General features: G+C 41.6%; 1 protein-coding gene across 1 annotated transcript; it reads right to left on the bottom strand.

The window, feature by feature from the left end:
* Positions 1-15,167: 15,167 nt before the first annotated feature.
* Positions 15,168-47,399, bottom strand: LOC116265537 (uncharacterized). The gene is made up of 3 exons (XM_031646208.2): positions 46,981-47,399; positions 15,888-16,016; positions 15,168-15,526 (listed from the first exon to the last, which is right to left on the bottom strand). The coding sequence occupies exons 1-3, from the start codon at positions 47,308-47,310 to the stop codon at positions 15,347-15,349; spliced, it is 639 nt and encodes a 212-aa protein (XP_031502068.1). The 5' UTR covers positions 47,311-47,399; the 3' UTR covers positions 15,168-15,346.
* Between the last annotated feature and the right edge of the window lie 24,690 nt (positions 47,400-72,089).

The raw sequence follows: 72,089 nt of genomic DNA, 5'->3' as shown, positions 1-72,089 counted from the left end.
TCTCATTATCAGAAGGTCTCCTTCTAAAGTTGTCAACCAAGTTTTTCATCACGTTATCCAATTTCCATATTTTATTATCTTGCTCCTCATAAGCCCCAAACATGCCCTCGAGAAGGCCAAGAATTGTGTGGTCTAATTTCCCCATGAAGGTCGGCTACCTCTTGCCTCATTCATTGCAGCTCATAGCAGTTTGGCCTAGTATGCTCATATGATCAAACAATCTATCTATCACGGCTGAGTCAACAGCCTTAGCGATAAGCTCCTTCTCTATAGGTTGCAACGTAGTGGAGTATTTGCCACACACCATGATAAAGAAGCTCAACAACTCAAAACCAAATAACATTGCATAAATCGGACATAAAACCAAAAAAAATTGCCCAAACTAACATACCACTAAAGCAACTGCTCAGTTATCCAAATAAGCTATTAACACTACCCGAGTACACCTTGGCCACCTCTCAAACTTTCGGTAATACTGCTTGGACACTTGGCCACTACTCAAAACCTACAACTGCAAAATGCACTTGGTCGCCATATTTCCTCTCTCAAACACTAATCTGTGCATGTGTTGGCCATAATATGCTGCATTACTTGGCTGCAAGCTGCTGCTCTGCTCGACCACATGTCTGATCATTATGGACTACTGGAAATCACCTCACCAGCTCCAAGATGAGCTTTGGCTACTGTGATTGTTATAGCAAACTATTAGTGCACTGAGGCCTAAACTTATACAATATATGATTCATTCATATATGAATCATGGCATAATATTATTAAAAAAACATTGTATCCAAGAGAAATAGTAGCTATACAAAAAAACAAAAAGCAAGGATTTATGTGGTTCAGCAATTTCAAGCCTACATCCACGAGAAGGGAAAATATTGATCTTATTGAGTTTAAGTACATCTGATCTCGATACAACTCCAATATATAGAAGACGAGAGCACAAGAACATGAATTTGATAAACATGATCTTTGTAGCAAGAAAAAAGGAAGCTAATCTTTTATCTCTTGATCTTGAACTGCTCCTGATTTAGCTGGACTTGATCAGCTCTGTTTTTCTTGATTTTTTGGCATGATCTGTTCTCCTATTTCGGCACACTAGATTCCCTTCCAAATGTTTCCAACAATCTCCTCCTCAAGTTGGTGAGCAGATATCAATTTTCCCCAACTTGTTTGATATGTATTGGTGTTTGTCCTTCACAAGACTCTTAGTGAAGATGTCAGCTAGCTGCCTATCGCTTTTAACGTGTGGAGTTGTGATGGTACCATCTTGAACCTTCTCCCTAATAAAGTGACAATCAACTTCTATATGTTTGGTGCACTCGTGAAAAATAGGATTAGGTCCAATATATATTGCAGCCATGTTGTCTCACATTAAGTTCATAGCTCTCTTTATTTCAATGTTCATGTCTTTTAGCAATGCTTTGACCCACATAGTTTCACAAGTGCAAGCAACCATTGCTCAGTATTCAGCTTAGCACTTGACCTTGCCACCACAACTTGTTTTTTGTTTTTTCTTGTTACCAAATTTCCTCCAAAAAATGTACAGTAGCTAGATGTAGATCTGCGATCATTTGGATCTCCTGCCTAATCAGCATTTGCCTATCCAACTACTTCAAGTTGCTGATCACATTTCTTGAGTATTCCTTTTCCTGGAGTCCCTTTTAGATGTTTCAACACTCTATGTGCATCTTCAACATGTGTGGATCTTGGCTTATACATGAACTAACTTATTAAGCTAACAGCATAAGCAACATCATGCCTAGTCACAGTTAAATTTATGAGTTTACTAACGAGTTTCTGAAAACCTTGAACATTCTTAACAATGTCTCCATCTTCTTTGTGCAACTTGCAGTTTAGTTCCAAAGGAGTGTTGGCGGCCTTAGCTCCAATGTACCCTGCCTCTTTTAATAAATCAAGAATATAATTCCGTTGGCAAATAAAAATTCCTTTGTTAGAGTGTGCAACTTCAATGCCCAAAAAATACCTTAAAACACTTAGATCTTTGATTTCAAACTGCTTATTATGGAGTTGTTTGACTTGGGCCATGAATACTGTGTCATCACCTGTCAAAATAATGTCATCTACATAAACCAGTAAGATAACAATTTTCAAACCTCTAGTATAGGTGAACATGGTGTAATTGTAACATCACTTAAGCAAGAGAACCAAGCACGAGGAGACTATTTTGGCCTTACAGACATACCCGTTTTGGTTTGGAACACCCTGTGGGACTTCCATATACACTTCTTCATGAAGTTCTCCATGCAAAAAAACATTCTTAACATCAAACTGCATTAGATCCCACCTTTTATTAGCTTCAATAGAAAGTAAAATTCTGATAGTGTTCATTTTTGGCGACTGGAGAGAATGTTTCATTGTAATCTATTCCTTCAGTCTGCATGAAACTCTTTCCTATCAGACGAGCCTTGAATCGTTCCATAGTCCCATCGCTTTTAAACTTTATTTTATACACCCACTTACATCCAACCACTTTCTTTCCTTCAGGGAGAGGTACAAGATCCCAAGTTTGATTTTTTTGCAACGCAATAAGTTCTTCTTTCATAGCTTGTCTCCATCTACTATCCCTATTGGCCTCGTCAAAGGTTTTTGGTTCGGTTTGAGAGTAAGTGTTTAACACATAGGTTTGGTAAGGGCGAGATAGGGTCTGAAATGTTACATATTTTTCTATTGAATGAACTTTGTCTGCAGTCAAGTAGGTGTAATAGTCACTCAGTTTGATTGGTGGTCTGGTATTATGAGTGGAACGACAAATAGGTGGCTCAGGACCTTGGCTTTGGGTTGATTCAGATACATCGATCTCTGGGGATAGTTGTTCAAGTTCTTCCATGATTGACTCCTCTCTATGATCTATGGAATTAGACTCTGTATACTGGTGGTCGGCAGCAAGGACGTTGTTAAAAACATCAATGAGAGGCCGGACTTGTTCACTATGCTGCAAATTTTCACTACTTATTTGCTCCCCCTAAATTGAGGCACCAAAGTATGGCTCCTGCTCAAAAAACTTAACATAACGAACAACAAGCAATTTTGTAGAAATAGAATGATAACATTTGTATCCTCTTTTTCTACTAGAGTAACCCAAAAAAATACATTTCGTAGCTCGTTTCTGAAACTTGTTTCTAAAATTTTCTTGAACATGAACATAACATTTGCACCCAAAAACTTTGAGATGTTGAATTGAAAATGTCCTTGTTAAAAGAAATTCAATAGGAATCTTATCATCTATGCTAGAACTTGGAGTTCTATTGCTTAAATAGCAAGTTGTGGCAATAGCATCAGTCCAAAAATGGGAAGTGTTAGAATATGTTGTTGTGGGAACCGGGTCCATATCTGGACCCGGTTCTATGGGGCACGGGTATCGAGGCAGGCTCGGTACCCTAGGCGGCTTCTCCTCTCTCCCTCTATATATTGTCCTTATGTGTAAGTGTTGAATTATGTGGAATAACATTTTCTCTCTCCTAGGGTTGCGGTTGTGCACCTAGGTTAGAGCTTCTCCGTGGTTTTTCACCTCTCTTTGAGGTTTTCCACGTATATTGTGTGTTCCTTCTCTTTCTCTCCATCTTGGTGTGTGTTTCTACATGGTATCAGAGCCAGCGCGTGAGAGATCGTTGGTGTGATCGTCGTGTTTCCGCCGGTTTTTTGCCGCTGCTGCTTCTTCCGTTTTTTTCTCTGCCGCTGCTGCGCCGTCGCTCTCTGCTGCGCCGCCGCCGTCCAGCGCTGCCAGCTGCGCCGCCACCGTCCAGCGCTGCCAGCGGCGCCGCCATCGTCCGGCGCAGTTGTTCTCTGCTGCGTTGCCGTTGTCCATCACTGCCGTTGCCCACTTCAGTGCCGCCGTCGGCCCGCGCCACCGCTACCCATCGCCGTCGCCGTCCATCGTTCCCAGCGTCGCCCAGGAACGTCGCCGCCTGCCTTCCGTAGCCGCTGCCTCATTCCCGTCGCCTCTGCCTAGTTCTCGCCGCTGTGCCTCTTGTTGCTGTGTGCGTGTTTGTGATGGCAGACGCGATGGGGACTCAAAAAGATGCTGTTCTTGACGTGGGCAGCGCCTCCAAGACTGAGAACGTGCCGATCCAGGTCACCTCCATCCGTCTGACCAAGGACAATTACCTATCTTGGTCTGCCGCTCTCGAGATTGGGATTACTAGCCGTGGGCGTCTCTCTTACATCACTGGCGACAAACCTGCGCCCATCAAATCTGATCCTCATTGGGCAACGTGGGCGTTGGAGGACAGCCAAGTGAAGGTATGGATTATCAGCTCCGTGTCCTCCGATATCCAGCCCCTCATTCTGCGGAAGCCGACCTCTTTTGATATGTGGACTGTGCTTGCGAAGATGTATGGTCGCAAGAAGAGACATCTGCATACCTATCAGATTAAACGCAGTATTTACTCCCTGACACAGGGTGATTTGTCTGTTGCTGCCTTCTATGCTGCCCTGAAGACCAAGTGGGAGGAGCTAGATTATCATGTGACTGATGAGTGGAAGTGCGGTTCAGATCATTCCCTCTACTGGGAAAAGGAATGGATGGACCATACGTTTTTGTTTCTGGGAGGCCTGCGGGATGAATTTGAGTCTATTCGTAGCCAAATTCTTAATGGTGATGAAATTCCGGGGATAGAGGAAGTATATGCCCGCGTTGAGTCTGAAGAACAACGTCGCCAGGTGATGCATCTTGACACCGGTCATGGCCCTTCTGCCTTTGTCAGCCGTGCCTCTGGGACTGGGCAGCGTCCTGCTCGGCATTGCACTCATTGCAACAAGTTGGGGCATTCGGTGGATTTTTGTTGGGATCTTCATCCCGAGAAGAGACTGGTCAGAGGTCGTCCTCCCTCTGGCAAGCGTAGCCCTTCTGTGTCTGATTCCAGTCAGAGCAATTCTTCTAGTGGTGCAAAGTCCAAGCTGTCCCCTGCTCAACTCAAGGAGCTACAGGCGTACATCAGCCGCCTATCTACTACCCCTGAGGAGTCCTCCACGTCTGAAGGGGCTCAGCTAGCCCAAGCCCTCGTTGCCTCGACTGATCAAGATAACCCTTCTCTTGGTGATTGGATTGTCGATAGTGGAGCCACTCACCACATGACAGGGGACTCTAAACTCTTTCAAGAATATCAACTTTCATCTGGCAAGCAACGCGTGTCTATGGCAGATGGGTCTTCTATCTCTGTGGCTGGGAAAGGGAGCTTGTCCCTGTTGAACAAATACCGTCTCCACAATGTCTTGCATGTTCCAAATATTCCTGTGAACCTACTCTCTGTCAGCAGTATTACTAAAGAATTAAACTGTAATCTCATTTTCTCTGCTGATCATTGTTCCCTGCAGGACTTGGTGACGGGGAAGAAGATTGGGATTGGTTCGGTTACTGACGGGCTCTACAGATTGCCGGTACAAGTTGCTTCAGCATTGATTTCTGCCACGAGTGGTCACTTGTCTGGTGTGAATGATAGATCTACTGTTCTGCGATGGCACGAGCGTCTTGGACATCTCCCATTTCAGTTAATAAAGAAGTTGTTTCCTCATTTGTTTGCTTCTGTTTCCATTGACTCCTTCGCTTGTGAAGTGTGTCAATTGGCTAAACATGTCAGGGCTTCGTACCCTATCTCATTGAATAAAACCACTCATCCGTTTGCCTTAGTTCATTCCGATGTTTGGGGTCCTTCTGGAGTACCCACGTGTGGTGGTTGTCACTATTTTTTGACGCTTATTGATGATTACTCTAGATGTACGTTCGTGTACTTATTGCGAGACCGTAGTCAGGTTCCAGCAGTTGTGAAAAACTTTGTTTCCTTTCTTGAGACTCAATTCCATACAACTGTTCAAGCTTTCCGTACGGATAATGCTAGGGAATATGTCTCTCAATCCCTTGATGATTTCTTGAAAGGCAAGGGTATTGTTCATGAAACCTCTTGTAGTTATACCTCTCCTCAAAAAGGTATAGTTGAACGTAAAAATCGTCACCTTTTGAATGTTACCCGGGCCATTATGTTCCAACGCCATGTCCCGAAGCGGTATTGGGGTGATGCACTTCTCACTAGTGCACACCTCATTAACCGTATGCCTACTAGGGTGTTGGATGGTCAGTCTCCTTATTCTACCCTGTGGCCCACTCAGAATCCGTGGCCTCTTACTCCTCGTGTCTTTGGGTGCAGTTGTTTTGTGCATAATCATAGCCCTACTCTCAAAAAGCTTGATCCCCGGTCTATTAAAGGAGTTTTCTTGGGGTACTCTTCCACTCAGAAGGGGTACAAATGTGTGGATCCCATTACTTCCAAAGTGTATGTTTCGAGGGATGTCACATTTCATGAACATGAGTCGTATTTTCCGGTGAATCCTCTTCAGGGGGAGTGTATTGGGCACAAAGGGGAAGAGTATTCCTCTAATCAGCTGATTCAGTTTATGGAGTTTTTGGACTACAAGGTTAGTCCCAATGTGATTGACACGGTCACGGTCAGTAATGAGAAGGGCAGTTATATGGAAGGGGTCACGGTGGATGCTCAGCCCACTGTTGCCAGGGATCACTTGTTTGGCCAGGTTTATGTCAGAAAGGAGAAAGCTACAGTGGAAGATGTTGGTGATGAGGATAGAACCAATCTCAATCCCGTGATCTCCCTGGATGACCCAAGTCCATCGAATGGAGAGCTCCCCATTGCTTTGCGCAAAGGCACCAGGTCATGTACTTCTCACCCTATTCAGAGATTTGTTTCTTATGCTAAGCTCAGTACAAATTACAAATGTTTTATCACAACCTTATCCAAAGTTGTTATTCCCAGGTCGGTGGATGATGCTAAGGATGATCCCAAGTGGTTACATGCTATGACGGAGGAGATGGGTGCGTTAGCTAAGAACAAAACATGGGAAGTGGTTGATATCCCTAAAGGGACACACTTAGTTGGCTCTAAGTGGGTGTACAACGTGAAGTATAAACCTGATGGCACTGTAGATCGATATAAAGCTCGTCTGGTTGCAAAGGGGTTCAGCCAGAAATATGGGATTGACTATCTTGAGACCTTTGCCCCTGTTGCAAAGTTGAAGACCGTGAGGGTTATTCTTGCTCTTGCTGTGCACAGGAAGTGGCGCATGGACCAGCTTGATGTTAAAAATGCATTCTTGAACGGCCATCTGGAGGAAGAAGTCTATATGAGCATGCCTCCCGGGTATGTTCAAGAGGGAAAATGTTGTCACCTCAAGAAAGCTTTGTATGGCTTAAAGCAGTCGCCGAGAGCTTGGTTTGAGAGACTAAGGATCGTTATGAAGTCTACTGGGTACAAGCAAGGAAATGGAGATCATACCCTATTCATAAAGCAGAGAGATGGTCTGGTGAGTCTTCTCCTTGTCTACGTTGATGATATGATTGTCACTGGTAGTGATGAGGAAGAAAACAGGAAGATGAAGGAGAGATTAGTTAAAGAATTCGACCTCAAGGATCTGGGTAAACTGAGATACTTTCTGGGGATAGAGATTGCTCGATCAGAGACAGGGCTGGTTATGAATCAAAGAAAGTACACTCTTGACTTACTAAAGGAGACTGGTAAACTTGGTTGTCGGCCCTATCTTACTCCTATGGAATCGGGGACTAAGATAAGTATCAAGACATGCAGTATTCTGGATGAGTTAGGAAAAGGGCGATATCAGAGGCTAGTAGGTAAGCTTATCTATCTTACTCTTACTCCTGATATCACGTATGCGGTAAATGTGCTAAGTCAATTTATGCATGCTCCCACGGATTGTCACTGGAAGAGTGCAGAAAGAGTGTTGGGATATCTAAAGAATGACCCAGGAAAAGGACTGCTGTATACTCGACAAGACAAACTTACTATTGAGGGCTACTCAGATGCAGATTGGGCAGGTTGCACTGACACAAGGAGGTCCACTACAAGGTATTGTATCTTTCTTGGAGGTAACCTAGTTGTCTGGAGAAGCAAGAGGCAAGAAGTGTGTTCGAGATCTAGTGCTGAGGCTGAGTACAGGGCTGTTGCAATGGGAGTTACAGAGATGCTGTGGCTGAAGATCCTTTTGACTGATATTGGTGTGGAACTGGAAGATAAAATGAAGATGTACTGTGACAACAAGTCTGCGATTAATCTTGCCAATAATCCAGTTCTACATGACAGGACCAAACATGTGGAGATTGACCGTCACTTTATCCGGGAACGCATTGACTCAAAGGAGCTGATTCTGCCATATATGAAGTCTGAAGATCAAGTTGCAGACGTCCTAACTAAAGGGCTTTGTACTTCTTCATTCGAAAAAAATGTTAGCAAGCTTGGCATGTTTGACATGTATGCCAAGCTTGAGGAGGAGTGTTAGAATATGTTGTTGTGGGAACCGGGTCCATATCTGAACCCGGTTCTTTGGGGCGCGGGTACCGAGGCGGGCTCGGTACCCTAGGCGGCTTCTCCTCTCTCCCTCTATATATTGTCCTTATGTGTAAGTGTTGAATTATGTGGAATAACATTTTCTCTCTCCTAGGGTTGCGGTTGTGCACCTAGGTTAGAGCTTCTCCGTGGTTTTTCACCTCTCTTTGAGGTTTTCCACGTATATTGTGTGTTCCTTCTCTTTCTCTCCATCTTGGTGTGTGTTTCTACAGGAAGGAACATTCATATGCATCATAAGAGATCGAGCAATATTGAGTAATTGACGATTTTTCCATTCTGCAACTTCATTTTGTTGGGGAGTTCCTGCACATGTATATTGAGGTTGGACGCCTTTCTCTTTTAAGAAATTTTTTAGAATGTTATTGACATATTTTCCTCCATTATCTGACAGAAGCTTTTGTATCTTAGCACCATACTGCGTGAGAACCATGTTATAAAATTCCTCGAAAAATGTGAGAACTTTAGTTTTATTTTTAAGAAAATAGATCCATGTCATTCTAGATTTATCATCAATAAACGAGACATAATACTTGAAACCAGCATGAGATTCTTCAGGGGCAGGCCCCCACACATCAAAATGTATTAAACTGAAAAAATTAAAAGATCTCTCACTACTAGGTTGGAATGGCAATCTTGTTGATTTGAATAACTCACAAGCATCACACACCCAACTTTCAATAGTGAGATTAGGAACCAGCCGAGTTAGACTTCTATCAGAAATATGTCCAAGGCGAGCATGCCACTTTTGGTACTCAGACTCTTTTTTTCTGCAAGTAAGAAAACTAGCATTGCATGCATCAATTATATAAAGACCTCCTTGTTCGCATCCTCTACCAATCACTTTCTTCGAGTTTTGATCCTGAAAAATCACCTCCTTTGAAGAAAAAACAGCCAAGCAATTATGACTTCTTGTTAATTTGGACATCTGACTAGCAGATATCTTAGGAACATAGAGAACACTAGATTTAATATCTTTTTCAAGAAATGTGGTTCTACCAACTCCTTCTACTGCTATAGATGTCCCATTTGCAGTAAAAACATGTTGCTTTTGTTCTTTGTCTAAACTAGTAATTTTAAAAGAAATTCCAGTCATGTGATCGGTGGCCCTAGAGTCAACAATCCAAGTAGAAGCATTAGAAACAAAAATAAGAGCATGGTTCTCACCCTTAGATTCAACTGGTTGAGATGAAACCAGATTTGCCCTTGAAAATTTTTGAAAGAACTTTTCAAGATCTTCCTTGGTCACAAAGTTGGTCAAATCTGATTGCTTGCATAATGATTTCTCTCTAGTTGGACGACCAATTAACTCCCAACATCTATCATGTGTGTGTCTATCTTCTTGCAGTGATTGCATTTGAATTTGTTTCGGATTCTCTAGCCATTGCTACTGTCATTGGTTAGTTTGGAATCTCCATTTTTATTGTTGACGTAATACACCATTTTTTCAAGGCTTTCTTCACTATTATTTTTTGAAGTCACGTTCATAACTTTTCGACGAGCTACCTCTCTTTGTATGGTCTGGCACACATTGTTAAATGTTGGAAGAGGAGACGTCATCAAAATCTTACTTCGGACAGCTTTGTAATCATCAGCTAGACCAGCAAGAACTTTAAAGATCTTATCTTCTTCAAATCTACGTTTATAAACATCAGGATCAGAAGTGGCTGGTCGGTATTGCAAAAGTTCATCATATAGACTTCGTAATGGACCAAGATACAGATGAATCGGCTTATCTCTCATAGTAAGCTTAGAGATTTCCATTTGAATTTCATATATACAAGCCAGATTGTTCTGTTCCCCATATAACTCTTTTAAGGTATCCCAAACCTCTTTTGCTGTTTCTATACAAGAAACAGATTTGCAATCAGCTGCTCCATGGAGTTGATTGGCAATGACATAATCATGTCGTTTTCTGACTCCCACTCTTGGTACTTTGGATCATCTTTGTGAGGCTGTTTTATAGAGCCATTGATGAATCCAAGTTTTGATCACCCATAGAGGAATAATCGAGCAGCTTTTGCCCAACTTAGATAATTTATGTCATTGAGAAGCGTAGATGTAATCTTCAGTTTGCTGGTGATATGATAGTTGTTTTTTTTATTGTCTCTAATATTATTGGAGCTGCTTTGATTAGATTTTGCCATGAAGACAGAGAAAAAAACACCGACTCGACAAACAGTAGAATAGACAAATTTAAATACCTCTGCACTCAGCAGGAGGAACATCTTGTTAGAGCAATCTAGCTGAAAAAGAGGTGTTTCTCTGAAAATCACCGAACGAAACCAATCTAGAACAGAATTGGGCATCAGGTGATGAGTCGTCGTCGTCAGTTACGATCTTCTGCAATTTGCTTTTAAATCAGGCTAAAAAAAAAAAAACTCACGAACGATCCTCTTGAACAAGACGATGCTACTCGAATGATTCCTGCTTGCTGGTGGCACCTTTGGTGACCAGATTTCTTTAGAATCAGTAAACATGACCTCGCGGCAAACAACATGAAGCACTCCTTCTCAAGAACAACTGCTCTGATACCATGTTAGAAAAAATATTGTATCCAAGAGAAACAGTAGCTAGACAAAAAAACAGAAAGCATGGATTTACGTGGTTCTGCAATTTCAAGCCTACATCCACCAGAAGGGAAAAGATTGATCTTATTGAGTTGAAGTACATCTGATCTCGATACAACTTCAATATATAGAAGACGAGAGCACAAGAACAAGAATTTAATAAACATGATCTTTACAACAAGAAAAAAGGAAGTTAATCTTTCATCTCTTGATCTTGACCTGTTCCTGATTTAGCTAGGCCCGATCTGCTCTGTCTTTCCTAATTTTTTTGGCATGATATGTTCTCCTATTTCGGCGCACTAGATTCCCTTCCAGAAGTTTCCAACAAATATATGATCCATGAGGGTATAAGCGTCTGAATCTCTAATCTCACTACAAACTCGATCTCAACAAGTGTGAGGCAAATAAAAGTATGAGTGCATAAACAAGTCTATAGTTTGTCCCTTAAAACTGTCAATCACACACAAGAGAGTCCCGTACAACGTCCATCATGATTATATAAATATGTAGTATCGGATCAAACCACACTTGCAGTCCATGACTGGTCAAAAGAGGTTGATGGCCAGGACTTCACCTCTTCGAGCATAGACCCCCATGAGATAGTCCGCCCTGCTAGTTGCGGCTGATTATAACTCTAAACTGTCCCAAATCCTTCGGGTTTATAGCCAATGGCGTAGTCACATGTGGGTAAAATTCTTTTATTTTTATAAAAGATAAATTTAATATATACTTGTATACATATATAAATGTCCTTCTCCATATAAATGTTTTTAAACAAATGCCGTTCTAGCTAATATTTTTCTGGCTTATAGGGTAGGGTGATGAGAGTCAATACTTGTTGGGGCCTTGCCTGACATATCCACAAAGCAACTGAAAAGGTAATGCCCGTTGTGCGGTCAACTGCTAGCTGCAATCGCATGGCCTCGGCCAGATGGCTCCCATGTTTGAATCTGTCCTGGCAGTGAGGAAGCGGCTGTGCTGGGCTCTTCGCCGGTGCTGCGACTACTATCTTCGGTGCCCCATCATATTGGTAACTGGTTGCTGAGCGGCTGAGCCAATTCTCCACATGTTGGCATACGTCTTGACAGCAAGCGTACGCTGTCAGCCAAATGCAGTTCTTGTTTTAGTGGTAATAAGAACTCGTAAACAGTCAATCCTCTAAAAATAAGACAACTTATTGTAAGAAATGGCTGCATTTGGTCATTTATAAATTTTTATATATGTAGAGGGATTGAAATCAACCAGCAACTTGGCCAGATGATTTTTTTTTTTTTTTTATTTCATGTCGTTAAAAATGTTGCAAAAGGTCACAAATGTGAGCGTAAGTTGCTTGACCATGGATTTTAATAATAGAATGTACTTTTTACAACAGTTTTTAAAGACAAAAAATAAAAAGAGGTAATAATCTGACCATAGAGATGACGAATGATTTCAATTTATAATATATATAAAAGAGAGAGAGAAACTGGTGTCTTTTCCAAACTGCTTCTTGTTTTTTTGGATAAGAACGGGATCGTTCGAGCAGTTGGATTTGAATGGAATGTTGAGATATGATGGGCGGATGGATGGACAATACCTGTCGTAAAAAGGAATTAAAAAAAAAAAGAAAGAAAGAGTCGGTCAGTGAACCAACCTGCCTTCTCCCTCGTTCCTCTCTTCCCTCCCATCCTCTTAGTTCTGACGGAGAAGGTTCCCGGAATCCGAAGGAAAACGTGAAAAAGAAGAATAAACAATGCTGTTTCACGGCAGCCAGTTTTCAACCTAAAAAGTCATGATATTTTAAGCTTAAAATCAGGATGCGGTGCACTGATTTAATTGCTAAATGTGTATAGATGGGGACCCAAGCATTTTAAGAGAGAGAAATCACATCCGGACCCGTTTTTCATGGATCGAAAAATCACGTCTTCCTTGTTTTTCGTAGTTTTCTGCTCTATTTATGAAAACCGAAATGATTTTTTCTAAATATTCGTATGCTGCTCGTGGGCTTTACGTGGTTTCACTAGTTTAAAAGGCTTTTTAGGTTCTCAGCATCCAGTCAATCCAAAAACGGGCTGAAATCATCGAATTTTGGCTGGAAAAGTCAATCTAACCCTTGAAACTGCTGGCGGCGTCAGTGGATTTTCAAGGCATTTGGGCACCCATCGCGTATGTGTTTTGGCAGATTTTGGGTTCCTTTGTGTCGGATCTTGCTTACTGCTATTAGATCAATAGTTTCCCTTGAAAAATCGGTTCTTCAATCAGCTGCTGTTCTCAAAAAGAAAGTAGAGTTGTCACACCAGCATCCATCCAGGGCAGTTGAATGGGGTAAAGTGGGGGAAAGAAAAGGGAAAGGGCGCCCTCAATGAGATGCGTCCATCCCACCCAAATCGAATGGTTCGAAGGATCCCATTCTTATCTGGAAACATGTGTATCATATATGCCCTTTGCCGATTTGACACAACGCCAATACAGTTTTATATGTTTTTTTATTCTTTTTAAATCAATTTAAAAATCAAAACATGGAAATTTGGGTTGATGTGGGCCAATGAATGATGGTATGTATTTGTCGATGGTCAGGAAACTAAGAGCGCACCGATATGGTTATTTACATTATTGCTAAGTACCGTAAAATTTTTCAACTCTTCCACAATCTTTTTCCCATATCCTCCAAAAGAAGTGGGATCATTGCCTTTCGAAACAGACATGCAGCCATTGCTAAAACCCAATGGAAAAGCTTGCGGGTTCTCTTTGTCTTTGTGAAAATTAACTTGAGGAGTCACTTTGGCTTGATTAAGAAGAGTTAGGGGGTATTTATAAAAGATGTAGGTAAATGGTGGGTCCAAATGGAGTGAAATTTATCAGACGTACAATCAAACAGAGCGACTTTGGATGCAGGTACAAATTTAAAAGCAAATTCATTCATAAACTCAGTTTGGATATGGATTAATATATAAAATTTCATTGTTATTCGTAACAAAATCAGAGTAGGAAAAGACTTCTCAATTGGAATGATGATTGAGTATCAAATTTGAAGCTTGGTTAAACTTCAAATTCCAATGACTGTTAATATGTATTCAAGTTTTCATTACGTAAAAAAATAAGAACAGAGTACGCTACGAAATCTTATACCCGGAACTTAAAGCAAAGCCTGGACTTGAAAAATAGTTGCCGCTCTCCCTCTATTTAAAAACACACAAAGATGAAATATGAATTTATTTAAATAGAGTTTTTTAAGTAAAGTTAGTTTTTCGTGCTCTAACTTGTCAAAAGCTTCAAGATAAGAATGTTATGCACAACGTCCAATGAAGTTCGATAGTTCAAATTTCATCTACACTTAAAAATATTGAATCTGAACTGAACGGCCTTTCTGGAATCGGTTTAACAGATTCTTATTTTAGATTTTTCTTTGCCTTCTCTCGGATTAAACTGCGTTCGGACTGACTTTGATGTGATAAAACAAGGGAATGAATGAATACGCGAAACTGGCGGTGCTGCAATCCTGTTGAGCTGTTTGCCTCTCAATTTTGGCAAGTGCTTCTACAATAATCCAGCTTAGCATCTCCCTTTATCACCTAACATGAGCTTTAGTCTTCTACTACTTCCAGCCAAAGCTAAAACACATCATTGGTCATGACATTCAAAATTTCAATCCGAAAGCTAAGTTTCTTGAGGAGAATAAACAGCAGCTTGTGTTGGGAAGTAAAAGCCGAAGCATGGAAAACCGCCAGCACTAAAGTTAGTTTTTCGTGCTCTAACTTGTCAAAAGCTTCCAGGTCTAACTGGTTTCAGCGGCCGGATTTAGACCTGGTTACACAAAGAAATGGTGCTTTTGATATGGATTTAGCACCCATATGCAACGGTGATCACAAGCGACAAAGAAATGGTGATTTGATGAGGAAGTTCAGTCAATCAAGTCCCTGAATAGGTACAAGGCCTTGTGTTTGATGAATCAATCATTCGAAGAAGGATTATTTACAACCATCGTTTTCAGGTACATCACATGTTTTCTGTTAATTGCTGTGCTACGTTTTATCATTTTCGACTAAATTCGTGTAAAAAGATGGTAAGTGAAATCAACTGATCCTATTTCTGCTTTTGTACCGAATAAAAGGTAGACCATGGGGTGCATCCCGTTAAGCGGCCTTGCTAAAGGTGCACAGGGACAGCTGCTGCTATGATCCATTCTCTAGGAAGATACAGGAGATAAGAAGATCGATAGTAGTCCTGATTAAGAAAACATGTACAACAAACTTTATACTGACAAAATTGAATGGATGTAAAGATGCATCCTTTCTATTCATAGTATCATGTTGGTGTTTCTGGGCAAAAGCTCATTATTTGAAAATTGGAAGAAATCATGGGTTGAAAACAGAACGTTTCAGGGACATCACGTAATGTGTTCAAAGCCTACAACTCATCTCTACCATGTGCACCGCTAACTGTAGCATCAAGGCTATCTTCTTTGGCCTTTTCCTTCTGCAGCATTTCAATAACTTCCTCTAGTGGAGGGTCACCAGGCCTCCTATACACTCGATCACCTATCTTCACCTCATAAGCCTCGGGCTGGCTAAAGACAAAATCTGTCAACTGGCAGACATAAAAAAGGATTTGTCAAATTTAGCACATGACCGTCCTAATGTGCCCCTAAGCTGAATATTTGTTAAACAGATAGCTATAGAAATAGTCGGCTGGTCAATTTTCAGTAAAGTGGAAGAGTAGTGGCGGAGTCGGCCTGAGGCCAGCCGGAGCAATGCTTCCCCAGCCCCTTCTCTTTTTGAGAATTAAATTTGGCCATTTATTTTTTGTCAAAAATTTTAAATCAGCACCTATACAAGTTTTGAAAATTATACGATGGCCCCCCAAAAAAAAAGTGTCCCCGTCACTATAGAGGAGCATATAGAAATGCAGAGGGAAGTGTCACGAACAGGAAATGATCATAGATTCTTACCTCTTCTATGTCCTCCCTTTTTTCCATGTTAAACATGATAGTGTTCAAATCTACCGCCATGAACCTCGCTGAAAGAGATCCAGTTCTTAGAAGCAGCGTCCACCGCATGGCTATCATTGGCACATCGTCCTGCAAGGAGCAAAGCCATTAGCCAAGCCTTCAAAACTTTTCAGTTGACACTATCTTACTCGTCATATCATGCCCATTAGTTATCTTGCCTATGAAGCAACCGTCAGAAACAGTACAGGAATAATGTCAAAAAATGCGGGATCAACTGACATAATTGATGTTACAAGAGATGAAGGCATTTGATAGCCTGTAGTCCCAAAAAAAAAACCCTTCAGTATGAAACACGGCTCATGGAACTTGGGAGATGATAGTATGCATCCACAGGTCTGAGAATCCTTACGTAGCCCTAACATTCTCAAAAAGGAAGAAGGTGCAGAAAGAAGTACCCAAAGTACAAGCCTAAGTTAATCTCCCAGCTCTAAGTTTTGATTGAATACTCTCAGAGATAATGGTAAAATAAGAGCTCTTTATTTGAAGCTGCTTGTGAATTTAAATGCAATGTACTCGTAACATAGCAACTAGCAAGCTACTTCTGCACAGGGCTGCATGTGATTCTTATCTTTGTCACAATAGAATGATCAGCATAAGAGGCTAGTTTAGAACAGAACCACCACTAAGCCTAATAAAAGACAAAATCATGGTTATTCATTACATCACAGACCATGGCCATCATAGAAGACATACAGAGCCACTTCTAGAGATATTTTTGTCTAAAATGGTAATTGCCACAACCAACTTCTAACTGATAACTAAGTAATCATTGCAAATGAACAATGTGATTTGATGCCATTCCTAACATGCCAGGTCATAGGCACCAAACTCCCTTTAGAGAAAATATACAGCAGTATCATACCAACACAAATAATCTGGTGCATGTTTGTTAACAAAATAACATAAAATTTAGCAATCTCACTTTTGTTTTGCAGTTAAAAGCATTAAGTAATATATATTTAACACAACACTGATGATTACCAAATCTATGATGACAGCTTAAAAGATTGCTACCTAGTGAAAGAGAAATGTTAATGAAACATCAGTTGAGCTTTAGAAGTAATGACTACCATTGCCTTCCCAGAGTTCATAAAAATTTATAGACAATAACACTAACGCTACCTCACTCCTAAACTTATTTAATTTTCCCCTATTTTCTAAAAGAATTAAAAGCTGCAGATTCCAACAGTTTACTTGAGTTGCTAATGCACACTATCCTTTTTGAGAATATTACACAGAAATAAGATGAAAAATATTAATTAATATAATATACAAAAGATGGCAACATATTATTTCCGATGACCTGTATAACCCTTTCAGATAGTGATAATCCTTTATGAGTCATAATAGTGTTAGCAGAAACTTCCATCAATGCCATTAAATTTCATCTCAATAAACTGTGTTAGCAGTTGCTTCTAATGAAGCCGTAGCATTGACTTGTTATGTTTCTTTATCTACTAATGTCAGTACGTTGTTGTCTTTATTAGTGCCTATATATGTTATCACATAGGTGCAGCATATAGGCTGCTGCATCCTAGCTGACTTGGGTATGGGTGCAGGTACACTGTTGTATACAGATGTTTGTATTTTTTTATTATATACACGTCAAATCCTAAATCAATTACCTATACTTCTTGAATGAGTGCACACAGCCACACACATTGTGTATTATATATCACTGTAAAAAAAAGCTGCTGTTTTTTTTTTAAAGCGACATGGTAGATACTTGGAAACTGGGAACCCAGTGAGAACAGTGACACTGTGATTTGAGGGAGAGGAGGTAGAGGAAAACAGAGCCTTGATGAGCTTTGAGCAAGTTTGTTTTCCGGAACAACGGCTGCGTGGGGGGTAGGCCTCCTTCCTTTATTAGAAACAAAATAGGTTAGATATTTACAGCGAAAAATGGGTCCAAGCAAGAACCTTAGCCCACATTTACATTTTCATCCATAGGATCCCACCTGCCATCAGTGGGAAACCATCGTCCAGCCCTGCCATTGACTGGAGTTATGGACAAAATATATGTGACTTCAGCTATGGGCGATGCCCTGCATATCACAAGACGAGTCTTGATCCAATAGGGCACACTGCTACTAATCCTGCCCCCCGGGTGGTCTTCTCGCATAGAAGCCACAAGGTCCTTCCAGTCACCATTGTTGGCCTGGAGAAGGATATGCCCATTGTTGACTTCAAGATCTTCAAAAAGAACGGATGCACTCCATGAGGATATCTGTCTCCTTCATCCCAGAGTGGTTTGCAAACCAGCAGACAATACCAAATCTGAAGGAGCCAGCGCCATCTTTCACTAAACCCACAACGCCTCTCTCATCTCCCTTACTCCAAGAGCTCAGATTAATACTAACCCACATATTATCTGACCTAGCCTCCTGTCCCCACAAAATCCCAGACCGAAGCCAGTTTTGGACTGTAATCACCTGATCATGTTTCCACTTGAAGTTCCACCACTGCTCCTTACACTGATTCCAAAATCCCTCAGGAGCATTGAGCGGCATGGATTTCGTTGATGCTTATGAAGATTGCAGAGCTTCCAAATGTACAAGATGGCCAAATGGAAGCTATCCGTCCAGCACTTATTCAATGCTTGATCTTTCATTCCCTTCCTATGCCACCATGCCAGCCCTTGGCTCAAGCTGGGCGGAGGTAGCTGATGCCTTCCAAATTTGTGCAGAATGTTCTTCCAGATCGCTCGTGCACATTGGCATTTGAAAAAAATGTGGTCAACGTCTTCTCGTTCTTCGTTACATAAGTAGCATCTTGAAGCAATCGACTGGCCCTGTTTCTGCACATACGCATCTGTAGGAAGCCACCCTTGCATTCCTATGTAGAGCGTCCAAACAGCCCTAGGGAACCCTCTCCCCCTCCACACCCGGTTGTGCCAGCTAACAACTTGACCATTTTTCCGAATTCACTGCCATATTTTGTATCAGTTTATCTCTTCTCTCCCTCTATCACCCCAAACCAGGGATCAGCTTTAGCGTTGCTAAGTAGGCCAAGAAAAGCTCACGCCAATAGTGCCAAGGAAGTCACACATGAATTTCTCTGTTTTCAGTGGAAATCTCACACTGCATCCCACCGTGTCATGGACCAGTTGCAAATGAGAAGTAGGGATCAAGTCAACCAGCCGTTCATGTCCCCATATATCTGTCCAGAATCAGACGCTAGCTCCATGCCCCAGCTGCCACCCTACTCGACCCCTAATATCGAACCACTCTTTCATGAGTTTCCGCCAAGCATTAGGTACCTTCTTCCCATTGGTACCATTATCCCAAAACCCCTTTCTTGCACAATATAGAACTTTCACAAGCTCAGCCCAAGGGGAGTCCTGTTGAGCAGTGCAAGCCACCAAGAAGGCCAAGTTAGCAAAGTTAGTCTCCCAGAGATCTCTCAGCCCAACCCCACCCTCTTCCTTTGGAAGACAGAGCCTTTCCCACTTGATTCAGTGACATCCTTTGGACTTAGCATTGTCACCTCACAAAAAGTTAGCACTCATCTGATTTATCCACTTGCAAGTAGTAACTGGGAGCTTCACAACTAGACTCCAGTAGCGGGGGATCATTGCTAAGACATGCTTAATCAAGCATAACCTTCCAGCAAAGGAGAGGCATCTCTGTTTCCAAAGAGCAAGCTTCTGGGAGATCCAGATGATCAAAGGTCTACATTGTTCCTCTGAAATATCATGCGTTTGGAGGAGAATACCAAGATAGTTGGTTGGCATACTGCATCTGTTCCACCCAAACTCCCTCTCAAGCCTTTGTAAGATCTGGTCGTCCAGGTTAAATTCCACAACAGCACTTTTCTCTATATTCATTATTAGCCCTGAGAAGCAAGAGAACTCATCAAGACAGCTCTTGAGGTTGCGAAAACATTTCCAACTTCCTTCCATAAAAAAGATTATATCATCAGCGTACAGAGTTGAAAAGGAGAGGAGTGCTAAGGAGCTATTGCATGGGACTGTAATGTGCTTCAGCTTAATTTATGCTGCAATAGTTCAGGTCAGAATTTCGATATCTGTAAGAAACAAATACGGGGAAAGCAGGTCACCTTGTCTCAGCCCCGCTAGTTCTCAAACCACGCCCTTTCCTTTACACTAATAAGTAGTGTCGATTTTACTGTCGACACCACCATCATGACTCTATGTATCCACACTTCTTTAAACCACAGGCATCTGAGGGATGCCTCCAAAAACCCCCAATTCAAGTCGATTTTCATATAAGCAGCTTTTTTCTTACTGCTCCTGAAAATATGAACAATCTCTTAGCTTAAAAGGAACCTGCTTTGGATATTCCTTCATGGAAGAAAAGCGCTTTGGTTTTTGGCCACTACCCTGTTGAGGATGGGCCTCGTCCTCCTCACCATAATCCTTGTAATGAACTTAAGCAGGCTGGAGCATAAAGATATTGGCCGAAACTGATTGAGCTGCATAGAGCCTTGAACCTTAGGAATAAGTATAATATGGGTGTTATTAACAGAATGCACAGATGGGCTTGAGAAGCTCAAGATTTTCCTCGTGAAACGGAAGGGCCTGGCTCGAGGACCTGTGGCAGCACAGTGCCTTCGCAGGAGCCAAGTAGATAAGCAAAAAAATCAGTGCACACAGTGAAGATATCTAGACTATCCATCACAGTTTGATCACCACTACAGATGCCAACAATCTTATTGCGCCTACGCCTGCCTTTTTGAAAAAACTTAGCGTTAAGATCCCCACCCTGCATCCAATTTATGCTAGATTAGGGTTGGCAACATAACAATTACAAAATCAGTCCACTAAATATAAGAAAATATTTAAAGAACTACTATTCAACTTTCTAATATTGCAGAAACACTCTTTAACACCAATCACAACAAAATTCTTGGAAGAATGGATCATCTCACAATGTAAGATAAGCCAATAAGGATGTGTGTACCAGTGACAGAGAGCAACCTCATTGGGATCCCAAAGAGCTAGGATCCGAGCCCAAGGGCCAGCAACATGGATATTTGACAACGCCTCATGTTCCGGGAGCTTCAGCTTGAGCCTTCTCAACTGCTCTTCACTAACCTTAATATCAATAGGAAATGTGATGGCCAGAACTTTGTCCCTGAGAGTCATCAGGAACTCATGTTGGTGATAGAAATCTAGCACCAATATTTGTAACCAGAAAACAGTACTCACGCAGGAAGATAGAGATATATATATATATAGAGAGAGAGAGAGAGAAAGAGAATGAAAACAAGAAAAAACTGAGGAGAAGAAGCCGTAGCCAAAATGGTTTGCACGGCCTCTATTTATAATCTCATTTCCAGAATTCTAAGAGTCTCCAATCGTAGAATCCTAGGAGATTTCACAAGCTCCAAGGACATTAATTACATCATAGAAACCTAAGAGACTTCACAGATTACAAGGATATTAACTACAACATAGAATCCTAAGAGACTTCACATATAACAAGGATATTAACTACAACATAGAATCCTAGGAGACTCTTCACGTTACAAGGACATTAAATATCTTAACACATTCTACAAGGAGGTAGAATCCTAAGAGACTCCTCTTCAACGTGCTGGTGAAGGATTTATATTTTAACACCCTCCCTCAAGTTGTGCATGGTTTTGCACCATGTACAACTTGCGTTTTAGAAACCAGAATCGTTCCTTTGTTAATCCTTTTGTAAATAAGTCTGCAACTTGTTCATCTGTACGAATATAAATAGGCTGAATCTCCTTGTCTTCCACCTTTTGTCTAACAAAGTGTTGATCAATCTCAATGTGCTTTGTTCGACCATGTTGTATGGGATTAAAGGCAATGTTAATAGCGCTTTGATTATCGCACATTAACATTGACGTTTTAATCTTTTCTCCAATATCTTCTAGCAAATGTCTAACCCATGTAACTTCAGCAGTACCTGCAGCCATGCATCTGTATTCAGCTTCAGTGCTGGATCTTGCTACTGCCTTTTGCTTTCGACAACTCCAAGACACAAGATTACGTCCAATGAAAATACAAAAACCAGAAATGGACTTTCTTTGATTGGGATCTCCAGCCCAATCTGCATCTGTGAATGTCATAAGTTGATGTCCAGTAGTTATATTTTCACTCTTACCATAAACTAAGCCATCTCCTGCTGTCCCTTTAAGATATCTTAATATTATTTTGATAGCATCCATGTGAGTATCTCTAGGTGCATGCATAAATTGAGATACTTGATTCACAGCATATATAATATCTGGTCTAGTAAATGTAAGATATTAAAGTGCCCCAACAATACTTCGATATTGCGTAGGATCTTCATATAACTCCCTATCCTAAGCACTTAGTCTTTGATTTAGAACACTAGGAGTTCCAACAGGCTTACAATCAGACATACCTGACTTTTTCAGCAGATCCAACGTGTATTTCTGTTGTGTCAATGTGAGGCGATTATTGTGCCTATCAATCTCCACTCCAAGAAAAAATCGTAAATCACCAAGCTCTTTCATTTTGAAGTGTTGCATCATCAAAACTTTAGCTTCTTCTATGTGTTTTTCTGAATTGCATGTGATAACAATATCATCAACATATATAAGAAGTAAAGTAAAAATGTTTTCCTTTTGATAAATGAAAAGAGAGTGATCTAGAGGACATCTTCGAAAACCACATTCTTGAATCTTGCAGGAAAAACTGTCAAACCACGAACGTGAGGCCTGTTTAAGTCCATAAATAGATTTTCTTAGTTTGCAAACCCATGCATGAGAGTCTCCTTTCGTGTATCCTGGAGGTTGTTCCATATATACTTCCTCCCTTAAATCACCATGAAGAAAAGCATTCTTCATGTCCATTTGATGTAGTCTCCATCCATATTCAACTGCCAATGATATAATCACGTGAATTGTTCTCATTTTGATCACAGGGCTGAATGTCTCATCATAATCTTCTCCATATTGTTGTGTAAACCCTTTTGCTACTAACCTTGCTTTGTCTTTCTATGCTGCCGTCAGGTTTGTATTTAATTTTCTATACCCATTTGGAGCCCACTACGTTCTTTTCGTGTGGCCTCGGAACGATCTCCCATGTTCCACATTCATGCAAGGCATCCATTTCTTCTTTCATAGCCTTTCTCCAATGATGTGATTTTGATGCTTGATCAAATGAAGTAGGTTCTTCCTCCTTGCCAACTTTTGCCATGAATAACTGAAAATCAAGTGATAAAGAATCATAGCTAACCCACCTGTGAATGGGATGACGAATGCATTGGGATCTTCTAAGGTGGGGCATGTTGTCTTCTTCACTGTGAGCATCTCTGTCCCTTAGTCGTCGACTGTAGATAAGACCCGAATACCGATGTGCATCGTTGCTCTATTCTTCATTGTTGCTTTCGTGATGACTTGATGACTGTGTTGGATCTTCTTGATTTTCACTTTGAGCCATATCCGACGGTTGTATTGCTCTCTTTGGATCTTCATTTTGAGGCACATCATTTTCTATAACAGGATCTGCATTGAATAACTGTGTACTAGTCCAGGGATCATAAGATTCAATGGTCATAGGCATTTCATTTGTATTATCAAAACTATGTTCATCAAAAATGACATTTCTTGAAGTTTTGATACGTTTAGTTGTTGGATCATAGCATCGAAAACCTTTATATTCATCAGCATATCCAACGAATCTACATTGAATAGCTTTGTTTTGAAACTTGCTCCTCAAGGCAGCATCAACGTGAACATAGCATACACAACCAAAAACCTTCAAGTTCTTGTAATCAGGTTGTTTGCCTAAGAGTGTAAAATATGGCGATTTAGACATCAAGAGTGTCATAGGCAAACAATTTATTATGTATACAGCAGTATGGAAGGCTTCAGTCCACAAGGAAATGGGCACATTAGTATCATGCATCATGCTCATGGCGCTTTCAACTATATGTCGATGTTTCCGCTCAACTACACCATTTTGTTGTGGTGTGTAACGGCAGGAAATTTATCTAGTTATCCCTTTTTCATGTAGAAATTCAATAAAATCAAGCGAGGAATATTCTCCCCCTCCATCACATTGAAAATGCACCACATTGGATAAAAATTTAGTTTGAATCATGGCATAGAAGTTTCGAAATATGTGGGGTACTTCTGATTTGTGTTTCATGAAGTAAATCCAGGTGAAACGTGAGTAAGAGTCAATGAATAAGACATAATATCTTGACCCAGACATGGAATCAATAGGGGCTGGCCCCCATACATCAGAAAAAATAGTTTCAAAAGGTTTGGAAGCCCTTTGATTTATATTATGGAAAGGTAAAACACGACTCTTGCAAAGTCCACAACTTGAACATTTTTTGACACTTGAAGTAAGAGGTAAGCTTGATCTTGGAATGAGACTATCTGTGACAAGTTTTTCAATGAAATGTCGACCACAGTGTCCTAGCCGACTATGCCACAAATCAGACTCCAAAAATTGGTTAGGGCCCCTTACTTTTGATTGAAAATGGCAAGAACTTGGCACTGATGACGCATTATGAGAAAAAGAAAATGTCTTCAATCCTGTTAGAATATTGTGTATTGGGAACTGGGTCTGGATATGGACCCGGTCCCATGGGCACGGGAACCGAGAGTGGCTCGATTCCCTAGGCGGGTCTCCCTCTTATATTCCCACTTATTGTTGTTTTGTTGATTAAGTGAATAATAATATTCTCTCTCCTAGGGTTGCGGTTTTGCCCCTAGGTTAGAGCCTCTCTGTGGTTTTTCACCTCTTCTTGAGGTTTTCCATGTATATCGTGTGTTTCCTTTCTGTTTCTCTTGTCCATTGCGTGTTTCTACATGGTATCAGACCCAACGCGTGTGAGATTGTTGGTGTGCCAGTAGCGGATCCGCCGTTTTTCCGTCACCCGCTAGTTTTTGGTCTCTGCCGCCGCCGCTGCCGTTTCCACCGCCGTCATCGGTTTTTGCCGCCGCCGCTTCCCGCTGCTTCTGCCGCAGCCGGCGTCCTCTACAACGCCGTCGCCGTCGCCCTCTTCAGCGCCGCCGCCATCGCCCTTTCCAACGCCGCCGCCGTTGTTTTTTCAGCGCCGTCGCCTGCGCGCCTCCTGGTTGTGTTTCCTGGTGTTGGGTAGTGCTGCTTGTTGGTGCACGTGATGGCCGAAGAGATGATCCCCAAGATTGATGTTGCCTTCGACACGAGCCAGACTACCAAGAGCGAGAACTTGTCGGTTCAGGTCACGTCTATTCGTTTGAATAAAGACAACTATCTCTCTTGGTCTGCCGCACTCGAAATAGGGATAACTAGTCGCGGTCGCCTTTCCTATATCACAGGGGAGAAACCGACGCCTAGCAAAGCAGACCCTCGATGGGCAACTTGGGCGTTGGAGGACAGTCAGGTTAAGGTGTGGATCATTAGTTCTGTTTCTGCTGATATTCAACCTCTTATTCTACGGAAGTCGACCTCTTATGATATGTGGACGGTGCTTGCGAGGATGTATGGCCGTAAGAAGAGGGTTCTGCGTACGTATCAGATTAAACGCAGTATCTACTCTCTTAAACATGGTGATTTGTCCGTAGCCTCCTTCTATGCTGCCCTGAAGACTAAATGGGAGGAACTCGACTATCATGTGAATAATGACTGGAACTGTGGGTCTGATCATGCCTTGTACTGGGAGAAGGAATGGATGGATCGTACGTTTATTTTCCTTGGAGGCCTGCGTGATGAATTTGAATCCATTCGGAGTCAAATTCTCAACTGTGATGAGATTCCTGGGATAGAGGAGGTATATGCTTGGGTGGAATTTGAGGAACAACGGCGCCAAATGATGCATATTGACTCCAGTCATGGGAGTTCTCCTTCAGCCTTTGTTAGTCGTGCTTCAGGGACTGGACAGCGTCCTACTCGACGTTGTAGCCATTGTAACAAATTGGGACATTCAGTTGATTTCTGTTGGGATATTCATCCTGAGAAGAGACTTGTCTGGGGTCGCCCTCCTTCTAGTCGGCGGAGTCCTTCTGTACCAGATCCCAGTCGGAGTGGCTCTTCAAGTGTTGAGAAATCTAAGCTGTCCGCTGATCAAATCAAGGACCTGCAAGCGTACATCAGTCGCCTGTCTACTGCTTAGGAGGAAGCCTCCACGTCTGAGGGAGCTCAGTTAGCCCAAGCTCTTGTTGCCACTAACGATCAAGGTAGTTCCTCTCTTAGTGGTTGGATTGTTGACAATGGAGCTACACATCATATGACAGGGGATCCTAAGATGTTTCAAGAATACAAATTGTCTTCCGGGCAGCAACGCATGTCGATGGCTGATGGTTCTTCTATCTCTGTGGCTGGAAAATGGAGTTTGTCATTGTTAAATAAATATCATCTTCATGATGCTCTTCATGTTCCTAATATTCCTGTGAATTTGTTATCCGTCAGCAGTATTACCAAAGAGCTTAATTGCAATATTATTTTTTCTGCTGATCGTTGTTTCCTGCAAGACTTGGTGACGGGGCAGAAGATTGGGATTGGTTTGGCTATTGATGGACTTTCCAGATTGCCTGTGCAGGTCGCTTTTGCTCTTATTTCAGCCACTAGTGGGCAGTTGTCAGGCATAGAAGACAGCTCTACCATTATGCGATGGCACGAGCGGCTTGGTCATCTTCCGTTTCCGTTGATTAAGAAGTTGTTTCCTAGTCTTTTTCATTCTGTTTCTATGGACTCCTTCACCTGTGAAGTGTGTCAATTGACTAAACATGTTAGGGCTTCGTACCCTATTTCCTTCAATAAAACCACCCGTCCTTTTGCTTTGGTTCACTCTGATGTTTGGGGTCCTTCGGGAGTACCCACTTGTCGTGGTTTTCATTACTTTATGACTCTTATTGATGACTACTCCCGTTGTACGTTCGTGTACCTGTTGAAAGAGCGTAGTGAAGTTCCCGTTATTGTAAAAAATTTTGTTGCCTTTGTTGAGACTCAGTTTCAGACTTCTATTCAGGCGTTCTGCACTGATAATGCTAGAGAGTATGTCTCTCAATCCCTTGATGATTTCTTGAGGAGCAAGGGTATTATTGTTCATGAAACATCATGTAGTTACACTCCACCCCAAAATGACGTGGCTGAACGGAAGAATCGCCATTTATTAGATGTCACCCGGGCTCTTATGTTCCATCGGCATGTTCCTAAGCGTTACTGGGGTGATGCACTTCTCACTAGTGCACAACTCATTAACCGTATGCCTACTCGTGTGTTGAATGGTCATTCCCCGTATTCTGTGCTTTGGCCTACTCAAAATCCCTGGCCACTTACTCCTCTGGTGTTTGGGTGTATCTGTTTTGTACATGACCATAGTCCCTCTCTAAAAAAACTTGATCCTCGGTCTATCAAGGGTGTCTTCTTGGGGTATTCCTCTACTCAGAAAGGATACAAATGTGTTGATCCTACCACCTCCAAAGTTTATGTCTCCCGGGATGTTACTTTTCATGAACATGAGGCATACTTTCCTGTGAATCCTCTTCAGGGGGAGTGTCTAGGGAACAGTGGGGAAGAGTATTCCTCAAATCAGCTGATTCAGTTTATGGATTTCTTAGATTACAAAGCCAGTCACACTGTGGCAGACATAGTCAGAGATGAAGGGGGCTCTGTGGATGATCAGCCCACTGCCCGTGATCACTTGGTTGGCCAGGTGTACACCAGGAAGAAGAAAGATGTGGTTGAGGATGTTGATGTTACCAATCCCAATCCTATGAGTTCCCCGGATGACCCAAGTCCAGTTTATGGATTTCTTAGATTACAAAGCCAGTCACACTGTGGCAGACATAGTCAGAGATGAAGGGGGCTCTGTGGATGATCAGCCCACTGCCCGTGATCACTTGGTTGGCCAGGTGTACACCAGGAAGAAGAAAGATGTGGTTGAGGATGTTGATGTTACCAATCCCAATCCTATGAGTTCCCCGGATGACCCAAGTCCAGTGAATGATGAGCTTTCCATAGCCCTGCGCAAGGGCACCAGGTCATGTACTTCTCATCCTATTCAGAGATTTGTTTCTTACGCAAAACTTAGTGAGGATTACAAATGTTTTATTACATCTTTGTCTAAGTCTGTGATTCCCACGTGTGTGGAAGATGCTAGAGAGGATCCCAAATGGCTACAGGCCATGACAGAAGAGATGGATGCCTTGGCAAGGAACAACACTTGTGAAGTAGTTGATATTCCCAAGGGCGCTCATTTAGTTGGTCCCAAGTGGGTGTTCAATGTGAAGTACAAACCTGATGGTACTATGGAACGGTATAAGGCTCGTCTTGTTGTAAAGGGGTTCAGTCAAAAATATGGTATTGATTATCTTGAAACTTTCGCCCCCGTTGCTAAACTGAAAACTGTGAGAGTTATTCTAGCACTTGCTGTGCAAAAGAAGTGGAGAATGGACCAACTTGATGTCAAAAATGCATTCTTGAACGGCCATCTAGAGGAAGAGGCCTATATGAGCATGCCTCCTGGATATACCCAAGGCGGGAAATGTTGTCATCTCAAGAAAGCCTTGTATGGATTAAAGCAGTCTCCTAGAGCGTGGTTTGAAAGATTGAGGATAGTTATGAAGATTAATGGATACAAACAGAGAAATGGTGATCACACTTTGTTCATCAAGCAGAGAAATGGCCTGGTGAGTCTTCTTCTTGTATATGTTGATGATATGATTGTCACAGGTGACGATGAAGAAGAAAAAAGGAAGATGAAGGAGAGGTTAGCTGCTGAATTCGACCTTAAAGACCTGGGTAAACTAAGGTACTTTCTGGGGATAGAGATTGCTCGATCAGAAACGGGGCTTGTTATGAGCCAAAGGAAGTACACTCTGAAACGGGGCTTTCTAACTCCAATGGAGTCTGGTACTAAGATTAGCATCAAAACTGGCAACATCCTGGATGAGGAAGGAAAAGGACGGTATCAGAGGTTGGTTGGTAAGCTCATTTATCTTACTCTAACCCACCCTGATATCACTTATGCTGTGAATGTGTTGAGTCAGTTTATGCATGCTCCTACTGATTGTCACTGAAAGGGTGCAGAAAGAGTGTTGGGGTACCTGAAGAATGATCCAGGGAAAGGATTACTATATACTCAGCAAAACCAGCTTAATAATGAAGGATACTCTGATGCAGATTGGGCAGGGTGCACTGATACTAGGAGGTCTACCACAGGGTACTGCATCTTTCTGGGGGTAACCTGGTTGTATGGAGAAGTAAAAGGCAGGAAGTTTGTTCTAGATCCAGTGCTGAGGCTGAATACAGGGCGGTTGCTATGGGAGTTACAGAAATGTTATGGTTGAAGATCCTTCTAGCAGATATTGGAGTTGAAATGGAAGAGAAGATGAAGATGTACTGCGACAACAAGTCTGCGATTAACCTTGCAAATAATCCCGTCCTGCATGACAAAACTAAACATGTAGAGATTGATCGCCACTTCATAAGGGAACGCATAGATTCAAAGGAGTTGATCCTGCCTTATATGAAGTCTGAAGATCAAATTGCAGATGTTTTAACTAAAGCCTTATGTACATCCCAATTTGAAAAAAATGTGAGCAAGCTTGGCATGTTTGACATGAATGCCAAGCTTGAGGGGGAGTGTTGGAATATTGTGTATTGGGAACCGGGTCGGGATATGGACCCAGTCCCATGTGCACGGGAACCGAGAATGGCTCGGTTCCCTAGGCGGGTCTCCTTCTTATATTCCCACTTATTGCTGTTTTGTTGATTAAGTGAATAATAATATTCTCTCTCCTAGGGTTGCGGTTTTGCCCCTAGGTTAGAGCCTCTCCGTGGTTTTTCACCTCTTCTTGAGGTTTTCCACATATACCGTGTGTTTCCTCTCTGTTTCTCTTGTCCATTGCGTGTTTCTACAAATCCTATATCAAAAGTGGATGAATCCTTGGGTAGACATTCCTTGAGGATGTACATATTCCCTTGACGCTCCCCTCTAGCGAACATTTTCTTCGTTTGGAGGTCCTTGACATAGACAGAAGAAGGTGTGAATTCAACAGAAGAGCTTGTATCATCAATGAGTTAGAAATGGATATGATGTTCCTTTTTATATTGGGAGCAAGAACAACATTAGACAGCGATAGAGACGAGGATGACAATGGAATATGTGCATTTCCAATATGTGTAATGGGATAAGATTTTCCATCACCTGTTATAATGCAACTTCTACCGTAATGAGGGGATAAGTTAGTCAATTTACCTGCATTTTCTGTCACATGGGTAGCTGCACCTGAATCCAAGAACCACTCCCTGCTCATTTTGCTTTATAGTCATCTTTGAGAATGCGGTCATCAATAGCTGTTGCATATCTTCAGCGGTGGATTTAGAACTTTGTCTTCCTTGTTTATAATCATGTCTTACCCCTTTGTTTTTATTTTGAGGATTAAACCAACACTATGCCTTTTCTTGTTGCACTGAAAACAAATTGGTATTTTTCTTGAAGTATCCAAAGGAGACATACCTTGGTTATGTGGTGTTGGTAGAATGCCACGACCACCATGGTTAGAGTTCCCATGGCTCTTACCAAACTTTACATTCATAGCCAACACATTTTGGGAGTTCCCTTGATCAGTCCTTTCAATGACTCTTTTCATATTCATTTCGTGTTGGAGAAGTTTACCTTGTAGTTCGTTGAAGGAAGGCAGAACAGGAAGGACCTCAAGAGTTGTAATAAAAGCATGATAATCCATTCAAGGTTTGCTGCACCTTTTCCTTATCAGAAATGTTATTCCCTGAGGCAGCAACTTGGTCTGCGACGGCCTTAATACGCCCCAAATAATCCATGATAGACGTTGAACCTTTGCTCAAATTCTGAAATTTTTTCTTTAAGTACATAATTCGAGCTTCTGATATTTGGGAAAAGGTATCAGCAAGGGTTTCCCATAATCCTTCTGCAGTACAACAGAAACTGAAAGTAACACTTGTTGAGATAAAGTGGACAAAATATACGCAACCAGACTTTGGTCACGTCTCATCCACATAGCATGTTCAGGATTGCTGTCTTCATGAACAGCAATAACTTCTCCTGCCTCATTTTCTATTTCCTGTAAAACGGATATTGGTGGAGCCTTTGTTGAACCATCAAGATGTCCAAAGAGGTCTTGACTTCTTATGAAAGGCATGATTTGCCTTTTCCAGATCAGATAATTTTCATGGTTGAGTTTTTCGATAATAAGGTGAGGAAGAAAACTTGAGGACATGCCAGAATGTGAAAGGTTTTCCATGACAGCAGAAAGGAATGGTATATAGGTAGAAGATGAGAGGGAAAGAAGACACAATATAACAAGATGTGTCCTTAGGTAAGCAAGAAGAAAAAGGAACAAGAATTGCGCAAGAGAAAAGTAAATTCAGGATAGAGACAAGATGAGAAAAGAGTTCTAACCATATCAGACCTGTTTGGGCATTTTGTTTGGTAGAGATAACGTAACCTGGTGCTCTGATACCATGATAGAAATCTAGCACCAATATCTATAACCAGAAAACAGTACTCACGCAGGAAGATAGAGAGAGAGAGAGAGAGAGAATGAAAACAAGAAGAAACTGAGGAGAAGAAGCCGTAGCCAAAATGGTTTGCATGGCCTCTATTTATAATCCCATTTCCAGAATTCTAAGAGTCTCCAATCGTAGAATCCTAGGAGATTTCACAAGCTCCAAGGACATTAATTACATCATAGAAACCTAAGAGACTTCACATATTACAAGGATATTAACTACAACATAGAATCCTAAGAGACTTCACATATAACAAGGATATTAACTACAACATAGAATCCTAGGAGACTCTTCACATGTTACAAGGACATTAAATATCTTAACACATTCTACAAGGAGGTGGAATCCTAAGAGACTCCTCTTCAACGTGCTGGTGAAGGATTTATATTTTAACAGTTGGGCTGAGTTCGCAGCCAGCCCGCGGACATTCCAGGATAATATGTTCATTGGGAGAACTGGTCTCCATATCCCCTGAGCATTCCTAAAGGCTCCAGGTACTCATACTCCTTGTCATCACCCATCTCATCCAGACTAGCCCAATCTTCCTGGCCGTTGCTTTCCATTTCATCAATTAACTCTCTGAATTCAGCAAATCCTTATCCCCCACCATGTATTTATGGCTGATGAAGGGACTTCCAGTTCCTACAATGGTGCTTGGCAAGCTTGCGCCAGGACCTCCATCATCGCCTTGGCAGTAATGTCTCTTTGGAAACTCGACCTTTCTTTTTTTTTTTTACCGCTTACCTCCCTATGCTTCAAGGAGCATTTCTTGGCCTTATCCTGGACCAGAGGAGGACAATCCCTATATGAGGGGGATCCATTCTGACTGCCTCAATGATTACTTTCTCCTTTCTTGTTTTACGCCCTGTTTGATTGGAGGGAAAGGGAGGGAAAGGAAGGGAGGGAAAGGAAATGAAAGGGAAGGGAAGGGAAGAGAAAGGGAAGGGAAAGGAAAGGAAAGAGGTGATTTAAAAGCTTGTTTGGATAGATAGGAAAGGAAAGGAATGGGAGGGGTAGTGTGGAAATAAAAAAACTCTTTTTCTTCCCTTCCTTTCCTTTCCTTCCCAATCCGTCCGATTTGGGAGGGATTGCATTTACACTACACAATCTTTCACTTTCCTTTCCTTTCCTTTCCCTCCCCTCGCAGCCAAACACACTTTCTTCCTTTCATTCCATTTCTCTCTTTTCTAATTAGTCAACCAAACAAAGGAAGGATTGCTCAATCCTTCCCTTTCCCTCCAACCAAACAAGCCCTTTGAAAGTGCCTCTTGAGTTGCAAGAATCTCGCCTTTGATATTTGAGAATTTGTAGTAGCGAGTACATTCCATAACCCCCATGGTCATATGGACAGGATCCTTAACACCCTCCCTCAAACTTATGATGAAATTGCCGAAAGTTTGCTAAGAGGAAAAAATGACCATGGATCTCCAAGACCTTTGGTGAAGAAATCTACTAGTTGAAACTCCAAAGAGACATAGGGAAGCTCAATAGTTTTCTTGAGGAACTTCTCACGTATGAATGGCAATCCAATTCTTTCATGAAATGAGTGATTTGACATACAAATTGCTGTTCTATTATCACAACACAATTTAGAACGTCCTTCAAGTTTTACTCCCATGTATCTGATGAAGCTCCTTAGCCAAACAATCTCCACAGTGGTAGCTGCCATAGCACAATCTTTTGCTTTGTGGAGGACAAAGAGATCTTTAGTTGATTTTTACATCTCTAGAAATCAATGAAAGTATCTAGAAATAGATAAAAACCAATAGTAAAATGTCTAATATTAGGGTCATCTCTCCAATCAGCATCAGCACAAGCAATTAATTCTAAAAGAGATAATGAGAATAAGAAGACCCCTTTGTTAGTAGTGCTATTCATATATCTTACAATTCTCATGCATGAGCCCCTATATGAATAGTGGTAGGAAGAATATTGAAGCTGACTAGCAACATGTACTGCATGAGCTATGTCAAGCCTTATAACAGTCATGCATGAGAGAGCACCAACAAATTGTCAATAAGGCATGAGATGTTCAAGAGGTTCACCAAATTAACTCTCATTTTCACATCAAGAGCTTCAGGTGTTGCTTGCAATCACCTCATCGGTTGTTCCTGACATGTCAACAACATCTGCAACAAAATTTCTTTGTGATAATAAATAGCCTCTCCATGAGTAGCATACCAAGAAAATATGTTAGAAGCCCTAAATCTGACATATCCAATTCTCTCTTTTATTTTTATGTTGTAAAAGGTGTATCATAAGTTGTATTGGTCCAGCCAATAGATACGTTGTATTGCAAAGTATCATATCATAGCGTATACAAATCGTATACAAATCGCCAAATCATTTTTTTCATTTAAAAAAATCAGAAAAATTAGAAATCACGAAAAATGTTCTTTATAACTGTTAAAGAGAAATATTAGAAAGTTAGAGGGGTGGTCTTTAAACATTTTCATATTGTTATTGGACCTTTTTTGTAAAATGTTTACAGCCAGCCCTAATCTCTTTTAAAAGAGATTAGGGTTATGTAAGTGAAGTATTCTTTTGGCTCTATATCTTTCATCGTATCATGGTATCAGAGCCAGCCAAGTGAGTTTTTTCCGGCGACCTCTTCCTTCGGCGACCTCTCTCTCCGGCGGCTCTCCGGCGAACACTCCGGCGATCTCTTCCTTTCTCCCTCTTTTCATCTCCCACCTCTTTTCTTTCTTACCACCCAATAAGGAGACGGTAAGAGAATAGAGGTTGAGGGGGCTGCATGGGGAAGGACCTGATCACGCCTATGTGGAAGGCGTGATCAGATCCTTGTTTATCAATCTTGTGGATGATATGGCTGCTGTGATCAGATTTTGTGTAGACCGTGGGGAGCAAAATATCCTATAGTTCTTGGATGTGAAGTTTGTCCTATAGATTGTGGATATGAAGTCTGAAAGTTAGTTTAATGAGTTGTGAACTGCTGTTGATCGTAAGTATGAAATCTATCATTTGATTATGTTGAGATGCTTGTCGTATGTTGTGGACAACCAGTCTTATGTGGTGTGGCTGTATCTAAGAATAGCAGCCGCTTGTTGATGCTGGAAGTAGTTGTTGTCTTTGGCAGATATTGTTGAAGTTTAGTATTTATTGTCTCTTGAAGATTTTCTGCCTGTGTTGTCTTCATTGGCTGCAACTATTATTTGAGTGTCCGCTTGTGTTTCTTTCCTGTTTTACTGCCTGAATTTCAGTCCATATTGCTGCTTGTGTTTGCTGGAAATATTCAGAGTTTATGCCTGGGTTGCTGCCTGCTTTATTGAACTTCTGATTTGATATTGGAGCTGTAAGAATTCTTTAGATTTTTCTGCACTGCAGTGATTTTGATATACTGTGGCAAAGTCTCAAATTCTCACAGGTAGTGATCTTTCAGATCTAGCAGACACGTATAATAGGCTGAGTCGTCTTGCAGTCACTCTTTCTCAGAATACACAAGACACACCAGTCTCTGCACTTGTGATATCAGGAGGATGGGTCCCCAATTCTTTTGGTGGCAGTAGGCGACGTGATACAAGCCGTGGTGTAGGACGCGGCAGATTTCAGTACTCTTATTGTGGTAAAATTGGTCATCTAGAGGATCGTTGTTGGGACAAACATCCTCACCTCCGTTCTAACGTTTCCTCTGGACGTGGTGGAGGTAGAATCGCCACAAGCAGAGGTCCTTCTTCATCCCAAGCAACTCATTCAAAGGCAACAATATCTATGGTTGAGTCTTCTACTGATCCTTTTATATCTATGTCATATTCTCTTAACTTAAGTAAGGATGAATATAATCGTGTTCTTGCTCAAAGGTCTGCCTCTACATCTACCTCTACATCTGCCAATGCTACTGTTATAGATTTAGCATTCTCTGTTGGTGCTCCTACTGATGATCCAGGTATGACATGGATGATAGATTTTGGCACTTCTAGACATTGTTGTAATCAACCACAGAATTTTTCATCATTTGTCAGATTTTCTACACCACAACATGTTAGGCTGGCTGATGGCAAGTTGTGTCCCCTGTTTTGGACAGCGGTGATATCTACCTTCCACATTTAGGCACTACTACACATGTGCTATATGTTCCCCAGTTTCCTATTAATTTGTTATCTGTTAAGCAGCTAGCTATCGGCTTACAATGTAAAGTCATTTTTGAACCTGACTCTTGTTCTTTTCAGGACTTACCAACTGGAAAGATGATTGGTGGCAGCCATGAATGTGAGGGACTTTATTTTCTGTCGCTCCCAGTTGATGTTGCTGCATCTTCAGTCCCTTCAAAGCCTTCTCCCTTCCAATGGCATCTCAAACTGGGTCATCCGTCAGTACCAAAACTTCGTCGCATGTTTTCAGATATTCTTGCATCAGAGTCCTTATGTGATGCTTGTCAGTTGGGCAAGCATACACGGAGCAGCTTTCCTTCGAGTCAGAGTCTGTCTAGTTAGAGTCTGTTTGATCTCATTCATGTGGACATATGGGGTCCTAGTCGAGTTCCTTTTCGGTCATGTTTCTGATACTATCTTGTTTTAGTTGATGATTTTACTAGAGTCAGTTGGGTTTTCTTGTTAAGGGAAAGATCTGAAGTCATATGTATTCTTCAAAAGTTTGTCAATGAAATAAAAACTCAGTTTGGTCTCATTGTCAAAAATATTCACACTGATAATGCTCTTGAATTCAAGTCTTCCATTCTGCTTCAGTTTTATGCCAATCATGGAATTCGCCCTCAATATACTTGTCTGCATACGTCCCAACAAAATGGTGTAGCCGAACGCAAACATCGGCAACTCCTAAATGTGGCTCGCACCCTTATGCTACATTCTCACATGCCTGCTTATTTGTGGGGTGATGTTATTCTTACTGCATGTTACCTCATTAATAGATTACTCTCTTCCTCCATCCAAGAACGTATTCCCATTCAAATTCTATATCCAGAGCGTCCATTATTTCACTTACGTCCCAAAGTATTTGGATGCACTTGCTTTACACATATTCTAGGCCCAAACAAAAATAAACTTGCTGCCCAAGCTATCAAATGTATCTTTATTGGCTACTCAGCCAATTAAAAAGGATATAAATGCTTTGATCCCCTGACTAAGAAATACATTATCAGTGCGGATGTTACCTTCTTTGAGTCTCGTCCTTATTTTGCCTCGTCAAGTCCATCTCTGTCTGCTGTACCTCTTCCTATTCCACCAGTGTCACTTGAGTCATTTCCACCATCTCAACCTAGGTCACATGAATGTTTCCTTGATCCTCCATTGGTTTACACTCGTCGTCTAGGTCCCTGTCTCAACCGTTCACTAACATCATCTCAAGAGGTAAGCTTCACTGGTAAGACTGACTCAGGTTTAAATGATGACCATTATGCAACAGATCTCCTTATTGTCATTCGCAAAGGCAAGCGACAGTGTACACTACATCCTATTTCTAATTCTGTCTCTACTGATTGTTTGAGTACAAGTTTGGTGCAGTTTGATCAAGCTCTATCTAATCATGTTATCTCGTCTTCTCACCATGAAGCCCTGTTAGATCCACGTTGGCGACAAGCCATGCAGGAGGAAATGGATGCTCTTCTTTCTCGAGAGACTTGGGATTTGGTAGATCCCCCGACGCACTGTGATGTAGTTGGATCAAGATGGGTATTCACCATCAAGTATCATTCTGATGGTTCAGTTGAAAGGTTCAAGGCACGTCTTGTCGCAAAAGGGTATACTCAGCCTTACGGTGTTGATTTCTTTGAGACTTTTTCACCTGTGGCTCGGTTGGGTACTATTCGATTGATTATATCTCTTGTTGTCCAGCGAGAGTGGCCTCTTTTCCAGCTGGATGTGCAAAATGTCTTTTTGTATGGAGACCTTTCTGAAACCATCTATATGCAGCAACCACTTGGCTTTGAGCAACAGGGGGAGTGTTCCAAGGTATGCAAATTAAAGAGGACTATTTATGGACTTAAGCAGAGTCCTCGTGCATGGTTCCAGAAGCTTACTGAGTTGTTATCTAAGTGTGAATTTCGCAGATCCCAGCTTGATCACTCATTATTTATCAAGCGAGGCTCATCAGGGATGGTGATATTGATTGTCTACGTAGATGATATTGTTCTTACTGGGGAAAATGATCAAGAGATAGCTCAAACAAAAGAGTTTTTACAGCAACACTTTGTTACTAAAGACCTTGGACAACTCCGTTATTTTCTTGGTATTGAGGTGGCTCGTAGTAATAAAGGAGTTGTAGTATCTCAAAGGAAATATGTTCTTGATCTTATGCAGGAAACAGGACTATTGGGGGCTAAACCTGCCACACTTCCCATGAATCCCCGCATTCATATACATGATGATGACTCAGAGCCATTTGACTCTAGATTCTACAGATCCCTGATAGGGAAACTGTTATATTTGACTGTCACTCGCCCCGACATTAGCTCATGAATAAGTTAAGCCAGTTCATGGAAAAACCCCTGAAGGTTCACTGGGATGTTGCTCTAATGATTGTTAGATACTTGAAATCAGCCCCGAGAAAGGGGTTATGGTTCAAAAAGGGAGAATGTATTGACATCGAAGCATATAGTGATGCTGATTATGCAGGGTCTGTAGATGACAGAAAGTCTACTACAGGTTTTTGTGTTTTTTTAGGAGGTAATCTTATTTCTTGGAGGAGCAAGAAGCAGAATGTGGTGGCTCGTTCTAGTGTTGAGTCGGAATATAGGGCTATGGCTCAAACTGCAGCTGCAATGTCGTGGGTTAGATCACTACTTTTAGAGTTGGGTGTTTCAGTGAATCTCCCAATGAAGATGTATTGTAACAACAAGGCAGCTACGTATATTGCTAACAATCATGTCTTCCATGAAATGACTAAACACATTGAAGTGGATTGCCATTATATTCGAGACTTAGTTCAAGAAGGAATTGTTAGCACTATCCATGTCTCCTCAGAAGATCAGGCAGCTGATATCCTCACCAAGGCTCTTCCTATAGGCAATTTCCTGAGATGTTGTAACAAGCTGAGCATGATTGATATATATGCTCCAGCTTGAGGGGGAGTGTTAGAGAGTTTTATTGAAATATTAGAAAGTTAAGAGGGGTGGTCTTTAAACATTTTCATATTGTTATTGAACCTTTTTTGTAAAATGTTTACAGCCAGCCCTAATCTCTTTTAAAAGAGATTAGGGTTACGTAAGTGAAGTATTCTTTTGGCTCTGTCTCTCTCATCATATCAATAACAAACATGTTACATATAATTATAGGCTTATTATAGCTATGAAGTTACTTCATGAACATTCATGATAATTCTTAGAAAGGATTATGATTTGATTAACCTCGAAATCTGCCCTAACTCCTCTTTATATAGACTAGAGGAGAGTGAGAAGATACAAGAGAACCATCTAAAGGAAATGTTATTACAAAAGTACCCTCTTAAACCTAAAACTGAATATAAACACATCTTAACACTCCCCCTCAAGTTGGAGCGTATATGTCAAATAGGCTCAACTTGGAACAGCAGCTTTGGAATGGTCCCCTTGCAAGAGCCTTCGTAAAGATATCAGCCGTTTGCCCTGTAGTTGAAATGTGTGAGGTACTTACAAACCCCTTTTGAATCATGTCTCTGGTATAGTGACAATCTACTTCAACATGCTTGGTTCTTTCATGAAAAGCCGGATTATTAGCAATAAACAGTGCAGCTTTGTTATCACATAACAATTGCATAGGAAGAGGCACTTCGACAGTAAGATCCAACATCAGGGATCTAACCCACATAACTTCAGCAGTAGCCTGAGCCATAGCTCTATACTCAGATTCTGCACTTGATCTGGCAACCACTGTTTGCTTCTTACTCTTCCATGTAACCAAGTTGGATCCAATAAACACATAAAATCCAGTGGTGGATTTTCTGTCCGAGGGGCATCCCGCATAGTCGGCATCAACATACACAGATATAGTGAGTGAGGTACCATTCTGAAAGAAGAGTCCCGTTCCTAGTGAATTCTTTAGATACCTAAGAATCATCATAGCAGCATCCCAATGAACTTTCTTGGGCTTATCCATAAATTGACTCACTCTGCTAACAGCATAGGCAATGTCAGGTCGAGTAACAGTGATGTATAGGAGCTTCCCAACAATCCCTCTATACTGTCTCGCATCAACATCTTCAGTATCATCATCATACAAGCGAGTATTGATATCCATAGGCGTGGATGCAGGTCGACACCCCAGCATCCCTGTCACTTGCAAAACATCAGTAACGTATTTCCTCTGGCACATGATAAGGCCCTTTCGATTTCTAGCAAACTCAATACCGAGGAAATAACGTAGTTCACCAAGGTCCTTGGTGACAAAGTGTTGTCCAAGGACATCCTTGATGTTGGAAATCCCCTGATCATCATCCCCTGTAACAATGATATCATCAACATAGACAAGAACTATCACTGTACCTGTAGAAGTCTTCTTGACAAAGAGGGAATGATCTGCCGAAGAACGTCTGAAGCCCTCATTCTCAATATTCTCTGACAATTTCTGAAACCAAGCTCGAGGACTCTGTTTCAGACCATAAATCGCCTTTCGCAATCTGCACACTTTGTGACACTCCCCCTCAGCAACAAACCCTGGTGGTTGCTGCATATACACTTCTTCATGTAAGTCACCATAGAGAAAGGCATTTTTGACATCGAGCTGTGATAGGGACCAATTCTTGCTGACAACCACAGCAAGGAGAATCCGTAAAGAAGCATGTCGTGCCACAGGAGAGAAGGTATCATAATAATCAACCCCATAAGTTTGGGTATAGCCTTTAGCAACCAGACGAGCCTTATATTTGTCAATGCTGCCATCCGCTCTGTATTTGATAGTAAAGACCCATCTGCAACCAACAATGGCTGCATCAGCTGAAGGAGTAACAAGTGTCCAGGTGCCTCTAGACTGAAGAGCATCCATCTCTTCTTGCATAGCTGCGGCCCATTTTGGATCAGAGAGAGCATCCATGGGAGTCTGTGGAAGAGCAATAGCCGACAGCCCCTTGACAAACTGTCGGTACATAGGAGTGAGTCTATCCATGGATAAATGACCAGAGATAGGATGCAAAGTGCAACTGCGTTTGCCTTTCCTTTGAGCAATGGGCATATCAAGTTCATTAGGAGCATGAACATGCTCGTGATATTCTCCTATGTCATCATTACATAAAGAATTGTCAGCAGAGTTTGTGTCAGGAATTACCTTGGGCGTGCTGGGTGAAGGCACAGGTGCACAGTGAGCAGGCGCAACAGGTTTAGTACGACGTTGGTAGACAGCCCCAAAACGTGAATCAACTGGTTTTGGACAACTCATGAGAGGTAGAGGAAGATGGACTTCATCATTCAATTCAGGCGCCCTTAATTGAGTTCCATTTGGGGAGAAGAAAGAGGTTGACTCAAAGAATGTAACATCAGCACTCACATAATACCGACGAGTAGAAGGATCATAACATCGATATCCCTTTTGAGTGCGGGAATAACCAACAAAGATCGTTTTGATGGCCCGAGGAGACAACTTATCTCGCCCAGGACCAATCAACTGAACAAAGGCAACACATCCAAAAACACGAGGTGGAACAGAAAACAAGTCTCTGTCAGGAAAGAGGACAGAGATAGGAATAAGGTCTCTCAACACAGATGACAGCATACGATTAATAAGATAGCATGCTGTGAGAACAACATCTCCCCAGTAAGAATGGGGAACATGGCTATGTATGATAATGGTTCTGGCAACATCAAGAATATGACGGTGTTTCCTTTCAGCAACCCCATTTTGTTGGGAGGTATAGGCACAAGAGGTTTGGTGGATGATACCCTTATCCCTGAAAAATTGTTCTAAAGAGGAAGCACAGAACTCAAGAGCATTGCCAGAGCGCACAATTTTGACACAAGTATCAAACTGAGTCAGAATTTCATTGATAAAATTTTTGATTACATGACCCACTTCAGATTTATTCTTCATAAGAAAAACCCAACTAACACAACTGTGGTCATCGACAGCAACAAAATAATACCGATGACCTTGAAGATCAGGTGTACGACTCGGGCCCCAAACATCAAAATGAAGTAACTCAAATACAGAATGGCTACTTTTACTGGGCCGCGGAGGAAAGGATGACCGATGGTGTTTGCCCAACTGACAAGACTCACATTGAAAAGAAGACTTAGGAGACAGCTGAGGAAGAACATGCACGTAAATGCCAAGTATAAGCCGAGGATGAGGATGACCCTGAAGAGGTAGACCCAGCAAAGGGAAAGGGATGCACTAGCCTGTAAAGACCTCCCTGTTCATGGCCACTGCCAATCACCCTGCCCGTCAGTATATCCTGAAACACAAGAGAAGAGGAGTCAAATATCGCACGACAATTTAAAGCTCTGGTAATCTGACTGATAGACAGTAGGCTATGTGGGAATTCTGGTGCATGAAGAACATGTTGCAACGGCAATGATGAAGTAAGTTGGACCTCTCCATGTCCAACAACTGGAGAATATTTTCCATCTGCTAGAATAACCGAGCGACCAGGTGGAGTAGGGACATAAGAAGTAAACTGTGCCTTGTCTCCACAGAGATGTGTCGATGCACCCGAATCAATGAGCCAATCTGTAGTGTCAGTAGCAGGAGTATAGTCAGAATACATACCAGATGAAGACGCACTGGCAGCAGTAGTGATAGTAGAGGTGGTCGGATCAGGAGCTTGTTGAGTTCTATCTCCAATCAAGTTTCTCAACTGAGAGATAACATCATCTACACGTAACTCACTGGAGGAGACAGTATGCTGACTCTTAGGCTGCTCTGGAGAATCAGTAAATACAGTCTGATTTGCAACAGCTGGACGACCATGTTTCTGCCAACACTTATCCACAGTGTGACCAATGCGATGACAAAACTGACATACTGGGCGCGAAGTCGTATTGCCACGACCACGGCATCCTCGTCCTCTGGCAAAGAGGGACCCACCTCTGCCACGAGTAGCAAGCATAGCAGAAGTGGTATCAAGAACAGTCGATGCAGGGATTGGAATTCTGCTTAGCCTACTATAAGCCTCATCAATAGGAGGAATCGAGGGACTAGTAAGCATCTGATTCTTTGCTGATTCATAAACAGAGTCTAATCCAGAGAGAAATACCCCTACCATAAGCATATCTCTATATGCCTTTTGTTGTTCACACTTACATGCAGGAAAGTAGTTATTTAGTCTCTCAAACATGTACTTGAAACTAGAATAATAAGTATGAAGAGGTCGACCATCTTGTCGCATCTGATGAATATCATGATGAAGCTGCATAATTCTTGTTTCATTCCTTGCTTGTGAATAGGTGGCTGCAAGGGAATCCCACATATCCTTTGCACTTTCCTTATGCAAGACTTCATTTGCAATGTCTTGAGAAAGAGTACCAACAATCCATACCATAACCAACGAATTATCTTTAAACTAAGTAGTATATTTTCCTACCTTCTGTACGGGCTCGGGCTCCAATATGAGATGTTCCTTCTCATGAGCGATCAAGGTTCTTTTTACTTGCATGGCCCACATCTCGTAATTACCCCCATCCATTTTGGTGATAATGCTGGAAAATGGGGAACTCTTCATCTCTCCTGACGATACAAAGGAAGAGGTATTAGCTCCACTGCTAATTTCAGACATCTTTCAACACAAAGGAGGAAACCGAGCCACGGAATAGGAAGTGCAGGCAAAAAAAAAATACAATCACATATGTAAAGACAACATGCTGATCATCAAGCAATATGCAGTCAAACGCACGAAGTAATCCATAAGTCTGATCGGCTGGAAGAGGCAACAACAGAGCTGACAACGCTGATCAGACACAAGCCGACGAAGAAGAACGAAGAGAGAGATACCAGAGACGACAGCGAAGACGCTGAGAAGAAGATCAGCGTGCAGAGCAGCGGTGGAGCAGCAGTGAAGAAAAAAAAGGACACGGCGGCGGCGGGCGACTCTGCGAGACGAGCGCAGACGACGCTGCGGGAGGTGAGTGTAGGCGAGCGGCGGGAGACGAGCTCAGACAACGGCGGGAGACGAGTGCAGACAGCGGCGGGCGGAATGGCAGCGACGGGCGGAGATGGCAGCGGCGGGCGGAGATGGCAGCTGACGCCGGTCAGGCGGCGGGTGGCGCCGCTCAATCGGCGACGACGCGCTGAGGAGGAGGAGGCGGCTGGAGCTCTGATACCATGATAAATCTTAGAAAGGATTATGATTTGATTAACCTCGAAATCTGCCCTAACTCCTCTTTATATAGACTAGAGGAGAGTGAGAAGATACAAGAGAACCATCTAAAGGAAATGTTATTACAAAAGTACCCTCTTAAACCTAAAACTGAATATAAACACATCTTAACAATTCACAAGTCACAATATCATATGATAACACAACATGACCTAAGACATCAAGAAAAATAATTTATAACATTGATCTGCATGATAACTCATAAGTCAGTCATAAGATCCATAACACATCAAAAAATGAGTTTTAATTGTTATACATCACATCATAAGATGAAATTATTCAATAATCAAAAGAAATTAGGGTTTCTCCAAATATTCATTAGCCCTAATCACAAGAAAAGATGCCCTTGAAGAGGCCTAACCCTAAGATCCGAATTGGATCTTGGGTCCACAAAAATAAAAGATCAAAACCCAAAAATACAATAAAATCCAAGACTCCAAATAAGCCTAAAGGCCCTAAACGGATCCGAATATAAGAAGATCTGGTCTACACTAGACTATACTGCGTTAATCTCCCCAGGTTGAAGACTTCAGCTCCTGACGAAGGTGTGCGTTCGGATTGGTGGAAGATGAGCAGCGATGGGATGAATCACCCAAGACTCGCCTACAGCACGTACGTAGAGTAACCTCTCCCTGTTGAGACGAGTCTGCAACAGAATCCTTGGCCTCAATCGCCCGATATATACGTGGTGTCGGTTGTGGGACTGATGGCCATGAGAAGCACCTTGCATATTAGTAGCCTCTGTTGGCTGCTCAATTTCTGGTGAATCAATGGTATCACTGTGGGGATATAAGTCAGCCACATTGAAGATGGGTGAGATGTGCCAATCATCGGGGAGCTCTGTGAGGCAAGCATTCTTGCTAGAAGTTGTAGGACATGGTAGGGACCATACTTACGAAGACTCAACTTATGATAAACATCAACAAGGAAACACTCTTGACTTAAGTGTACCCAGACAAACTCTCCTACCTCAAAAGTAACCTCTTTCCTATCCTGGTCGACATAGGCCTTGTAGGACTCATAGCTCTCATGTGGTTTTTGCTTGGCTTGCACATGAATGTCATGCATGTAAGCGACCGCATCTAAGGCCTGAGGATCAACATCAACAGGAGGGGACACAGGAACCAGGTCAACAACATAAGCAGGTGAGTGCCCATAGACAATGTGGAAGGAAAATTTTCCAGTGAATGGTTTACTGAACTGTAGTAGGCAACTAGGCTTGGGGTAACAGTAGATCCCAAGTTTTGACGTGATCGCCAATGAGACAATGAAGTATGTTCCCTTGACTGTATTGTGTCACTTTTGGTATTGAAAAATTGATTTTGTGGTTATTTAGCATTACACTATGTTACTCAGGTCATGTATCTAAGTTTGAACCACCGATACATTTTAATGTTGTGTTTTAGAATGTTGCATGAATCATTCAACAAATAAGAATAACTGCCACAATAGCAATCAATAGGAGAAACATATGGTTACCTGGTTTGACTTTTCATCCTACAAACAAATCTGCCTATATGCACCATGCACTGGCAGGATCATAATTTATGAGACATGTGAATGAGAGGCTTTCCAATTTAGGCATGTGAGGAAGTGCTCCTTTTGTCTTTGTCTTGCCCAGCTTACTGGTAAGGAAAATTTATCCACAATTGATTTTTGCTGACGAATAAATTTCAAGTTCTCACCCAAATGGAAATTGGATAATGGGGATGCCAACTAGGGTTCACAATTGACTACCTAACTCATTCCTCCATGAAAGGAAAGTTATTTCATTTTCTTCAACTGGAGTTTATGGAAGACCCACATATTCTGGCAGCAGAAGCTCAGTAAGGCAGCCAGTGATTTTTTTTTTGCTAATCTGTTTTTCCTTTCTACTCGAAAATCAACTAAAGCATTTAAGATCGCTCATTTTCTCAGCCATGTCTAACAAACAGGAAAGCAATGCAGTGTCTCAAAATAAAGAATAAAGTAAGACGTGGAGAATCTTCCAACCATTCATGCCAAATAGTGCTTTTGAAAACATATTAAAAAATACAGAGTCAAGGAGGGGCCAGGCCTCCTCTGACACCTCCCTGACTTGTCCTTGAGTATAATTACTACACTCAGTTCTTGGCCCATGACATTTTGTTTGCATTTAATTTTCCAATAAACAGCCTACATGAATGGAAGCTCCTCAATGAGAACTACAATATTCTGCAAGTTGAAGACTAACACAGTTCATTGAACTAATATGAACAACTACAAAATCAATAAAAGCTACAACATCCTCTGTAAAACCCGCCTATTGCATTGAACAGACCATGAAAGATATCACATTCAAAACATAGAAAAGGGAAACACAAGTACGAAGAATCTGCAACACAATAAGAACAAGTAAACTATCACAAGGGCAAAGGAACTCTAACATTTTCAAGAATGAAACATGTCCGAACATGCAATCTTCGTAAAGTAAATCATTGTTCATGAAACCAGCAGCAAGGTAGAAAGTAGAAAGTAGGAAAATCCAATTAAAATCTGCAACAAAACCAACAAGAAAAAAATGCAGTTCAACTTTCCATGACAGGCATACTTCAATTATGGTCATAAATAATTCTAGAGTTAATATTACAAACCATCAATTCTTGTGTCCATCTGATCAAATTTCTCATTGACATGTTCACATTTTGACTTTTTTTTCCTACCCTTGCTAAGCCAATTCCAATACCACAAACATGTAAACATCTACCAGTTTCATATAGTTTGATTATGTAATGCCATTACTTTTTCAAGGTGGGGACCATAAAAATCAGAGATTTGAATTTCCAAACTGCCAACCAAAAAACGTTGGTGACTGTGATGATAAAACAACCAATTATTTTGTGGTTACCACTGCTATAGAAAATCCCAAGTACAGCGATCAATTTTTTTTTTTTTTTTTTTTGCAAAAAGTAATTGTTTTCTGAAAATTTTCATTCAATTCCACTTCTGTAAATCCATAAACATATTGACCAAGAAAGCAGACAGCAAACCAAAAAGCAAATGAAAAGCACAGAGCACGGGACTGAGACTCGATCATGATTCAGTATCTATAAGGTTACATGTAACAAACCACGATCATGATTCACTTCAACTAGTCAATCACTCGGTTTTCAAGCAAGAGCTAAAAGAGTAAACATATATAACGTAAAAAAAATAAATTCAACTGTTCCGTATCAGTAGAGAACAAAAAAGCCAACACAATGCAGAACAGACAAAATCTAATTTAATTACAAAAACCAACACATTATACAAGAGGTCACCATCCAACTCCATCAACCCAAATCGACCAATGAAGAAGAATAAGAAGAAGACCCTGGAGCGCTTAACACCGAGCCTCAACTTCACAAACCCCACGGGCGAGCCGGACTGCCTCTTCATCATCTCTGCCTGAATCTGCTCCGGCGTCATTCCGGTGAAATCAGGAGGTGGCTCCAATTCAGATGGAGGCCGAGTGTTCGCCTTCTTCTTCCCCCACTCCCTCCAGGCCTCGTCCTCCTCGTCGTCGACCACGTCGTCCAGGAAGTCGGTGATACGGAGTCTCTTCTTAGCATCTGAAACGATGAGTACGAAGGCGAAGAGCAACACCAACACCTTCAGATCGACCACGCCGGCGGAGATGAACATCTTCTTCCTGTTCTTCATTCTCTCTCTCTCTCTCTCTCTCCCCCCTCCTTCCCGGTCTCTCTTGCAGATCGTTCGATGTTCTCAAATCTCGCGATAAATTAGTGTTTGTCGCAAAGTATATACGGTTGCACTAAGAGGACTTCTTGAGAAAATTGTCTAATTATGGCAACTGGCAAGTCAATTATTTTACAAGCATTTGTCATTTTCATTTTCGAGTGAGCAAAATAATATTTTATTTTATTCCTTTTAGTTGATTTCTAAAGTATGTGTTAAAGCACACTTCATTTTCCTTTTGTCTCTATAATAACAATTAAAAGGAATATGGAGGAGGGACCGATAGCTGTGGACTGTGGAGCCGCGCGGTTGGGGAGGTACAACAGCAGGGACGGGGAGCTCCCGTTTGTGGGCATCCGTTTTGAATGCGGAGGAGCGCCCAAATCATTCAGACCTTCCGAAACAGAGTTACCCATGGAGAATGAGGTTCCGATCATTGATCACCACCCTGAAGCTTTGCGTCCACTGAAGGGAGCATTCCAATATGCAGCGGTTGCTGGTCTCTATGGAGGTAACTCGAGACTTGGTTCTGATTTCGGCTTTATCTTTGAACCGCTACGACTCCAATGGAAGGGAGAGAGGAATCCCTGCTTCTCAGTAACTGGAAGCGGCAACTTTCTTATAAGAGTATACTCAAATGAAGCACTCTAGTCATGGTGCTAAAGAGAGAGCCTCGTTTGTGGGTTCAAAAACGCTTGTAGCAAGCAGGTGGGAGCCAGGGCAAGACATGAAAATCCAAGACTAGGAGACTGTGGTACTGTGGATACGATTGCCAAATCTGTCGGTATACCTCTGGAATGAATACACGTTTCAATAGATAGCTTGGTAGGGGAAGATCAATGCACTAAAGTATGGGGGAGGGTTGGCTTTGCTCGTATAGGAGTGGGGTGCCAATATGTTTTTCCCCGATTCCAACGGTGAAGCTTCGGTCGAGTGACGGATCAGCATTCTCCCATCAAAATTTTTGTATTGTCACCATTGTGGTGCCACGACTGACTCTGAATCGGCCTGTTGGAACAGGGCAAATATGTCTCAATCTGAGTGGAGATGGAAAGACCCTTGGCAGGCAGTTACTCTTTTGTTTGGATGGAGGGAAAGATTGGATGGAGGGAAAGAAAAGAGGGACGGAAAGGAAAGAGAGGAGAGAATGATAAAATCAAATGAATGAAAATGGAAGAAAAAAATGTGATTATAAAAGCTTGGTTGGATAACAATGAAGAAATTCCTAAAATCATATTGGTTTGGATTACATAAATAAAATGATAAAATTTATAATATTTTACAATAATACACTTAACATTTAAAAATTTATCATTTAAATAAACATATTTTAAATTTAATTGATTTAATAAAAAAAGAACCACACTTACTCTTAGACATTTCATTTTATAGTAATAAATATGATAAAAATTTATATCAATCTAACAAAACGCCATTTTCAGGTGCACTAATTAAATGACATAAAGACGACAAAAACTTGATTTTGGTAAGGGGTCATTGTGAAATACCATCTAGGTCTCGATCTGTAGTGGAAAGGGAGAGAAAGACATATCCGGCACCCATCAGTCTTAGACCAACGGCGAGTTGGGAAAGAAAGAGTCATGCAAGGTTGATTGTTCTTTTAAGAGCAGGTAGAAATGGTACACAAGGTAGAAATGGATAAGCTTTTCATTTCCTTCTCAATTCATTAACTTTGGAGAGATTGGATTACATTAAAGTCCTATTTTCTTTCTCTTTCTTTGCAATCAAACAAACCTTTTACTTTTCTTTCCTTTCGTTTTCTTTATTTTTAATTAATCAACCAAGATTGTTCTTTCCTTTCCCTCCATTTAGTTTCCTTTCTTTTTAATTAATCAACAAAAAAAATGATTGATTGTTCTTTCCTCTCCCTCTAAAGAACGTCTCCAAAGGCAATAAAGTAAGGGATGGTGGTAAAAGTATGAGGAAAAATCAAGAGCAAAAAGCTTGGGATGGGGATCAGGATCGATGCTTAGTCAACCCAAAGGTGGCTGTGAATCCAAAGAGGGCTGCTGTAGAGAGTCAGCATGGGCATGTACATGGCGAAGGTGAAAGGTTGGGCGCAGAAGGTGCGGTGCATAGTCTTCCTGCAATGGTAGTAAACTCTGTCACTAGACACGCGAGTGGAAATCTGAGTTCCAAAATCGCACGTAATACTCTCTCCCTGAGCTCTCCTAACTCTTTGATGCTTCTCCCCCACATTTCCTGTCGGGTGGGACAAAGGGTTCCGGTAGTTTTGGTTTTAAAGCATGAACGAATGGTAAAGGTAGGTGTATGTTCATAAACTCGAACCCCATCAACTATCTGCTCCAAGCAAAGGCACTGGAAGAGGAGGCGAATCTTCGACTAGACTCAGTTCTTTCCATCAAAAGCAGATGGACAGAATTTCACTTGCACATAGGAATTTACAGTTGGAGGCTCAGGCTGGCTAGACGATTGTGGGAAGAAAGAGGAGGAAAGACCAAGGTAAATTGGTAAAAGGGGAGCCTACTCCTCCCTCAGAAAAAGAAACTAATATGCAGGAAGAAGATGCAGAGGAGCCTCCCAGAGTGGAGGCAGAGATAATTTCTGAATGTTAGCATGGAACATGAGGGGTGCTGTGAAGGGGACGACACAACAATACCTCATTGACCTTGGAGGAAAGATAAGCTTGTTTGCAGCTTTTTGATTGACACTCAAGCAAAGCGTTCTGTGTTGGAGAGCTTGATTTGGAGAAATGGGAATTAAGCTAGAAGCTAATGAAGATGTGGATGCAGGTAGGGCCTGTGTGGTCTGTATATGGAATTCGATGAAGAGGAAAGCTCTTTCATGGGATAAGAGCAGGTGGTGGTTAGGAGGTCTTTCCCAGATTGTTGGTTTCCTGAACGCTTCGATATGATGGGCGTCTACATGCCTTATAGCCCAGGCCTTTGCAGAGAAGCATTGTGTGAGCTAGAGGAAGCCATTTGTGCATCTAACATCTCCACTCTCGTTTTTTGGGGATTTCAATGGTACGAAGGATGTCAGCAATAAGACCAGAAAGGTTCCTAATTCTCAATCCTATAGAAGTTTCAACAGTTTTGTAACGTCTGTGGGTTGTGGGAAATTATAGACCCCTAATAGCATTTATATACTTCGTCAGACCGTCGCCACATGAAAGAAAGAATCTATTGCAAGCTAGATTCGGCATTTGCCAATAAAAAATGGATGGAACGCAACCCCTATCATTGTGCTTTGCAGTCTATAGTCTGACCTTCTTCAGACCATAAAGCCCTGGTCATCATATTATAGGAGAAGCAGCCGCATCACTGGAGAACTAATAGATTTTTCTTCAAGCCCTGGTTAATGATGTCAAAAGCTCATGAGATCATCCGGAGGAGTGGTCCAGGAGATATAATGCTTGCCGGATGCTTAAAGTGTTTCTCAAGCTTAATAAAGTTACGCACAAGCTTAAAACTTCGAATCGTTGTCACTTTCGCCGCTTAGATCATAGACTTCACAATCTTTACTTGCTGCTAGAGAGTCTGTAGCTCCAAATTGAAAGAAGTAATTTTGAGCTTATGGGGGAAGAGCCATCCATTAGAAATGAGCTGGAAAAGGCTTTACTAATAGAATAAGTCTTTTGGAAAAACAAATCTAAGGTGTGATGACTTAAGGAAGGAGAAAATGTTTTTAAATAAAACTGAAAATTTTCTCTTTTACAAGAAATTTTGACATCAAATAGTATATCAACAAAAGGAATGAACTCTACACCCTAAAAAGAGGGGAGAATGCAAAACAAGATGGGTTGGTTTGGTAGAAAAACAAACTTCATCAACTCACTAATAAAAGTAGGCTCCTCTACACAAAAGGTCCGTTGACGAATCCAAATAATGTTGGGTCAAGAGCTCATTGGAACTATTGCAAATGGTTTGGTTCTCTTTCCCCAAAGGAAGCCTAGATAAACCATAATCTCAGAAAACATGTTTTTTTTTTAACGTGATAAATCAAATGACCATTTAAAACTAAAAAAAACATGTTTTTTAATGTTAAAAATGATTTTTAACACATTTTTTCACTTTTTTTTTCATTTTTTTAATTTTTTCAGTTTTTTAATGCCAATTTTTTTTTATTTGTTGCAAATCTACACGTGTTTGTGTTATTAGTTTCTCACTTATTTTATTATATCCCAATACATAAAAAAAGGTTTGGCAGATAAACAATCAACCATAAAAAAAAAAATAGAACAAAAAAAAAATCATGTCATTGACATCAAATAGAACCAAAAGACACATTTGAAGCATCATATAGTCCATACTCCATAATACCTATGTCACATAGGTACGGAAGCGGGTAAGGGAACAACATTTTCGCCAATCTTGGTACGGAACGACATTTTCGCCAATCCTGGTACGATGATATTTATATATTTTTGATTAATTATATACATGAAATCAACAACAAAAGTAACATAAATATAAGAAACAGATGGCACGGCATGAGATTGATTTCAAATCGGGAAATAGATGAGCTTGTAGGTGTAGTAGAACATCTTCACTTATGGAGCAAGCTAAAAATCTAGACAAAGATTTATCCAACTCTCTAACAATGACAAAAGAAACAACAAAAATTGGGGAACAAACAACAAAGGGGGAAAAATCGATAGCACCCTAAAAAGAGAATGAACTCGCTGGCCGACGTCCATCGTCGATCGCCGCAGGCCAACGTCCATTGCCAGTCACCGCCTGCCAGCAAAGCTCTCCACTGCATCCATTGCCAGAGATATGTTGTATGAAGGTAAGGAAGGAGGAGGAAGAGGTGTCAGGCGAAAATGGGTTCATTTGAAGTGGTTTGGATCGGTTCAGACTCAAAACTGATCTGAACCGTACCAAGGCATACCAAAGTATCAGAATCGGCATACCGCCGTACCAGTATGGGTACGTGGGCAAAACCCACGTATGAGACGTTGCATAATACTTGTACATTTGATTCCTCTTGTGCAATCCATTTTACAGAAAAGCCTTAGGCAATTTGAAAGGAATATGGATCACCACTGCCTTCTGGTTCACTGCCTTCTGGTTCCCATAGATGTCAATTTGGCTTTAGTGCCCAAAATGAGAAAAAAAAATTATCAATTAAAGAGTGCTAACAAAAACATAGACACTAAAGTAACAGTACATGAGCAGACACGCAAGTGACACTGAAAAGTATCAAGAGAAGCAACAAGAGCAGATTACTGGAAGAAAAAGGTACCCTGAAAATCGCTGTAACAGAAGTCCAAATCTGGAATCAGAGGAAACATGTAATAATCGAGAGTGACAATGCGAATGCTGAAAATTCACGACACTCACTCCAGTGACGCCATTATCCGGCGAATTAGGGCACAGATTCACCGCGATGTCGACGATAGGACATGAAATGAAGCGATCGCAGGAACACCCCACCCCTACAATGGTTTTGATCTTCTTTGGCCGTGCCATTTGAAGTATGTATAGTTGAAGAAGGGTGGGAAGCTGTTGAGGCCTGAGAGTGGTAGATTCCAGAGCACGCGTTCTTGAACCGAGACGATGCGCCAAGCGTCGCGACACGTTATCAACCAAACAGAGGCATGAGGATTGTTATCAACCAAGCAAATAAGCTTCACTAAGAATATCCTACAAATTTTCATGTAAATAAATATTCTACATGTAATAAAAGATGAAATAACATGTAATACAAAATGATGCTAACCTCACCCAGTTATATGTTGCACCACAGATGAAATCTCCAAACATATAATTAGCTACTGCGAGGACGAAAAGTCCATTTTACAAAATATAACCTTAAAATGTCATGAGAAGCAAACAAAGCAATATTTGTAACTAATTATTAAACCATATAAATTACAAATTCACTACATATGAGATAAAAGACCATACTTCATTTAGAAACAAGTAGACACCAAAATAGGTCAAATACAGATATGAACAGGTTTCACATAGTTTTAATTTGCAGGCCAGTTCTGGACCTAATGCAGACTGGGCTCAAATGACATAACACATGAGATTATGTGACACCATCATCTGCTAAAAAAGATTACAACCACTAAAAGTAAAATGGATCCACTAACACCAGTGCCAGGATGTTGCATCTACTTCTTTTTTCCCTCAAAGGCCACTTCCTCACCATTAAAGCAGTTCAATCCAAACCAGTAACATATCTTCTTGTGACATGAACTTTTCCAGTTTGTTCATTTCCTCCTTTTCCCTCTCCTGGTACTACTCCAAGTTGTACAAAGGCACATTACACGGTGAAACATTTAAGCAAAATTCCAAAACAAACAACTGATGAGTCTACAAACGGTGAGAACATGGTAAAACACTTTGAATGGGAAAATGAAAATGCCCAGAAAATGTACGGCACTCCCATTTAGGTCCTATAAATAAGTAAACCGTAGCTAAGGCATGGTCTGGAACCAAGTTCTATTCACCTCCACCATATCCACTTGCAGTTAGCTAAACATCAAATCCAAGAATATGGTGCAGAATAAGCAGAGTTTCTTATATGCAATTTCAGATGTTCCTGACGTATAATTTCCACAAAGATGTGACCCTCATACATCTGCTACCAGCAAGGCATGCTATGGTACTACATTCAGTATATTAAAGAAATAGATAGGAGTGCATACTTTTTATAGAATATCCAAAAATTAGAGAACCAAAAGATTAGGGAAAAACAAGGGTATAAGAGACATGTTTGCCTGGTAATGAACTGCCAGCAACCTAATTAGTAATGAACTGATAAAATCAATGTGCATGAAGTCAGTTACCCTTCTCCCTTCCCTCTTCATACATGCAAGTCTTCCCTCTTCATACATGCAAGTCACTGACTTCATTTTTGTTCCATTCCTCAGGATAACTACCACCAATTATATAACATGGCCTTTATGATGGCACATTATGTCTGTGGGAAAGGACCTTAGAGCTTCATTGATGGCGTAGCATATCATAAATTGATTTTTTAATTTGTAAAAAAATAAAAAAAAAATCATAAAAAGTAGAAAACGACCTAATTAGTAATGAACTGGCAAAATCAATGTGCATAAAGTCAGTTACTCTTCTACCCTCGTTCTTCATACATGCAAGACACTGACTTCATTTTTGTTCCATTCCTTGAGATAACTACCACCAATTATATAACAGGGGCCTTTATGATGGCACATTATGTCTGTGGGAAAGGACCTTAGAGCTTCATTGATGGCATAGCATATCATAAATTGATTTTTAAATTCATAAAAAGATTAAAAAATTCATAAAAAGTAGAAAAAAAAAATCGGTAAGATCAGGAAAAATAGAGAAAACTTCAGAAAAATTCAGGAAAAATGTATTCCATATAAAAAACTCATCACATCATTCATAAGCCACAATATATTGACAAAACATTTTAAAATGAGGAATCAAAGATTCATAATAGCATAATAACTCCTACTAGCTCCTGGCAAAACATGGAGCCTAAAGGTTGGTTCTAATATGTTCTTATAAACATGTTGCACTTTCAACGATGTACTTGAGAATTTTTAGAAATTTTCACAAACTATCAACAGAAAAGCTTCAAGTTAGTCTGAACAGCTGTATTGCAAAATAAGAATTACTCTAAGCCGATTGAGTTTCCACTAAGGAAAGTTTAATATAGTTTCTTCCACTGTACTAACCATGGCAAGGGCACTGGATACTGCCATCAACTACAGAACCAAGATGAAGAGGACAAGCTCTGTGGGCACATGTATTTTGGACACAGCCAACTTTTCCATCTTTCTCATAAAACAACACCCATGGCTCCTCAAAGCAGTCTATCGGAATTTGAATCAAAATAAACAGCATAGTTGTTCTGAATTTGATTACTCTTACGGCAAGGATATTAAAATCCTGCACTAAAAAATCTATACCAAGCCATGTTGGAATGCACAGGGCTTTCCAGCTGCATTTGCATAGATCTACTACTGTGACTGTCCTGATACTGGTAAAGAAACATATGGGAGGAAACATTTGCCCATTGCTGCAGTGTATATATGATTATGCAGTATATACATAATAATATATAATCTTGTATATACTATTACATTATACAAGTTGTGATTTATAGGTACATTAAACAAATTTATATATATATGTAAATATATGTATGTACATATACATATAATAATATGTATACTTATTTTACAATAATATTATTATATAAATATATTAACATATTATATATATACTATATGTCATATTGTACAATATATAATATATATTATATACATACTATACATTATATTGTATGAAATATAATAAACATACAACATTATATATACATTATAAGTTATTACGTATAACATATTTTATACACGTATTATCATGCATAATGTATATAATTATAGTAATGACTATTAATGATATATTACTAGAACAATAATGTATATGTATAATATACAATATATTATATTATGTATTATATGCTAAACGTATAATATATATATATATGTCATATTTTAAAATATTATATATATAAATATAGGCATATATATATATATATTAATCACAACTGCAGTCTTTGGCTCCACTGAAGCAATGTTAAGAGGCTTCACATAAACATTACGCTTAACAAAAGAATTTGAAACTGCAACATATCAGCAAGATGATCCCTATATCAAATTACTTAGTTTGATAAATTTTGAACCATGTAATTTGATAATGCTAAGGCATACATGCAAAAACAAACAATGTGGGCAAAGAGGTGGAGCATTCAACCATGAAAGGGTTTCCTTGTTGAAAAATTTCTTGAAAGGTTTCCTTGGGAAGCTGGGAATAATGATGTAGTCTGACGTAGGCACTACCATGTCAAATTTTCAAACAGTGTTTCTTTCTAAATGGGCCTGAAAGCAAACACGGTAGTAAAATCTCCACAAAATCTTCGGTTTTTTTCTTCCCCTTTTTGAATAAAAAAGAGATGCAGGTTTTGTTTGTTATATGGTCAAACAAGTGGAACACAACTTTGTTTTCAACAGAAATTTTGTTAACTCCTTAAACTGTCAGTTATATAGAACAAATTTATGGCATTATCTGTAATACTCGACTTTTTGGGTGGGCCGGGTCGGGTCCAGGCCCGAACCCGAACCCGCTTGCGTGAAGAGCCCGTCGCGCGAGGGGCTCTTCTCTCGCGTCTTCTCCCTCAACCTTACCTCTTCTCCCTCGTTCCGCTGGGTTGCACATAGCACAGAGAAGAAGAAGGCGGAGGATTGAACAGCGGCGACAGAGGTTAACAGCGGCGGCGACGTGTAGGTAAGTTGTCGGTTTCTCTCTCTCTCTCGTCTCTCCCCTCTGTCCGAACCCTCTTTGCTCGTTCTCTTTGCTGCATTTCTCCCACTGCCGCTCTTTTGTCTCTCCCCTTTGACCGAACCCTAACCCCGTCAATCTCCCCTCTATCGGCAGCCCCTCAATCGTGCCCTCTCCCTCTGCACACTCCCTTTTCCCGCCAGTTTTTCTTGTTGTTTGTGATTATTTTGGGGCTGTTGGTTTGGATTTCAGTTGGGAACACATCATTTTCCCCTCATACCAGTGAAGTGAAAGAATTGGTGGTGGAGGCAGCGATCAATCATTGACGTTGGAGCTCAATCGAACTCTTGAAGTGGCTGCCGGGAGCACTACGACAGTTTGAATTCCAAGATTGGGGTGAGAAAGGCCTAATCGAGCTTAGATTGTTGTAAATTTTTTGTTGGAGTACATATAATTATTATTTGAGCATGCTAGAATTAAAAATTGATGATTTAGAAGGCATGCTAGAGATGTCGCTATTTTGGGGAAGTTTATGCCCATTTTGAGATGGACGAAGATCTATGTGTATAAGTGTTTTTGTAGCATGATGTGTTGATTTTTGAAGCAATAGGGAAGCATGGTAGAGATTATGATGTTGTGGTGAAGGTTTAGAACCGTTTTAGCAAGCTTGGGAAATAGGCTTCTATTGATGTACATATGCGTTGTATGTTGAGAATCTTAATTACGGAGAAGACGCCTCAACTAAAGAAAACTAATGAGAAATGTGTTAGTGATGGATTGGTTGAAGCATTGAGTTTTGACGTTTGGTGACAACGTCAAAAAGTTAGGAAGAGGCCTATTGGGGGGCTTGTAGGTCGACACTACCCATCGACACCCTCTTGAGGCGATGACATGCCTCACTAGTTACATTTTCTACTTGTATACATTGTAAAGCAAAACGAGTAGCGAACTTACCATTTGATTATGTTTACAGGTACACCGGGCACATCAAGTGGGCCTTGAGCAATGTGGGTTGTAGTTCGAGGTGTTTAGTGGACGCGCGACAAGTGTGGCGGCATTCCCGGCAAATCCCTGCCATGGGCCAATTTGTGAATGTGTGTTCCAGGATCATTGGATCCTCGGATAGTGATGTAATTGAATGAGTGTAATGTGTTTGAATGAATGTATGCATAAGATTGAATGTATGTGATTAGTTTTGTCTTTTGTTAAATGACTACGCAATTGCATGTCCATGCTAGAATTGATAACTGTGTAGGACATATGAGGTGGGGTATCGAGTTGAGTGTCTCCTCGACCGCAAGCGTACATTAGAAAGCATCTTAGAATGATAATTGCCTAGGACAACTACGAGCCAATCACGAATCGAGACTACTCTTCGTGGTTTGGCTAAGTTTTGAAGGATGTGGCTGATGTGTGTGATTGTGAACGTTGTGATTTGTTGCATATGCATTGTCATGGACAATGATGCAATTGAATGAATTGAAGGGTAGTTGTACCCGTATTGTTATGACGGCTAGCTAAGACTGTTAATGTTATGTGTAGCCTTCGTGTGGAGGCAATTGGAGGTGTGAGGGCACTTGTGAAGTGAACCAACCTCATGAGCTAGCCAGTCATGTTGTGAATGACAAGTTTTGTTGTGAAAAGCTATTAGAAGCTCGTTTCGAAAATTGTTACGCATTTACATGTGCATGCTAGAATTGATAACTGTTTAGGACAGATGAAGTGGGGTATCGAGTCAAGTGTCTCCTCGACCCGATTGTGCATTAGAGAACATCATAAAATGATAATTGCATAGGACAGCTACGAGTCATCACAGATCGAGACTACTCTCCGGGATTTGGCTAAGTTTTGAAAGATGTGAATGATGTGTTTGATAAGATGTGAGTGATTATGAATGTGAATACTGTGTTTGTTGCATATGCATTGCCGCGGGCAATGATGCAAATGAATGAATTGGAGGGTAGTTATACGCGTACTGTATGACGGCTAGTTAAGAATGTAATGTTATGTGTGGCCCTCGTGTGGAGGCAATTGGAGGTGTGGGTGCACTCGTGAAGTGTACCAAGCTCATGAGCTAGCTAGTCATTTTGTGAATGTCCTATTATAATGATAATAATGAAAGAATAAGAGATGAGAGGCCAGTGAGAAATGGCCTTCGCCACTGGTCTCGTTTGTTCGCAACGCAGGCGGTGCAAGGCCCCAGGGTACTGTTGTGTGATGTGCTTGGAACGTTGGGCTCCCGCCTTCCCAACCTGGGTGTCCTAGGGAACGCTGAGTATCTCTCCTTGGAATTCACACACCCATGGATGAGTGCTCTACTGCTGCAACGGAGGAATGAATCCATACTCTTATGGGCCACCACGAGGGTTGTCTCTCGGCTATGGGCCGCCCGTGGTGTGCACGTGCCTGTGTTTCCACCCACAGGAACTGTCAATTCACTGAAGTTAATGAAATGAAAAGTATATGAATGAAGTGTATGTGATTGATGTGTGTGTGAATCAAAATAGTGTTATCTTGGTCATTGAGTGGCCTTACATGTGGTAGTCTATGTGAGGGGTCTTTTTGGCAAATGATGTGACTATACCCTAACACGACATGATGATGAGTTGTTTTATGATTGTATATTCTCATATTTGAGCCCAACCTAAGAAGGTTTGGGGTTTTCCTGGCTTGTTGCCATACTGCGAAGGCTAAGCCTTCAGTTGTTCTTTTTTTTCAGGTTTTGGTAGACTCGGAGCAGCAGGTTGAGCAGATGGCTTCACTCACATCCTACTGGGGAGGTTTTGGGACGTCTATAGTGCCGACGCGTTGTGTTTGGGGTTATATTGATGTCTTGTTGTTGTTAGACATCAATCATATGGTTTGGGGCATTTTTGTCATACACATTGATGTAATTTTATATCAACTGAAATTGTTAGATAAATGAAAGTTTGCCCATTTGTTTTGAATTGTTTGGCTCATGTCATTTTGAATTGTTGTGTCGTTGCACCTCAATATTTTATGTTTAGTAGGAAAAAAAAAATTTGAGGGTCAAAAGGGTTGGGGTGTGACACTATCTATTGAGAAATTTGAGATATCTCAAGAATAGAAAAAAGTTTGCAGCAGATACCTTCCAGGCTATGTCACATAGGTACGGATATCGGTGCGGGTGGAGACCATTTTCAAAAAATTTGGGTGCAGGGGTACGGCCGTACATGTCACAGCCCAACCTTTTGACCCTCAAACAATTTTTTTTTCTAAACATAAAGCATTGAGGTGCAATGACTCAACAATTGAAAAAGGCTATGTCATTCGAAACAATGGGGCAAACTTTCATTTATATAACAATTTCAGTTCATACAAAATAACATCTATGTGTATGACAAAAATGCCCCAAACCATATAATTGATGTCCAACAAAAACAAGACATCAATATAACCAAAACAAGATGCGCCGGCACTACAAAGACCCAAAACCTCCCCAGTAGGATGTGAGTGAAGTCATTTGATCAACCTTCTATCCCGGATCTGCCAAAACCTGAAAAAGGAAACAACTGAAAGCTTGGCAACAAGCCAGGAAAATTCCTAACCCTCTACAGAGAGGGCTCAAATGTGGGATATAACAATTTCGAAAACAATCACTATCATGTCGCGATGGGGCAAACTTTTCTATGACTTGACATGAAAGCCTCTCACATATACAACTCTCACATATACCACGACATGTAAATGTCACTTGATGGCCACCATAGCACATTCACAAATCACATGCAACTCATGCATAAACCTATCATTCTCATTCACTTCATTGACACCACAATATGTAAAGGCCACTTAATGGCCAAACTCAACATAATTCATAATTGTTGATAGATCGTATGTTTCGGGTCCGGATCCATACCCGACCCGCCTTGTAGCCCGTTTTGGGCACTACTTAAGTTATGTAACCCTAATCCTTATGTGTGAATGATAATCTAAGGAGAGAGAGAGTCTGGCTGCTAGTGGGCACCAACTCCTCCTCACATCGTGTTGAGGGTTTTCCACGTTACATCGTGATCGTTGTTTCGCTTTCTCTTCTTGTTCGTATTTCTACATGGTATCAGAGCCATGAAGTTCCGGCGTTACTGGTTGGCCATTTGTCTTTTGCCCGTGTTGGAGGAGGATTCGCCCGACACTATTCATCGCCAGGCACTGTTCATCGCACGCACCCGACGCTTGTGCCCGACGCTCGTGCCCGAGCTTCGTCCGTCGCACCCGACGCCTCCGCCCAGCGACGTCCTGCCCAGCGACGCCCTGATCAGCGCCGCTCAAGTTCCGGCCACCTCCGCCCAGCGACGACCTGCCCAGCGGAGTCCCTCTCTTCCGTTTTTCTGTCACCCGACGACCCGCCCAGCGCCGCCCGTTTTCCGGCGATCTAGCGCCGCCCCCTGTCTCCGCCTGGTTCTGACGACCCGCCCAGCGCCGCTCTCTCGTTTTTCCGACGCCGCCTGGTTCTGATCTAGCGCCGCCCCTGTCTCCGCCTTGCTGTCTCTACCGCCGATGAGGTTTCGGCGTTCTCCGTTTTTGTCCGTTCGCTGCTGCCCTTGCTGCCTACCGGACATCGCCTGTTGGTATTCCGCCGGTGCCTCTCGTGCTTTACCGCCGCCCGTGCCCGGTGCTAGACTGGTCTGTGATTATGGCAGCAGCTTCTTCCTCGTCAACCGTCAACACAAATCAAACTGAAATCGGGGCTTTTAGAACTGAGAATGTTCCCATGCAGGTCATCACTCTTCGCCTCACAAAGGAGAACTATTTCTCATGGTCGCCTGCTATGACTATGGGGATTGCTGGCCGTGGTCGGATGGCCTATATCGATGGGAGCAACCCCGAACCAGCAAGAACAAGTGATGTGTGGCATACTTGGTTCCTTGAGGATAATCAAGTGAAAACTTGGATTGTCAACTCCGTCTCCGCCGATATTCAGCCCCTTATCCTTCGGAAGAAGACTGCTAGAGACATGTGGGTGGTCCTATAGCAAATGTATGGCCAAAAGAAAACGGCAATTCGTACTTACCAAGTAATGAAGACAGTCTATGGCATTCGACAAGGGAACTCTTCTGTTGCAGAGTACTATGGGGCTTTGAAAGCCAAGTGGGAAGAGCTTGATTATCATTCTGATATTCCTTGGCATTGTCCCCATGATCAGGCACTTTATGTTGCTCATGAATGGGAAAACAGGGTGTTCCTCTTTTTAGCAGGTTTAAATGATGAGTTTGAAGGTGTTAGAAGCCAGATTCTGAATTCAGGAGAGGTGTCCAGTATTGAAAATGTGTACTCCTGTGTTGAAGCGAAAGAACAGAGAAGGCTTGTTACAAAGGAGGGGAAGAGGGAACTTGTGCCCTATCACGAGAGATCCGCTCTTGTGAGTCGTGGTCCTGGCGGCCCGTCTAGATCCCTTCGCCGGTGCACTCACTGCAAGAAGACAGGTCACACCGTGGATTATTGCTGGGATCTTCATCCAGAGAAGAAGGGAAACAAAGGGAGGTCTTCTATTGGGAGGACGCCTGTGTCGGAGGTGCAAACATCCAGTGGCGAAAAAGTCTCCATTTCTGCTGACCAGCTTCGTGAACTAAAGGCTTATTTGGGTAGGATCGATGTCAACAAGATTGAGACCTCAGAGGAAACTACAGCTAATCATGCTCTTGCAGTTATTGGCAATAAAGGTAACTCTTCTGTGGGGGAATGGATTGTCGATAGTGCTGCTACTCATCACATGACAGGTAATCCAAAATTGTTTCATGAGTATAAGTTGTCCTCGAGAAAGGAACGTGTTTCTCTTGCAGATGGTTCCTCTACCTGTGTGGCAGGCGAAGGCACTCTGTCCTTGTTGGACAAATTTCATGTGCAGGGCGCTTTACATGTTCCCCAGTTTCCTTTAAATCTCTTGTCAGTCAGTAGACTTACTAAAGAATTGAATTGTGAACTTATTTTCTCTGCCGATCGCTGTGTTTTGCAGAACTTGGTGACAGGGAAGAGGATTGGGATTGGTTTAGCTTCTGATGGATTATATCGTCTTCCCATACGTGTGGCTACTGCTCTGTTGGCAGCGATCCGCAAGACAGATAAGAGAAGAGAAGATTGTCTTCAGTCTTTTATGTATTGGCATGAACGTTTTGGGCATTTACCTTTTGAGATTTTGAAACATTTGTTTCCAGACTTGTGTTCCTCCTTTGATTTGTCTTCCATTTCTTGTGATGTTTGTCAGTTTGCCAAACATGTGAGGGCTTCGTACCCTCTTTCTACTAGTTGTGTTAATGAAGCTTTTTCCCTGATTCACTCTGATGTATGGGGACCTTCGGGAATTCATACCCGTCAAGGTTTCCAGTATTTTATCACTTTCATTGATGATTTCTCTCGTGCTACATTTGTGTACTTGTTAAAAGATCGCAGTGAGGTTCCTCGTATCGTCGAGACATTCATTCTTCTTGTGCATACCCAATATGGTGCGAATGTTAAAACTTTCTGGTCTGATAATGCCCGTGAATACATGTGTCAGCCTGTTGAGGAGTTTCTTACACAACGGGGGATTGTTCATGAGACATCTTGTAGTTACACCCCCCCTCAAAATGGAGTAGCTGAAAGGAAAAATCATCAACTTCTTAATGTCACCAGGGCTCTTTTGTTTCAGAGAAATCTTCCTAAACATTATTGGGGTGATGCAGTTCTTACTAGTGCCTATCTTATTAACCGCATGCCCAGTCGTGTTTTGAATGGTAGGACTCCCCGTCCACCATTCCCTCTTCCTCCTCGTGTTTTTGGTTGTGTATGTTTTATCCATGATCACAGTCCAAATGTCAAGAAACTTGATCCTAGGTCTATCAAAGGTGTCTTTGTTGGATACTCTCCTACGCAAAAAGGATACAAATGTATTGATCCTATTACTGGTCGAGTTTATGTTACGAAAGATGTTACCTTCTTGGAACATGCCTCTTACTTTGGTGAGAATCCTCTTCAGGGGGAGCAGTCTGTGGGCAGGGAAGAGTATTCTCAGAAACAGGAACTTCAGTTTATAGATTTTTTGGACTACAAGAAAGCAGAATCGCTTACTACTGTTGATGTGCCTGAGAAGGAGGAAAGGTGTGACACTAGCATTGAGAAGGAAGGCCCTCGGTTGTTTGGACAGTTCTACTCTAGACGAGGTACTCGGACAGAGATGATGACTTGTGATGCTAGATCTACTTCCAATCCCAATGTCACTCCTTCCCTGGATGAACCAAGTCCTACCGTGGAGACTCATGATGAGGTTGAAAAGAAGAATGAAGATCTTCCCATTGCCCTGAGAAAGGGTGTCAGGTCATGTACTCAACACCCCATTGGTAATTTTGTTTCTTATTCCAGACTTGAAAAAGATTACAAGTGTTCTGTTTCTACTCTTTCTTTGGCTGTGATCCCCAGGACTGTTGCTGAAGCTCAAAGTGACTCCAAGTGGGCTGATGCAATGAAAGAAGAAATAGATGCCCTGAGAAGGAATATGACATGGGAAGTGGTGAAGATTCCTGAAGCCGATCACTTAGTTGGATCCAAATGGGTGTATACCATCAAGTACAAACCAGATGGGAGTGTTGAAAGATATAAAGTTCGACTTGTGGCCAAGGGATTTAGCCAGAAATATGGAATTGATTACTTGGAAACCTTTGCTCCTGTTGCGAAAATGAAGACAGTGAGGGTGGTTATATCCCTAGCTATGATGAAGGAGTGGAAGATGTATCAACTGGATTTTAAGAATGCATTCCTCAATGGTGACCTCGAAGAAGAAGTATATATTCATATGCCTCCAGGATATGAAGAACCAGAAAAATGTTGTAAGCTGAAAAAGGCCTTATATGGCCTTAAGCAATCGCCCAGAGCGTGGTTCGAACGACTGAGAAGAGTGATGATACGTCATGGATACAAACAAGGAAATGGAGATCACACTCTGTTTGTGAAGAAGGAAGAGAGCAGGGTTACTCTCCTGCTGGTCTATGTAGATGACATGATTGTCACAGGAGATGATGAGGAGGAGATTATCAAGCTAAAAGGGTTACTGGCTACAGAATTCGATATCAAAGATCTTGGCAAGCTAAGGTATTTTCTTGGTATGGAGGTTGCTAGGTTTAGTACTGGTCTTGTACTAAACCAAAGGAAATACACTTTAGATCTGCTGGAAGAAACTGGTAAATTAGGATGTAGACCTACTCCTACACCATTTGACACTGGGCACAAGTTGAGTCTTAGAGATGGAGAGCCTCTCTGTGAAGAAGACAAGGGAAGATATCAACGTCTGGTTGGGAAGTTGATTTATCTTACCCTCACGAGACCTGATATCACCTTTGCGGTGAATGTTTTGAGCCAATTCATGCATGCACCAACCGATGCACATCTGAAGGCTATGGACAGAGTGCTATGCTACCTGAAGAAAAATCCTGGCAAGGGATTCCTGTATGTGAAACAAGAGACTGTAGAAATCGAGGGCTATTCTGATGCGGATTGGGCAGGTTGTGGTGATACCAGACGATCTACTACAGGGTACTGTGTCTACTTGGGAGGAAACCTTGTTGTATGGAGGAGCAAGAGACAGATTGTTTGCTCTAGATCTAGTGCAGGGGCAGAATATAGGGCAGTTGCTATGGGAGTGTCAGAATTACTATGGTTGAAGATATTGCTGACTGACATTGGAATAGAGATTGAAGGACCTATGAAGATGTACTGTGATAACAAGTCTGTAATCAACTTAGCCAACAATCTTGTTCTTCACGACAGAACAAAACATGTTGAAATTGATCGTCACTTCATTCGGGAAAGAATTGATGCGAAAGAGTTGATCTTACCTTACATGAAGTCTGAAGACCAAACTGCTGATGTTCTGACGAAAGCTCTTCCTTCAGCTTCATTTGAGAGGAATGTATCCAAGTTGGGCATGTTTGATATGTATGCCCAACTTGAGGGGGAGTGTTGATAGATCGTATGTTTCGGGTCTGGATCCATACCCGACCCGCCTTGTAGCCCGTTTTGGGCACTACTTAAGTCATGTAACCCTAATCCTTATGTGTGAATGATAATCTAAGGAGAGAAAGAGTCTGGCTGCTAGTGGGCACCAACTCCTCCTCATTCGTGGTTTTTTCTCCCTCGTGTTGAGGGTTTTTCACGTTACATCGTGATCGTTGTTTCGCTTTCTCTTCTTGTTCGTATTTCTACAATAATCACATTAATTTCATGCATATTCACTACATTCACATACACTTCATTCATATTCACAATCACATTATTCTCATTTACTTTAACTATGCAACAATTTACTATCATGTTGTAGTAGGGCACACAGTCACATAACTTGCCAAGAAGCCTGTCATACCCCAACCTTTTGACCCTCAAACAAATTTTTTTTTTATAAACCTAAAGCATTGAAGTACGACTACACAACAATTCAAAAAAGATGGAGCTATGTCATTTGAAACCATGGGGCAAACTTTCATTTATATAACAATTTCAATTCATACAAAGTTACATCTATGTGTATGACAAAAATGCCCCAAACCACAACTTTGATGTCTAACATAAATAAGACATCAAAAAGACCAAATCATGACGCGCCGGCACTACCAAAGACCCAAAACCTCCCCAGTAGGATGTGAGTGAAGCCATCTGATCAACCTGCTGCCCCGGGTCCACCAAAACCTGAAAAAGAAATAACTGAAGGCTTAGCCTTCGCAGTATGGCAACAAGCCAGGAAAATCTCAAACCCTCTTAGGTAGGGCTCAAATCCAAGAACAATCATAAAACAATCTATCGTCATGTCGTGTCAGGGCATAGGCACATCATTTGCCAAGAAAACCCCTAACATATACCACGACATGAAAGACCACTCAAGGGCCACAGAAACACAATCTCAATCACATGCAGGGCATGCTTAAACATTTCATTTCAATCATAGCATTCACATGCCCATCAATCACATACATTCGTTCACACACATTTCAATCGGGTACATTCATTTTCATTAGCTTTAGTGAATTGACAGTTCCTGTGGGTGCAAACACAGGCACGTGCACACCGCGGGCGGCCCATAGCCGAGAGACAACCCCCGTGGTGGCCCAGAACAGTATGGATCCATCCATCCGCTGCAGCGGTAGAGCACTCATCTATGGATGTGTGAATTCCACGGAGAGATACTCAGCCCTCCCTAGGACACCCAGGTTGGGAAGGCGGGAGCCCACGCTCCAAGCACGTCACACAACAGTACCCTGGGGCCTTGCACCGCTTGTGCTCCGAACAGGCGAGACCAGTGGCGAAAGCGGGACAACTCCCAAACACATAGCCACATCCCACTGGTCTCTCATCTCTTATTCTTTCATTCTTATCATTATAATTGCACAATTACAGAATGACCGGCTAGCTCGAGGTTGGTTCACTTCACGAGTGCATCCACACCTCCAATTGCCTCCCCACGAGGTCTACACATAACAATAACAGTCATAGCTAACCGTCATACAATACGGGTACAACTACCCTCCAATTCCAATCAATTGCATTATTGCCCACGACAATACATATGCAACAATTCACAGCATTCACATTCATAAAAATTCACATCAATCAGATCTTTCAAAACTTGGCCAAATCCCGGAGAGTAGTCTCGATTCGTGATGGCTCGTATCTGTCCTATGCAATTGTCATTCTATGATGCTCTCTAATGCACAATCGGGGTCGAGGAGACACTCGACTCGATACCCCACCTCATCTGTCGTAAGCAGTTATCAATTCTAGCATGCACATGCAAATGCGTAACAGTTTTCAAAACAAGCTTCTAATAGCTTTCCAAAACAGAACTTGTCACATGACAAATCATTCACAATCACACACATCAATCACCTTTCAAAACTTAGCCAATCAATCACACCTTTCAAAACTTAGCCAAACCACAGAGAGTAGTCTCGATCCGTGATTGGCTCGTATCTGTCCTAGACAATTATCATTCTAGGATGCTTTCTAATGCATAATTGGGGTCGAAGAGACACTCGACTCGATACCCCACCTCATCTGTCCTAAACAATTATCAATTCTAGCATGCACATGCAAAGGCGTAACATTTTCGAAACAATCACTAATAGCCTTTCAAAACCCTTCATATCATATATCAATTTATGTACATGCATACACACATTCATTCACAAAACAATCTATCAAGCACATCACAATCCTAGGATCCCACGATCCTAAGAACACACATTCACACAATTGCCCAGGCAGGGATTTGCCTGGAATGCTGCCATACCTGCCACGCGTCCACTAAACACCTTGAACTACGACCCACATTGCTCAAGGCCTACTTGACGTGCCCGGTGTAAACAAAATGGTAAGTTCTCTACTCGTTTCGCTTACCATCGATACAAATCTGAAAATACCGTCATCGAGGCATGTCTTCGCCTCAAATGGGTGTCGACCCACGAAACCCTCCAAAAAGGGTCTCTACCCAACCCACGAGGTTGCCGCCAACGATTAGAACTCAAAACTTGTATTCGACTTATCACATGTACGACGATTCTCACTTGTTTTCCTTAGTTGAGGTGTTTTCCCCACCATAAGATTCTCAACATACAACGTATATGCACCTCAATAGAAGCATATTTCCCCAAGCTAACCAAAACGATTCTAACGTTCTCCACAACAATACAATCTCTACCATGCTTCCTAATTGCTTCGAAAATCAACCCATCATGCTTATAAGATCATTGTAGACATGGATCATCGTTCCTCCACATGAGTCCTAGACCTTCCCCAAAATAGTAACGTCGTTAACAAACATCTTAATTCATCAAATCTTAAATCTAGCATGCTCCATTAATGATTATACATGCTCCAACAACAAATATACAACAATCTAGGCTAGATTAGGCCTTGCTCACCCCAATTTAAGAGTATGAACTGCTGCAGTCCTCCCGGCAGCCACCTCACAAGTTCGAGAGGTCCTCAAACGGCTAAAATCTCGCAATGCCGCCACACCAACGCATTCTAGCCGCTGTTATGAGGGGGAAGAACACATCCCCAAGCTGAGCGCCGCCGCCGCCGCCGTCCACTTCCGTCGCCGTTGCACCGACCTCCGTCTTCCTCTTCTCTGCGTTGTGGTCATAGCAAAGGGAGAGACGAAGAGGGGAAACGAGGGAGACGAGGGCGACGTCGAGCTCCCACGCTACTGGATTCGGGTCCGGGTCTGGACCCGATCCGGTCCACCTACAAAACGAGTCGAGCGTTACAAAGCCCCTCACATATACCACAACATGCAAAGGCCACACAAAGGCCACAATATCACATTCAATAGTCACACCAATTCAGGCATATCGCATCATTCACATCACTTCTTTCACATTCTTTCATTTACATTAACTTTAGTGATTGACAGTTCATGTGGATGCAAACACAGGCACATACACACCGCGAGCGGCCTACAGCCGAGAGACAACTCCCATGATGGCCCATAACAGTATGGATCCATTCCCGCTGCAGCGGTAGAGCACTCATCCATGGATGTGTGAAGGCGGGACAACTCCCAAACATATAGCCACATCCCACTGGCCTCTCATCGCTTATGCTTTCTTTTTTTTATCATTCTAACTGCACATTCACAAAATGACTGGCTAGCTCATGAGGTTGGTCCACTTCACGAGTGCACTCACACTTCCAATTGCCTTCACATGAGGGTTACACATAACATTAACAGTCTTAGCTAGCCGTCATAACAATACGGGTACAACTACCCTTTAATTCATTCAATTGCATTATTGCCCATGGCAATACATATGCAACAAATCATAACATTCACAATCACACACATTAGTCACATCATTCAAAACTTAGCCAAATCCAGGAGAGTAGTCTCGATCTGTGATGGCTCCTAGCTGTCCTATGCAATTATCATTCTATGATGCTCTTTAATGCACAATCGGGGTCGAGAAGACACTCGACTCGATACCCCACCTCATCTGTCCTAAGCAGTTATCAATTATAGCATGCACATGCAAATGCGTAACAATTTTCAAAACAAGCTTCTAATAGTTTTCCAAAACAAAACTTGTCACATGACAAATCATTCACAAAATGACTGGCTAGCTCATGTAGTTGGTTCACGACAAGTGCACCCACACCTCCAATTGCCTCCACACGAGGGCTCCACATATCATAACATTTTTAGCTAGTCGTCATAACAATGCGGGTACAACTACCCTTTAATTCATTCAATTGCATTATTGCCCACGCCAACGCATATGCAACAAATCACAACATTCATAATCACACACATCAGTCACATCTTTCAAAACTTAGCCAAACCACGGAGAGTAGTCTCGATCCGTGATTGGCTCGTAGCTGTCCTAGGCAGTTATCATTCTATGATGCATTCTCATGCACGATTGGGGTCGAGGAGATACTCGACTCGATACCCCACCTCATATGTCCTAAGCAGTTATCAGTTCTAGCATGCCCATGCAATTGCGTAGTATTTTTTTTTTTCAAAACAAAACTTATCGCATAAGCATTCAATTTCCATGTGTAGAAACATGCAACACACGAAGGAAGAAGAAAGGAACACACGGTATACGTGGAAAAACCTTAGAAAGAGGAAAAAACCACGGGAAGCTCTAACCTAGGTGCACACCGCATCCCTAGGAGAGAGAAAAAATTTATTCACTTAATTCAACAATTACACTTAAGTGAAGATTATATAGGAGGGAGAGAAAGAGTGCCGCCTAGGGTACCGAGCCAGCCTCGGTACCCATGCCCCATGGGACCGGGTCTAGAATTGGACCCGGTTCCCCATTACAACCTATTTCAACACTCCCCCTCAAGCTTGGCATACATTTCAAACATGCCAAGCTTGCTAACATTTTTCTCAAATTGAGATGTACATAAAGACTTAGTTAAGACATCAGCAACTTGATCTTCAGACTTCATATAGGGCAGAATCAACTCCTTTGAATCTATGTGTTCCCGTATGAAGTGGCGATCGATCTCCACATGTTTGGTTCTGTCGTGCAGGACTGGATTGTTTGCCAAGTTAATAGCCAACTTGTTGTCACAATACATCTTCATCTTCTCTTCCATTTTCACCCCAATATCTGCTAACAGAATTTTGAGCCATAACATTTCTGTAACCCCCATAGCAACTGCCCTGTATTCAGCCTCAGCACTGGACCTGGAACAAACTTCTTGTCTTTTACTTCTCCATACCACCAGGTTACCTCCAAGAAAGATGCAGTATCCTGTGGTAGACCTTCTAGTATCTGTGCAACCTGCCCAGTCGGCATCAGAGTATCCTTCAATGCTGAGTTGACCTTGTCGAGTATAGAGCAGTCCTTTCCCTGGGTCATTCTTTAAGTATCCCAATACTCTTTCAGCACTTTTCCAATGACAATCAATAGGGGCATGCATAAACTGACTTAACACACCCACAGCATACGTAATATCCGAGCGAGCAAGAGTGAGATAAATGAGTTTACCAACCAGCCGCTGATACCTCTCTTTTCCTTCCTCATCCAAGATCGTCCCAGTTTTGATACTTATCCTTGTGCCAGACTCCATTGGAGTAAGAAAGGGCCTGCATCCCAGTTTACCTGTCTCTTTTAGAAGATCCAAAGTGTATTTCCTTTGGCTCATAACAAGACCAGTCTCAGATCTAGCGATCTCAATTCCCAAAAATACCTCAATTTACCCAGATCTTTGAGATCAAATTCAGTAGCTAAAGTTTCTTTCATCTTCCTTTTTTCTTCTTCGTCATCACCTGTGACAATCATATCATCAACATATACTAGTAGAAGGCTCACCAGACCATTTCTCTGCTTGATGAAAAGGGTGTGATCACCATTTCCCTGTTTATATCCATTAGTCTTCATCACAACCCTTAGTCTTTCAAACCACGCTCTAGGGGACTGCTTGAGGCCATACAATGCTTTCTTGAGATAACAACACTTTCCTTTCTGCGCATATCCAAGCGGCATGCTCATATAGACTTCTTCCTCAAGGTGACCATTCAAGAAGGCGTTCTTGACATCAAGTTGGTCCATGCTCCACTTCTTTTGTACTGCCAGAGCTAAGATGACCCTTACTGTCTTCAGTTTAGCAACGGGAGCGAACGTCTCAAGATAGTCAATCCCATATTTCTGGCTAAACCCATTTGCAACAAGACGAGCTTTATAGCGTTCAATAGTGCCATCAGGTTTGTACTTCACAGTAAACACCCACTTGGAACCAACTAAGTGAGTTCCATTAGGAATATCAACAACCTCCCATGTATTGTTCTTTGTCAGGGCGTCCATCTCCTCTGTCATGGCCTGTAGCCATTTGGGATCTTCCCTGGCATCCTCCACTGACCTGGGAATAACAGCCATAGATAAAGAGGTAATAAAGCACTTATAGTCTTTACAGAGTTTAGCATACGAAACAAATCTCTGAATAGGATGAGAAGTACATGACCTGGTGCCTTTG

This window comes from Nymphaea colorata, chromosome 12 (genome assembly GCF_008831285.2).
Source record: "Nymphaea colorata isolate Beijing-Zhang1983 chromosome 12, ASM883128v2, whole genome shotgun sequence".
In the NCBI taxonomy this organism is placed as follows: Eukaryota; Viridiplantae; Streptophyta; class Magnoliopsida; order Nymphaeales; family Nymphaeaceae; genus Nymphaea; species Nymphaea colorata.
This window is presented reverse-complemented; position numbering and strand designations above follow the sequence as displayed.

Coding starts and splice junctions, on each gene's coding strand:
- LOC116265537 (XM_031646208.2), bottom strand. CDS start 47,310: ATGAAGAACAGGAAGAAGATGTTCATCTCCGCCGGCGTGGTCGATCTG. Junction 16,017..46,980: donor TCGGTGTTAAGCGCTCCAGG/GTCTTCTTCTTA, acceptor TGCTCCTTGCAG/GACGATGTGCCAATGATAGC. Junction 15,527..15,887: donor AAAGGGAGGACATAGAAGAG/GTAAGAATCTAT, acceptor TATGTCTGCCAG/TTGACAGATTTTGTCTTTAG.